The 68,255-nt window shown below is 25.9% G+C and overlaps 2 protein-coding genes and 1 long non-coding RNA gene across 3 annotated transcripts; 2 read left to right on the forward strand and 1 right to left on the reverse strand.

Moving 5' to 3' along the window:
- Positions 1-24,929: 24,929 nt before the first annotated feature.
- Positions 24,930-26,747, forward strand: LOC135924736 (EP300-interacting inhibitor of differentiation 3-like). The gene is made up of 5 exons (XM_065459842.1): positions 24,930-25,057; positions 25,095-25,163; positions 25,206-25,345; positions 25,389-25,483; positions 25,530-26,747. The coding sequence occupies exons 1-5, from the start codon at positions 24,979-24,981 to the stop codon at positions 26,140-26,142; spliced, it is 996 nt and encodes a 331-aa protein (XP_065315914.1). The 5' UTR covers positions 24,930-24,978; the 3' UTR covers positions 26,143-26,747.
- A 644-nt stretch (positions 26,748-27,391) lies between these two features.
- On the reverse strand, positions 27,392-50,534 carry LOC135924378 (U3 small nucleolar RNA-interacting protein 2-like). The gene is made up of 13 exons (XM_065459434.1): positions 50,434-50,534; positions 50,280-50,395; positions 50,169-50,233; positions 50,080-50,121; positions 49,904-50,030; positions 49,704-49,831; positions 49,565-49,657; positions 43,243-43,343; positions 38,082-38,216; positions 37,171-37,233; positions 35,828-36,009; positions 28,035-28,114; positions 27,392-27,585 (listed from the first exon to the last, which is right to left on the reverse strand). Exons 1-13 carry the CDS (start codon positions 50,532-50,534, stop codon positions 27,448-27,450), a joined length of 1,371 nt encoding a protein of 456 aa, XP_065315506.1. The 3' UTR covers positions 27,392-27,447.
- Positions 50,535-61,335: 10,801 nt separating this feature from the next.
- LOC135925004 (uncharacterized) lies at positions 61,336-63,068 on the forward strand. Its single transcript, XR_010571490.1, has 3 exons — positions 61,336-61,480; positions 62,090-62,345; positions 62,935-63,068. It is a non-coding gene; the product is annotated as an uncharacterized LOC135925004 (long non-coding RNA).
- The last annotated feature ends 5,187 nt before the right edge of the window (positions 63,069-68,255 follow it).

Raw genomic sequence — 68,255 nt, forward strand, 5'->3', positions numbered from 1 at the left:
AAATTTCCTGAATTAAAATAAAATACAATATCCCGTTTCCCTCTAGTGCTCCTGCTGAGCGCCTGTTTAGTATTGCTAAACAGGTTAGGGGATAGGCGTGCGCGTGGATGTTTGTTAGATTCAAATTTAGAAAATTTATTACTTTTAAAAGCTAATAAAAGATAATAAATATTTTGATATATCATATATAAATAAAACTTTTTTGATAAAAAATAAGATTTTGTTTCGTGTACTTTTTAAAAAAAATGAAAATCAAAGGAACGGCTATGGAGTAGCACCATTACTTGGAGCTAGACCTAGCTCTTTATAAAAATTTAGTAGCGGGAATGGGAGCTAGCTCCTTTTGAGAATTAGGAGCAGGAGCGGGATCTAGCTATTTACAACTCTGCCCTGGACTAAAAAATGATTCTAATTTATGTTCTGAATATTTTTTAAAAAAGTATTTCTAGTTCCGGTTGAATTATGATTCTGATCATCGATAAAATCATACAATATTTTTCATATAAGTTTCGTCCATTCGCAATTTTTAATTTTACGTATTTAAAGACTTACAAATTTAGAATAATATGCCCAAATTTCAACCAAATATAGTATATTAAAGAATATAAAATTTTATTAATTTATATAAAAAAATATTAATAATACATTCAAAAATAAAATATTAAGGCTAATAAATTTATTCATAATTAATCGTCCATTTATATTTAATATTTACTATTTGGGTACATTCTCAGTCGCTTTTATAACAATGTTTACTCTATTACGCATTGAATTTATAAGATCCCACTCGTGTAATAGAATTCTCTATATCTTTTATATTTTTCTTTAAATTCATCCTTGTTGAATGGCGGATTTTAAATCTATTATTTTTTCTGATATTCCATAGAGTTTCAATTGGATTTATCGATGTTGGCGATATAAAATATTGGTCTTTCTCCCAGCTAATCATTTTTTAAATCGATTTCACAATAAGACATGGTGCCAATCTTGTTGAAACACACTCATGCCATCAGAAAACAAGGCATGGATGATTGTGTGAAGATGTTGTTCTAATATGGTTTATTATGTCATTTACAAATGTCAGACATCCAACACCTTTTGAACTCATAAATGTCAATATCATGTATTCTCTGGATATTAACAGTTCGTTTCAAACAATCAGTATGAAAGGCTTCATTCTTTCTGATCAACTGATCTCTAGCTTTATTTTGACTTTGAATCGGGATTCGTCTAAAAGGAGAAAGGAATTCTATTGTTCAAGGTAAAAATATTTTATTTAAAAGCCCATTGTGATCTTTTTTAATTTTAAATAATCGTTAATAGTGTTATATATACTATATAACCTATAGGTTCACTTTAAATAATGAATATTCCATTTTATGAAATTCCTTTTCCCATATCGACGCAGGAATCTGTTTCCCTATAAAACTTTTATTAATTAATATTTTCATGTAGTGTTTACATGACATTTCCAAGTATGATTTATTTTTAGGACTCGATCTTATCTAATATGTATTATAAGGCATCCGTTAAAATTTTTGGATAACAAGGATTCGTATCTAGTATTGGTCAAGCCCGGCCCGAAATTTATTTTAAAAATGTTTTGCCGGCCAGGCCCGATCCCGAAATTTTTTAAAAAAGTTTTTCGGCCCGGCCCGGCCCGAACCTGAAATATTTTTAAAAAAAATTTATCGGCCCGGCTCGGCCCGAATTTATTTAAATATGGAAATTAATTTTTATAATTACTCAAAATAAAAGACATATGTTATATGTCGTTTAGTTTCAATAAATAAAATCAAATATTTTTATTTTACATAAAAAATTCAATGTAAAATTGATAAATTTAGATATATTTAAAAAATTTCCAAGGTCCGACCCGACCCGGCCTTAATTTTTTTTAAAAATATTAGGCTCGGCCCGGCTCGAAGCCCGTTCGGGCCTGGCCGGAATCTCTATCTAGTATAGATTAGGGGAGACAGGGGTACTTTGCGTACAGGGAAAAGTTAGGTCACTCCAATTATAATTTGATTTGAGCTATTAATTTATAAGACTGAAAATTTTACCCCAACATAGATATTTACGTCATACATGATTGGCTAAAAATGATTTGTAAAATATTTAGTATTTTAATTTTTGTAGAAGAAAATGTGTTTTAGCATATATACCAAAAGTAATAAAAATTGCATTATAGTTTATATTTATAAAAAAAATATTTAAATCTAAATAAATTTTAGTAAAGTGAAAATCCTTTTTTTTAACCTGACAAATTTTCAGAATTAATAAACAGGATTTAATATGATTCTGAATGATATTTATAAAGTAGTGGGCTAGACCATGGTTGGTCATAGTATAGTTGGGACAAACTATTTTACGAAATTTTACCATTTACTATGTGTAATTACAATTAAAAAGATAGGAACATCTTCTGTACAGAAGATTATAAAAAACCCTAAATTTTATATCCGAAATCCTCACTGATAATTTAGCATTACTTACAGGTTATTTATATAATTATATATATTTTTTTAGGCACTCCAAAATCATTACCTATTTGTTATGCATTACAGTGTTATCAATAAAATCAAATTAGGTATAGTCTCTAGTCTTACTGGAATACCGATTTTAATTTATTGAGTGGACAAGCTATATATATGTCCTAACGTACCCAGAGTATGGCATAGTTGGAACAAAAAAAATTTTTTTAGTTATCTAAAAAAATATAGTTTTTATAAAATATATATTAATTATTTCAAATAACCTATACTTTTAGAGTACAGAAGATGTTTTACTTATTCAGATTATTCTAATATTATTGAATTTGTGTAGATTTAAACGAAAAGTTTTTCAGCCATCCCCGGTCTCCTCTACTTCCTGGATAATTAAGCTCAAGAAAAAAATTCATTTTCATTGGGAAATTCAATGCTTATAAAATTCAATTATAACATTACATATAGTTTTATCTAATATCCCGTCATTTAAAAATGACAAACCAATTATGTATGGGTGCTAGTCATCTTTCATTGTAATATGTAGAGGATTCATTAGAGGATATAAAAATGACATAATATAGATTTCACTTCTGTTATGGATGATAAATTAAAATAGACGTAATTTATGAAGCGCAATTACATTTAATTCTTAAATGCATTTTTAAGATTTTTTATGAAAATTTATAAAATTTTCTTTTACATTTTATACACTGGTGTTGTTAAACGACTAGATTTGAGACTATTTTTAAAAAGCTAACTCAATATTTTATCCAGAAAAATATAATGTTGCTAATATATAGCACAAATGGTTGGACACTATTAGCGAAATTTTGGAGCTTATACAATATTTTTCTGGTTAAATATTGAATTAACCGTTTTTAAAAATTGGCTCAAAATCGTGGTGTTTTCATACTAAATTTAGAACGTACTGATAGTGAAGTACACTGTAATAGTCTCACTCTCAAATGACATGAGGCTAGCAATGATGATGTAGATTTGTATTATTGGTTTTTAAATATCCAGATATTTAACTTTCTAACTGAGAGGAAAAATGTTAGCTCACCTTTGTTGGGAATGGTCAGTTTTAAAACCGATTTTAAAATGTCCGGTTCCCATAGATCTTAAAAGAGGAGTTCCAGGTCCTGCTTTCCTAGATCAGTTAAGAGGAAAGTTCTGGCCTCAATTCCAAATTCTGAAAACAATTATCTCAAAATAAGGATATTTTATTTTTTTTTATATTTAGTGTTTTTGCTTATGAAAAGCAAATTTTTTTTGTTTTTGAATTTGTTTATGGAAATTCAAAACTTTGTTTCCCTTTCCCAGCTCTATTCTCAAAATTCTTGGTGCTTAAAATTGTATCCTGTAAAAAAAGGATCGCAATGAAATGTGAAATAAATAAATTTTAATTTATTGTAATAAGTAATTAATTCACTTATTTATTAATCGGAATCAATAATATCCCTTGTATTGCGTTTTCATTTCGATATCGATATTCCATAATGTTATTTATGTAAAACCAGAATTAAATGTCTTTTTTTAAAATATTTTGAAATGAAATCCTTTGGCTAATTCATCCATGATATTTAGAGAGAATTAAATAGAGAGAATTAGATGCGCCTAAAAAAGAAAGAATTTCTAGTAAATGTATGGTTTGTTATTTAAAATTTTTAATAAAATCTAATATTTATATAGTATTTTTATTATTAAAAAATGTGAATTTTTTATATTATAATTTAATACTAAGTTAACTTTTTATTAGATTAATTTATTATCAATTTTTTAGTTAATTTTTTTTCCTTTTTAATTTTTAATCATATAAAAATTATCAAAAATATTAAGGAAACTTTTAAGTAGGGGAGGGGGATTATAAAATTATTATAAATTTAATTGGAATAAAATAATTTTAAATACTTTTTGATTAGTAATGGTTTCATTTGTTTGAAAAACGTTTAAAAATTATATATAGTAATAGAATTTAAAAAATAATAAAATTAAAAAAAATTTTTTTTAATTGGCTTTCGTAAGCTTTTATTTTGGAGAATTCGAAATTATTTTTGATATACTATATAATAGGAAATGAATAGCCTAATTCGTGTAATTTAGCGAATTTTTGGAGGGAAGGAGTGTTAATAAATATTTGTTAAGTGGGGGGGGGGGGGGTTACTCTTAGTTTTCCCCCATAATTATTATAGGAGAACTTAAGCACACTTATTCCAGGCCTTTTGTTAGGTTAAAATGTTTAATTTTTTTTTGAACTTTTACATATTTTTCTTTATTGTTTAGCAGTTTTTTGGGAGAGGAAGGTGTAGAAAGGGGGACGTTTTTATCCCGTCATCCCTTGGCTAAGTTAGGATAATTATTAGTTATGTTAAAAATTTGAACAACTAGTCCTTATACTGTAGGATTAATCAATTTAGTTCGAATTTTGATATATTGGATGTAGTCTCTTTTAATACATCAATATTATCGAAATATTTTTTAATCTCCGAAATTTTAGGTATGGGCATTAGTTGGAGTCATTAGCCTTTACAATCTCAAGTGGCTCAAAAACAAATTTTTTTACATTATTTTTAGATTTTTAAATATAGTATATATTTTATAAAATTTAAAGCTAAAAATGAGCACGCTACCGCATCGCTATTATAAGTATCACGCCATTATCTACGCTATTAAAAAGTAGTGCTCTATCGTAGTTCTAGTGCGCTACTTTAACAACTCTGTTTTCTAATTACATATATTTTTTCACAAAATTATAATGGTTACTTGTGATTGTAAATAGCTATTTTAACAAAACTAATAACTATTTAATAAGAGTCTGAAATATTTTGTAAATCTAAGAGACTAAATTATATCTATATAAAAAATTTTTTTGATTATTATTATAGTTAGTGAATATATAATTCTATGGCTTTGATTGGTTGTTAACATTTTGAATCTATCAAAAAAAATAAATGGAAAATCCATGAATGGATCTTACTTCTAAATTCATTTATTGTTATATATAATTGGATAAATACAAATTTAGTGATTTTTAGAAATTTTTGTAAAATAAAAAAATTAAAATGAAAAATCATTTAAAAATATATTTATTAGATATACGTCTGAATATTATTAATTTTTTTTTATTATAAAATGAATTATATTTATTATACCTGATATTTCACTTGAAAAATTGCCAGGTTAATAAATAGGTTTAAACTTTTTAAAATTCTATTATGAAATTAAATAGCATTTATAAAATTTACCACCCTTTAAAAATAAAAGTGATAGGGGCAGGTTGGTCCACTATTTGTTCAAGCCTTAATAAATTGAATAATATCAAACAAGTTTGAAAAAAATAAGACAGTCTAAATCCTCAAAGTACCAACTGTTTAAATATTCAATTTATCCTTCTTTTTTAAATTTCAGAAAAAGATTTTTTGGACCAACCTTCCCGTACTCTGTAGGTTAACAATAGGTGTTGTTAGTTGGTCAACAAAAGAAATGAGGATCTAAATATAAAATTAAATTACTTTTTGATAATCTGGGTCACCGCGTAAAAAAATGTTTGATTGATATATGTTAATCAACTGAGCATTCTATTTTCAAGCTTTTAAATCGAAACCATCAGGTTTTAAATTATAATATAATATCACTTATGGTATATAAACACATTTTCCTATGTAAAAATTAAAATTTAAACTATTTTTTTATTTTTATCCAATTATGATATAATTATCTTTTTTAGGAAAATTAATCTCTTATTCAGTAATAGTTTATCATAAATGGAGTGGACTGATGTTCCACTCTCCAATGAATGGTATTAATATAATGTTTAGTTAACTAATTACAGTTTATTCTATTAAAATGTCATATTATTATAAATAAAATATTTATCTTTTAATTATTATAATAGTTTAAAAAGGTAATTATTTATATTATAAATATAATAAGTTCATTAATATTCAAATAAATTGTAAATTTTTTTGGATACATGAACATAATATTGTATATAATTTTTATAGATGGTTTATTTAGGTGTATCAGATTTCGCAGTTTTAATAATTTACCAATCATTATATTATGGTTTGTAAATTATTATATAAATATGATTTTGACAAATAAAATGTTGCCTTTATTTTAAACCCGCTTATATGTTTGTCCTGAATAATATTGTTTTAAAAAAAGAAGATTCAATAGATCATAATTTTATATGTAATAATATTTGATTACTATTTTTGCTCATATTTTATCAGAGGGATCTTCATTTAAAAAATAACAATATACAAATATATCCAATAATGCAAAAGGGAATTATTTATCTACTTATTAGGCCGAATTTTATATCCAATAATGCAAAAGGGAATTATTTATCTACTTATTAGGCCGAATTTTATATCTGTAATTTGAAGGGCATGATATGGTTCCACCTCAATAGACGTAGTTGACTAATTGTGATTATATTACTTTACAAAATAATTAAATAATGTGTTCCTTATAGTAACCTTCAAAGAAATAAAAGTTAATTTTAAAAATAATGAATAATTAATTTAGGTAAATCAAGTCGCACAAAAAAATATATTTTGGATTTTTATTGACACTAGCTTTGCTTTATTTATTTATTACTTATATTATTATCATTTATTGATAAAAATTATGTCAAATCTATATAAATATATTGAATAGTTTTTGAAAATACGCGTTATAACAGTAATCATTGAGCAGTATATCATCAAAACGTCAAATCAATATTCTTCCTAAATAAAACTTATATCAAATTTTTGTCATATTTTTTCTTATTATCTATAAAATAACTAGAAAAATATTATTTTTTTGATTATCTTTTAAAAAAATATATATAGATATATCCTTATTTAATATATAAGATTAATTGAAAGACAATTTTCTTATTATAATCTCGTCCAAAAAATACAGTTATAAATCGAATTCATGGTATTTGTAATTTTAAAAGTGGAAAGGTTAACTGAGAATCTTAGTAATTATAAGATTGATGGAATTCTAAAAAGAGGTAAATTCGAAAGAAAAAAATTCTAATGGAAGAGAATTATATTTAAAAATTCAAATTTAGATCTAGTGCAAATATTACATTAGGTTTAAAATTACGTTAATGAAAAAAAATAATAACATCAATGGTGTCTCGGGAGATTTTAATGGTTTTATCTAGTATTTTGACTCCCAACAAATCTAATCCTCGAGTGTGACAATTTACCAACATTGTTTTTAAATTCCTAGAATAAAATTAAAGGACAAATATCGGGCTATTCAAAATTTATATTCTCTAATTAATTGATTATTTTTAGTTTGTGTGTTATTTTACTAATAAATTTCAATTTTTATTTAATGACAGTTAATAAACAAATTTTCAAAAATAAATATAGACACTCATTCAAAACAGCCCTCAAAAGTGGCCCTTCCTTTAGTATATTATAATGTCAATTGCAACAGCCTCGGTATCTTCAAATAAACCAATGGGAACATTTAGCTAATTTTTATTACCAACAAATGTTATTGAATTGCTGGGAAATAAAATTTGTATTTATGGTATATTTATTCTTAATACTAATCATCCACGAGGGCCTTTTCTCATTGAAAAAGTTTGACTTTGCCTATTCCAAATATAGTTATATACAAAAAGGTACATGGTGAAATTGTCTAAAATTCATTATACATAAGTTGGAATATATTTTCGGGAAAAAAAGAGATTCGAAATTTAAAAATGACCATCATGAATGAATTAAAAGGAAGAGATTTTAAATCTCTTCGATCCTAAAAACATACTCACCTAGTATAATGTCTTTATTATAAAAACATAATACCACCCCTACATCTACTTAGCATAGCAAAAAAAACTATGTGTTTGAAAATATACAACCATGTGACTAAAAAAAACTATACATGCCTTTATTTAGTAATTTTAAGTTAACTTTAATTTTTTTCACAATAAAAATATATAATTATTAATTATTATATACGTTTTTTAAATTAATTATTTATAATGATAATTTGTGATACCCATTTTCTATGGTCTATAATTTTTTTTATTAGAGTAATATAATTATAAAATTATTATTATGATACTTTAAAAATATTTTAGATCGATAATTATAAACTGAAGCTCTAAATAATTTAGATATACCTATATGTTTGTTTTATTTAATATTTATTGCAAATTTTTGAAAAGGGTTTCGTAGAGGCTCCTATAATTTTGTAAAAGTTGGGTGATCCGGTCCGTTATCATTTTTTATGAATGAAAAGGTTATAAATTTGCTGAATTCTAAACTTAAAAATTTTTGCGACTTCAAGTTCGGTCCAATTCGTAAAATTATTTTTCACAAGTTGTGCGGTTCATCCAGAAAATCTTTTTTACCGGCCTCCCGACCTCTAATTTATGTCTTGCGTTTGATATAACAAAAATAAAAGATTGTTATTTTTCCAGTTTTTTATTTAAAATTATAAGTATTTTTAAGAATATTTCTTTTCAGTATAATAAATAACAAAAATTATCAATATTTTTTTAATTTTACCAGTAATGATAATAGTCTAAAATTTTCAGTAAATATATCGTTTTTTTTTCAATATTTTAATATAGCCAGTAAATATATTATCTACCAATATTTTAATTAATCTGTCAATAAACATTATTATCCATTACTTTAATTATAATACCAATTAAATAGGTGAATTATTTAAATAAATTTACCAGTAAAATAAATTGTTTATTATAAATTATATTTAAATAAGATTTTTGATATGAAAATATGTGATATAAATTTCAATATAAGGTCTAATTTTTTAAAATTGTCCCAAAGTTATTAGCTTGTAATATCTGTATATTTATAAACGCCATCTTTCGAATTAAATATTGTAATTATAATTCTTTTCTAATTATTTTTAATATAATTATTCATAAAAGATTTAAACTATCTATTATTAATTTAATGGAATATATTTATAATTTATATTACTTTGTTATTGAATATATCCAGTGATTTAATTTTAATTACTACTCCATAGCAGGGATATTGTGCAAAATCGCTCAATTTGATCCGATTTTTAAAAACGGCGAACTTAGTATTTTATCTAGAAAAATATCACGCAAGTCGAAGATTTTGCTCAAAATAACGCAAAGGTTTGGACATCTATTAGCAAAATCTCGAGCTTCGGCAATATTTTCCTGGCTAAATAAAATATTGGGTTGGCCGTTTTCAAAATCGACTCAAATTGAGCGATTTTGCATCACTATCAGGGATGGGCATAATTACTCAAAAATTGCAATTCCTAATTACAATTACTTTAAAAAATTGTAACAAATTATAATTACTAATTCCTATTCTAAAAATTAAGAACGCCAATGAGAAATTTTATTAAATAACATATAATATTAAAATTAATACAATTTTTTTTTATTTATGAAAAATATAAAGGTTATATTCGTTCAATATAAAATAGAATATCATAAGACTTGCATAGAAATTATTATAAACATCATATTTATAATGTTAAGAAATGTAATCAAATTCTGAATTATAAAATGAAATATATGATAATTAACATTTGAAATTTGAAGCTCTTTTTTAATACCTTAATCAACAAATGATATTGAAAATATATCTAGCTATTATTTTAAAAATTTTAAGTACCTATTTTTCAAACAGTTTTTTATTTAAACGTGTTCCATAATACTTATTTAGTAAAGTTACAAAGCGAAATAGTCTTTCTATAGGTATTGAAGATGATAACAATGCTTTAGACTTTTTATAAATAAATTGGCCACTTGATGATTATTTTGGATGACTTTTAAAAAGAATGGTAAAGTTTGTTGAATATTTGCTTTTGATGATCCAGTAAAAAACAAATTTAATAATTAAATTTTGTTAACATAGAAGGGTGTTTCCTATAAAGGGAAAAGAATAGGAACAAAAATTTAATATTAAATATACTTCATATATTTTGTGGCCCTTTACAATTTGATCGCAGAGTGCACAAGCAAAACTTCTGGTTTTATCATTTTTACCAGTTATTTTTTAAAAAAAAAATTTGATTGAATATTGAGAATTTAGATTTATCTTCTACTGAATATAAGACTGTACTTGAGGAGCAATTATCGGAGGTATCGCTAGAGTCCAAGGTAAAAGTTAAAGATTCAAAGTTCCTCATTATGTTTCCGCCAAAAACATGAATAAAATAATGCAATTATTAATAGTTTTCAATATAAAAGTATGAATGAATGGTTGTCATAAATAATCGTTTTTCATAAAAATTAATTAAATGAGAAAAAGAATTTTAAATGTAATGATGTATTAAAACTGCTAATTCTCATGCCTGAAAAATGTAATTAATTATAATTACTAACTTTCTTTTTTAATAAAATTAATTACATTAATTACAAAAAATGAATTGTAATTATGGAATTAATTATATATGTAATTAATTACTATCCATAAAAAAAATAAATAAAATTTTAATTAAAAGAGTAAATAAATAATTTTCCTCTGCAGAATTTACAGTCTAGACATTTAAAAACTTTATTTTAACCCTACATATTTTAAATTATTTAGTTGTTTAGTCTTTGAATCTATTCCGTGGTTTGATGATAGAAATCTATCGTCGAATTGGTTTAGATAGATAAAAAAATTATATATCAAGAAGTAAAATCTTTTCAAATTTTATTCATACACAACTTGTCCCTTCATTTTTAAATATATATTATATTTACTCTTACTATATATTATTTATATACCCTTAAGGACCTTAAATCAGTAATATAAATAGTGTTGCAGTTCGGCCAAAAATCATTTCGCCTATAGACTTAGCCTAAAAATCGGGCAAAACTAATTAGTCAAAAATTAACGTCGGCTAAGAGGCTCGGCTAATCGTCCGTCAGCGTTACGTAAGCTAAATTATTTATTTATATTTAATAAAATTATTTATATATTAATTACTTGAAGGAAGATTAATCTAGCTCCTTAGCCAATGCCCAATTTTTGACTAATTTTTTCGCGGATTTTTCGGCTAAGTCCAAATAGGTTTAGCCAATTTTTAGGCTCATCCTAATTAGATTTAGCCGATTTAGGTTTAGTCTAATTATGTTTAGCCAATTTTTTTTACCTAAAAATTCCGGTGAGCAGCTCTGGAGCATGCTAAAATTAGCCGATTACCCAACACTATAAGTTAAAACTATGATAAAATATTCAAATGTTAAGTTTAGGAAATCTAGACGATTAGATCATCTCAAAATCTCACTTGGTTAAAAGAAAACAGGCATACATTTGTTCCCAAAATTATTAAGCCAGTATGTTAACTTACTAACGGTTAGTTTATATATTTATCTTTTATTAAAAATCATTCTTCTGTAAATTAACTTTTATATATTGTTGAAAAGGGAATAAAGAAATGTTTATTATAGATTATGACTATGAATATTTCTATCAAAAACCACGATTTAGCCTTTAGCGAAAATATATTATATGAACCTCGAAATTTCGCATATAGATGACATAACTGTTTGGTCCTCCTTTGATCAAATCTGGGGGTTTATACTGCATTAACAATTAGTGAGAATTCGCTGCGAAATATATAAAAATACAACATATTTTGTATACTCCGCCGCGAATTCACGCTGTGAATGCAGGGTTAGGCGATATTTTTAACGTTTTTTAAAAATGGCATTAATATATTTTATGATTCATCTTTTAAACACGACGTTCTTTTATTTGTCTTATTCTATTTTTTCTTTCCAGATTAATAAATTCCCTTAGTCTATCGTTAGTAACTAGAGATTATTTGGCAAGTAACTTCAGTCCATCGAAGAATAATCATATTTTCTAGAGCAGGTGACCTAGTGACCAAGAAAAGATATAAAGCAAAATGATACAATCTCTTATGTGTATTGGGTTATCAAAAATGGAATATCCATTGAAAAAAAATTTCAATAAACTCCTATTGAAAAGGATAATATTAGTCTATAATAAAAAATAATATTGTTAATTTTATAATATTTTATTATTCCTAATAAATGAATAAATATTTTAAATTTAAAAATGATATTTTGTTTTATATAAATATTCAAAATAAAAAATATTGGGTCAGATTACTGGCCGGTTTTATATGTGGTGTTGTCCATGTCCCATTTGTCTATAGAATCTTTGCACGGTTCGGTTTTGTTTGGTCATATTTAGAACCTGACAGAAATGTCACCATCACTAACAGCGATGGGCAGATACTTGATACAAAATCAGAAACTTGATAAAATATTAAAAACTAGATTACTTCTAAAAGATAATTTAAAAAATTGACATATGACATAATGTGCAATCTTATATTTTTGGAAATTGAAAATATTAAACATAATGCTGAAGAACTTTATTTATATTAATTTCACTTAATACATTTTCATACAAGGTGTACAATGTAATATATTACAATTATGATTATATAATATGAAAAAATTTTGATTTGGACTATAGACAAGGTTTGAAAGGCCAAATAACCGTTCACCTGAGACTGAAGATGGCAAAATACTGTTATATTTTCAAAAATCTGAGCATATATTTAATGAAGTTGCGGGCATCAAGATAATCGTCTTTAATATAATTTAATATTTCCATTCAATATCATTAGCCTCATTATTTTTATAAGGTATAATATTATTAAAACAAAAATAATCAACTTCTTCAGTAAAAGATGATTAATTTACAGACTGGTCAAATACATCAACCTTGTCTTTAAAAATAGTGTGCTTCATCAAGCAACAGATTTTGCTATTATTTTTTAAAAATTTCTTTTATGACCTCGGTCTTTCACATGGTTTCCAAATCCTTGTATACTTGCAGGATAATAAATTCAATCAATAATATGTGTTTCTTTAATAACCCGCTGCAAGTCAGTGGTGGCTAATAAACACAAATTACTCAGAATCTGGTGAGCTCATGAATTATCTTTTAAGCTATTATTGGTGTTGTAATGAAGCAGAAGAAAACTAAACATTTATTTTATCGAGATCTATTATTATATATTTATTTAACATTATTATTAATTTTAATACTATATTACCTTAAAAAAAGATAAACAAATTATTACTTGAGGAAGATATCATTGGTAGGAAATATTAAAAAATGGGTTTAATAGTCTAATTCGGATTTAAATAAACCTTTAAATATATCAAAAAATAAGGAAATATTTAAAGTATCTGTATTTTTGATTAATAATGTTATAAAAGATATAGATACCCAATTTTAAAAAAGTATTTAAGAATGCACAGAAAATATAAAATATAAAAGTATCTTATCTAATATTATATATACTAGTTTTGTGATACTGCCCAACCCCGCTCACTAAACCCTTTAACCTTACCTACTCAAACCTTGTGGGAGTTGGCTTTAGAAAATTTTATGGCCAAATTTTGAGAAATTTCTAAAAAAAATTGTTATAAGACATTCAATGACCTCGATAACTATAATTTTAATTAACAATTTTTTCTTTATTGATCAAAAAATAATTTTGTATTTATTACTAATATTCGATTATTTATATTGAATATTAGTAATAATAATTTCATACTGGTAAAAATAAAAAATAAATATGATTTTCAAAAATGGAGAATTTATAGGTTTTAATTACTCGCAAAAATAAAATATAAATTTTTTACCATTCGAATCATCTAATTCTGAATATTATATTTGTTGTTTTGTTTCCATAAAAAATTCAAATAATTTTCACACTTAAAAACTATAGAGAATGGATTCAAATTTAAACGGTAACTTTAAAATGGTTTTTCGAAAAATAAAATAATTTTGCAAGGCTTTGGACAGAATAAACAACAATTTTATATGCCGATAAATATACTAAGGTATTTCTTTCGGTAAATTTTTAAATAATTAACATACCTCCCCCTTCTTTCTATTCTTATCATTTTTTTACCTTGTTTTTTATATTATAATATATACTAATTTAATTGAGATGTTTTAACATTTTATTTATAAAATCTCATAAATAAAGAAAGAATACGAGGTATGTATTCAAACCTGTATACCTTATTAAAAAAAATTTATCGGTTTTTAAAAAATAAATAATTCATTAATATGATTTGAATACAATTTTTTAAAATTATTTTTACATTGTGATATATTTTTCTAAACCTTATATGCGTTTATTATATAAATATACTAAACCAGATGAGTAATTCATAACCTTCAACTGCGTTTCCCAATAATATTTTGTCCTTTTCTAAGTATAGTTTGATAAGGGCTAAAATCGGATTAATCTGCAGTTGCGTGCTGAAGAAAAGGACGTTAAGCATTGAGGTACTAGTTAATTTATTTATGTTTTTAGTTAAACTATATTTTAACAAAAAAGACTATAGCCTGTTTTTTAGCCCACTAAAATTGACTGAAAATAGAGCAATAATTTCCCAACTTTACTTCAAAGGTTTTATTATAAATTTTAGAGATAATTTCTGCATTATTTTCCATTTGAATGGTTTAAATTTTATATTTCTAACTCTTAAAAAACATATTTGATTTATTTTATTGTCGTAAATAAATATACATTGAGATTAGTCCATTAAATGAATGTTCAAGAAAATAATTATAAAAAATGAATATCTAATAGAAATGAGCTAATTTAAGGGAGATTATGTAAGATTAATTAATCGAAAATAAATAACTGTTTTCAAAAATTATATTTTACCGTTTTTTTAAAAATATTAGCCAATAAAATAGAGGGGCGGATTTGATATCATAAATCAAATTATTTAGTAAAAGACATTTTAAAAAAAAGAAGACATTTAGAAGATCCTTTGTAAATTAATTACCCTCCTTTCCTGTATATACTTTAGAATAGTTAAAATTATAGGGTACTATATATATTTATGTGTGTGTGTTTGGAAAGTTAATCAGAAATAAGAACTAACCCAAAATCTCCACGTGGTGAAAAATCTGATATTAAGGAGATTAATTCCAGCTCTGGAGTATACACATTTTATGAATTTCAATTGTTTGTCCCAAACTTTTAAATTAATTTTAATTAATATTAATTTTTATATTATAAATTTTTTCAAAGGTAAAAAATACGGAAAAATATAGGTATATATCAAGATTATCTACATATAATTTATTTTGAGACTTTATTATTTTCAATATAAATTGAAATTGTCCTAAGTGCCAATGGCATTGACGTACCCTAGTATCCAGCAGAGACCTGCACGGGCCTTAATTTTTTGACCAAGCCCGGCCCAGGCCCACAGTAAGAAAATTTTTATAGATCTAATGTTAAAAAAAATTCCCAAGTTCGGCCCAAGCCCATGATAAGTTTCAAAAAAATTTCCCAAACCTGGCCCAAACTCTTACCCAAAAATTTGATTTTTTTATAATTTAATGAAAATAAACACTATTTAAATATATTTAGGCAATCATTTTGTTTACAATACTGAAATTTTTTATTATTAGAAGGAAAAAAGGCAATATTTCTTTAAGCAACTGTTTTAAATAATCTAAATTTAAATTTAATATTTTAGGTCCAAGCCCGGCCCAAGCCCAGCCCAAGCTTATTTAAAAAATTAAAAATCCGGGCCCATGGGCCGGAAACCGGGCCGGCCAGGCCCATGAAGGTCTCTGGTATCCATTAGTATTATGCTACTTTTATGAAAATTGATATGAATATTTTTATTGTTTTCATAATGCAATAAATTATTAGTAAATGAATTAATTTTGAGAAAGGACTGTATGAATTCGTCAGGAAAAAACATTTTAAAATAAGCTAAAGAAGAATATGTTATGGATAAATGTAACCAGGTGAAAGGCCTAAAAAAGCTCTATAAAGACCCTCCAATTGGGAAAGTTTCCCCATAAATCCCTTTTTAGGAAAATCTTGGCTAAACCTATAATAGTTTTTATAATCTATATAAACTATAATTTCTAAGATCATATTGGCCGCATTTATCTATTCTTTAGTAGTATAATGTATTTATGAATTAATTTGGAATATATTTTTACCAGTGTCTCTAGGGATAAGAGATGGGCAAAAGCATGTTCATTATGCTTGAATTCAATTTTAACAGACCCAAAAACCTTCTTTATTTGATTAAAAAAATATTATGGACTCGTTTAAATAAAAATTATAAACTTAATTTTAATCCTTTTTTAAAAATATATTATACTTCACCTATAGATAGACTAGCGCTTGATATGAGCAGGGTTGGAAATGTATGGGATAGGTACTCACCCACCAGTATAAACAACTTGTCGGTCAGCAAAATCAAAGCTGACTAAAGAATTTTACTCTAGGAAAGTTCTGGAATCAGGCAAGTTAGGTCAAAAAAAATTTCCAAGCTTAGACTTGAACCCCTAACTTGTTACCTTAATAATATATAAACCTTTCACCTCGTCATTTACAAAAAAACCTTTTTTTGTATATAGAAATTTTATAATAAACATAGCAATAAATATTTTTCTAAATTATATTCATAAATCCTTTTCACAAAATTATATAAATTTAATGGACTACCAATAATATTAAATGTAAAATTCTTTTAATATATTTGAGCTTATTTCAATTTTTTTTTAAATTAAGTTAAGTGGAATTGTAAGGTTATATAAAAAATGCAATAATAAAAAAACGATTTACGATTGTAGAAATATAAATTATCTAATTCCATTAAAACATAAGAATCATTTATCAAATTACGTGACTAAAAATTTTAATCAAAAAAAATGCGATTGTTAGATTTTGTTAACACATGAAAAAAAAATCATATAAGTTCTAATTGGTAAATACCTGTGTCGTATTGGGATATAGAATTCAGATTCGTAATCTTTAATTTTTAAATCCTATACCGAAGAGATTTTGTATAGAGTACCAAAACATTGTGAATTTCAAACAATTTAGCCATAAACTTTTAAAAATACACTTTTATATTTTTTTAAGTAAAAATTAAAGAAAATATAAAAGTTCATATTACTGAGTGGAATATATTTCCGACCAAATCAAATTTATTAAATTTGAAAATCGAGCTCAGTAAATCATTAAAAGTTGAGAGAATCAGAATCACAATGTATTCCATATTTAATACGAGATATATAAATATTTATAAATATCTAAAAGAGTAATCGGTTCGAATGGATATAATTTGCTTATAAAATCTTGCCACCTTTTCCAATGTATTATTTTTAATGGTATCTCCAATACACCACTCAGAGTGTTCACTTGTTGGCTACTTTTTTATATGAGAAATATGGTCCAATATCTTCCAATTAGATCGTCACTACACTCCTTGTTCTTCAAATCCTACTTTTATACCCTTTTTAGAAATCTATGATAAATATCCACTTAAATATTTGTTGTAATATAACCTTTTACAAAGCTTTCTTTACTTGATTCAGCTGCGCGCAAGTATGTTTAAAACCGACAATCCTTCAATTATATATATTTGGATTTACCCAGTGGCTCCTATACCCCCAAATTGCGGAAGCTTGAACCGACAATCATTCCATTATATATTTTAGATTTACTAAGTGGCTCCCATACCCTTAGCTTGAAAAAAAGAAGTGACAACATTTGTTTATCTCTTCTCCAACCTTATAATTGCAAACTAAAATAATATAAAAAGTCATCATTATTGCACAAATTTAAAAATAACTAGAAATCCTGACTAGAAAACAGAGTAATAGCTAGCTAGGTACTTTGGGTGCTAACTTCCTATTTCAAATTAATATCATTTATGAAAAATAAAAACCGTTTTTTAAAAAAAAATAAATAGCAATCAATTTTTAAATAGTTTACACCCATTTAATATCAACAATCTTATAAATTTTAGGGCATATTTTAAATAAGTATATACTATTTTCCTGTAATATAATCATTTTCTTATTATTTTTTTCCTTTCGCCTCAAGTAAAAACAAAATGGTGAAAATCATATAATCTATAATTTTATAAATTATTATTTTATTGGATAATCCTAAACGCATCAAAATCAAATAAATAGAAAGGTTTATAAATTAAACAAGGTTAAGCAAATTTACAGAAATCTGTATCCGGATACAGATAGATGCTTTTTAAAATTGTATATTTAAGATACAAAATATTTAGCAAGAATTTCAATAAGATTTAAAATACAAACTTCCTATTCAAAAAAAGTATATTAGATACAAGACACTTTAATGCTGTTATTGAGAGATGTAACTGTAGAAGAATACCTAGGATGCTTGATTCCATGATATAGGGGAGAAAATAAGATTAACTATCTCTTGAAGATATTTTATGATTTTCATGCTCAACAAGTTGGTTTAAATTAATAAAAACGGAGGAAGAACGTAAAGCTTGATTAAGTTTAGAGATGAAGAGAAAAGACCTGTTTTAAATAAAAGGTCATCAAAAATTCTTAGGACTTTGAGCTCGGAAAAAGTCCAGTTAAAGTTCTGTCATCTAGATACCAAATATTAAGATCAAGATTGAGATGCTTATCTAATTTCAGAATTAATTTATTAATTACTAAATAAAAAGAGCGGGCCATAGGGATCTTCTGAATTTTTTGTTCGGATTTGATTAAATCTATTGTATTTTAATAATAAAAATTGGAATAACTGCTAAATATAAATTTAGAGTATTCTGGAAAATTTTCTAAAATATCAGGAACAAATTGACGACGGAATGATGGTATTAAATACTTGAAGTCAAGTTTGAGAATGCATGTCTCTTTAACGCGATGTAGTAAAATTCTCGTAACATGTGTTGCAGCCTGGAGCCACCTTTATTCCAAAATCGAGTTGAAGAAGAATAAACTTGGCACAAAGAAGGATCTTGATGCCAGATGCGTAGGCAAAAATTTCCTATGGGGTGCGAGGGAGGGGGTAGTTTTTTAATATTGAAATAATTTATTGCTAATAATTATTAGAATCACCATATAAAATTTATTGGAACTATACATATTTTGAAAATTGACAATTTTGACCAATAATAAACAAAATATTTAAGCATGAATACAATATTGTTAAAAATATCTACAGCTATATAGCCAGGAAATAGATAATTAAACATTATATAATGCTTTAGAAAGTTAAACAAAATATAGTTCATGAATGGAAATTTAATCTTTTTTGCGATTGCGTTAATTTTTCATTAATTTGTTTGTAATTGAGGATTAAATCTCTATCTATATTACGTAAACTAGTCCTATCAATAGATTTGATGTCGTACTTTTGAGATAGGGTTCTATTCTCTGTAATGAAGAAAATGCCCTCTCATGTATACTTGTATAAATTGGTATTGTTGCCAAAGTACACAGTAATTTTAATATATTTGGAAAAATTACAAAATATATATTAGAGTATGTAATGCTTTCATGGCGTTTTGAAGGATTATTTAAAATTAATCTTTCATGCCAAGATTTAAATTAATTCGAAATCAGGTGCCTATATCAAGAATTTATATGTCCTAAGATGGATTTCTTGTTAATAGTATTTGCAAATGCTAAAGCCATTTGATGTACCACAAATCGTTCATTAATGTGAGTAAAAAATGTATCCAAAAGTGAAATAAAAACGATTATATAGTAATACTCAATTGAGTCCACTTTAATAGGGAAACGATTGTTTGCCTAGGTAGTTGGGATTTGGTAAATTTTAAAATCATACAATCTCGCTTTTACATTTAAAGTTTCGTGAAATTCTTGGACGATATTATCACTTTGTTTTCTAAGTTGTAATATAATAATATTCGTGTAGCCACAGCAATATCCACTTTATTTTTTTGAAAAATACTGCATAAAACTGTTGTGTTATTAAATAACATAATAACACATTCCAATACGGAAAAAAAGGCTGTCCTATTGAATCAAATGTATCATCTATTTCAGGCACTTGATATTTTTCCAAGACAATTTAAATAGGCTCTTCTTGATCCAAAAATGCTGTAACGCCTTAATTTTTCCATCAAATCGGAAGTGCTTTTTGCAGTTTTTCTTCTTAAAGCACGAGACGTCTTAATAGATTCTATTAGAGATCTGCAAAGTTAGGCCTCGAACCTAATTCTATTTAAAATAATCGAGTTCGGGCCGGGCCTAATATTTTTAAAAAAAATTTTGGGTCGGCTCGGGTCGGACCTTGGAAATTTTATTAAATATATCTAAATTTAACAATTTTATATTGAATTTTTTATGTAAAATAAAAATTTTGATTTAATTTATTGAAACCAAACGCTATATAACATATGTCTTTTATTTTAAGTATTATAAAAATTAATTTCTATATTTAAATAAATTCGGGCCTGGCCGGTAAATTTTTTTAAAATAAATTTTGGGCCAGGCCGGGCTTGAAAAATTAGGCCCGATGCAGATTACTAGATTCTATATTTCGCTAATAGATTTACTATCAAATTGTGATGAATAATCAGTTATTATTTCTGTCTAAAGGGTTTGGTAAATTATTATATTACTTTTAGAGTTTTGTTCATAATATTTTCTTATATCCATTAGCGTTTAAGGATTAAAAATAATAGAAAATATGCTTCAAATTTTCGGGGAAAAAAATATTAATACATGATAACTACACAGAAGGCAACGATAAAAAAATTTAATTTCTTTTATTTAATTTATTAACAAATATATGTGTCTCTATTTGACAAATTTCTATTCTATATATACATCTTTTATATATGATTATTTACATATACAAAATTTAAGAAAAGAAGAATTTTACAAAATTTAAGAAGAATTTATTTTTAAGGTTAAAGAAAAAGGATTTATTCTAATTTTACATATAACAAAGTAGAAAATGAAAAATTAATAAAGTAAGAAAATACAATTTTGTTTTTAAAGTTAAATAATTTAAATGACCTTAAAAAGTTTTATTTTATATTTAACAATACATAAAGAGAAATTTAAAAATTAATTTTTACTTTTCCTACAATTTAAAATAGAATATAACCTTTTGAATTAGAATCTAACTTATTTGAAATAGAATAATCAATTCATTCTCACCCTTCCCCCTCCCGCTGGTTATGCGTGTGCTCGATGTGATTGCCTATAACTTTAGAGGGAATCTGACATAAAAAAAAGTGTCAATTTGCCAAATTCAATAGCGCCACTAAAGGGGAGTGGTACAGGAGCTCGAGCTCCCTGAAAAAAAATCCACTGAACGAAATTTTTTTTAATGACTCCCTATAGCCCCTGAACAAAAAAATAATAAAATTTTTGATAGCCCTTAGACCGATTTTATTTTAGAATTCAATGTATTATATATAGATTTAATACTACTTTTAAAATTGTTAACAATTGCAAAAATTCTGTGTAAAAAATGGAATATCAATATCACTCATAATGTCTAAATATCAATCAAACATTAATAGTTGAAGCGTAATTGATTACATTTTATTTAAATTATATTCTAATTAAATAAATATAATCGTTCTATTATTGAAAATAAGGTTAATACAATATAATGTGATTTGTGTTAGCCGAGCTTAAAATCACTAATAAATAATATTACTCATTTTTAAATTTAATTTTATATGTCTCTTTCTAATAAATTTCTAAGTTCCAAACCAACGAAACTTCTTAATAAAATTCATAGTATATTTAATTAAATATCTTTTACTAATTTATTTTATATTTATTAGATAATGTGATGATTTTTAAATAGAAGAAGAGGAGATAATTAAGGAATTGAAGTTCAATCTGCATCTATATGAGCGATAGTGGTAGGAATAGATTGCATTAAGTATTTTATGAGGGGGTAAGGGGAAGCATTTAAATGGGGTAGACTAGGGGTAGGATAAATTTATGAAGGGTCATCTCTTAAATTTTTGTAGAGAAAATGGAGTAAAATATATAGCTGTAAAAATTAATAGTTTTATTATAGACCAAATATAATACAATGATATTGCTAAACATCGACCAAATCTATATATTGCACACAATCATAGACATTATTTTCCAAATAAAAAAATTCTGAATCAGTTTCTGCTACCCTTCTAAAAGTTATTTAAAAGGGTTTGAGATTCTATCAGTAAACTCATAATCATGCCAAACAATATACTATAATAATACATTCATTGTAAATGTAATTTTTTAATTGAATTCATGTTCTAAAAAAATAACTATTTTATGTTCACAATGTTTTGATAGTTGTCAGTAGAGCATAATAATTTAAATTATTCTTTTTAAAATTTATGAAGGGACCATTATAATTAAAAATAATGTAAAAATATCGCTTCCAAATTGTTTTTTGAGAAGGGCGAAGGGGGGGGGGGGTAGGTTTTAATTTTTGAGGAAGGTTTGTATCCAGTGAATATTCTGTTAGGAGACGTTAAGTCCAACAAAGTATATTTAAAATACAGTCTTTCAATTTCAAACTAACTTTTGATAATAAAAGAAGATTAACTCTAGTTTTGAGAAATATAACTGATGAAAGCAAAAGTGAAAGAAGGTGGGTAAATTAATTTATATATAAGATATTATATTTGTAAAATAATGGGACCTATATGTTAGATTGAATCTGAAGATATGGACAATGATGGTAATAATTTTTTGATAAAATTAAGTTAAAATTCATTATAGACAAGGATCTACTGAGGATGCTATAGCAACTCTGATTATTTATAGCAACAATCCATATAAAAGTATATTGGATATGGATAATGCAGAAGTTATAGTTCAACAAAGAACAAATGGAATACTCTTTCAAATTAATTTACTAATTTTATTTAGCTTTTTTGGATGATGAAGAAAGAAGATTTATTATGAACGCGAGAGTTATAAATAATGTAAGCAAAAAAGTAAAGAAAATAGATTAATTTATATAAAAGTTATTTTATTTATAAATAAAAGAATCTATATGTGAGATTAAGGAGATAGGAACAATTATACTAATAACTTTATATTATAATTAAGGATAAAATTAGATATTCGCGTGGAATCTGATGAGGATGCTATGGCAAGTCTGATTGTTGGTAGCAACAATCCATATAAAGGTATATTGGATAATGAAGAAGTTGTAGCTTAACAAAGTAAATTTCATGAAATTCACTTTTAAATTAATATTATTTAGATTTCTTGAATAATGAAGAAAAAAGATTGAATGAATGATAGAGATTAAAAAAATGGTTGCACAGCATTATATTATAATTGCATGACTCAATGTGAGTTGCTAAACACTATATTGCCTTGCAGCGTCTACATGGCAGAAAATTTAATGGAGGCAACCCCCCCCCCCTTTACAAAATCTACCCCATACCCCCCCTAAAAATATAAGCTGTTTGAGTAACTCTATTGATATTAATTAAAGAAGAAAATATAATCTGGGAATCTTCAATATTGAATGTTTGCTAATTATTAAATAAATAATTGGAAAGGATTTATTATATTCTTATTGAAATTTATATTAAAATTAAACATATGTGCATGTTAACCTCTATACTTTTAGGAAATTAGCAAATAAGAATAATATTAATATTTTACGTGTGAAATTGTAAAATATTATGGTAAAAAAATAATAAAAAGGCTTAAAATTTAAATAGAAAAAAATTTATAGTTTCTTATTATTTGTTTCTTTTTAATTGATATTTGTCAGAATAAAATCAACAATAAACATCATATCTCAATTATTGAATTTAAAAAGTATAATTCAAGTCAAAAACTACCTACCAAAAATCAATGCCACCAAAAATTAATGTCTACCCCCTCAAAAAATATCTACCCACCAAAATGCCAATGCATTTTGGAGACATTTGTCTCCTACCCACCCTGGCCATGTAGACACTGTTGCCTTGTGTAGAAAACTTTAGTATTTTAGTCATCATTTAACATTTTAGTAATTTAGATATCATTTACACTTTGGTAATTTAGTCATCATTTACATTTTATTCACTTTATTAATTCAATCACAATTCATGTTTTATTTATCAATCGTAATACAAAAAAATCATGAAAAGATAAGTGATGTCAATAATCTATTAAGAAGTTAACCAACACCTATTATATGAAACGTAAATATATATAATCATATCTTAATGACGAATATAACACATAATATGTAAATAGAATATTACAATAAATTACTCCTTTACTACAAAAACTATTATCAATTGAGACAGTGTAGAAACCAGTGTCTACATGAGTTGTAGGGGTGGGAATAGTTTACATCCAATTTTTATTGAGGGTGGTAGGCCTTTAAGGGGAGTAGACTAGGGGTAAGATAAATTTATTGGAGGATTATCTATTAAATTTTTAGATAAAATAGAGCAAAATGTATTGCTGTAAAAATTGATACTTTTATTATAGACTATTATAATACAATGATATTGCTAAACATCTACCAAATTGCACACGACATTATTTTCCAAATAAAACAATCTCTGGATCACTTTATGCTCTCATTGAAAAGGGTTAGACATTCTAAGTAAACTCATATTCATGCCAAACAATATTATTACATCTGTCAAATCTGACGGAAATTAGCATAAATTCATTATATTTTTTAAAAAAAATTTGAATCCGAAATGGAAAATAATAATCTAGATATTAATGACAATCACAGTGTTGCAGATCATTATATAGATGGTCTAACTTTTTTAGAAGGTATTAATTAAATGTTTATAGGCCAATTTTGCTTTAGAAAATCAAGGTACTACTCTGAAGGATCTATCTAATTTATTAGATAAAACTCAAGCTATTTATTCTCAAGGTAATTTCTTTATGATATTCTAAAATTATATATTTCTATTAGTAAAGGATATTGTCACATTGAAACTTGATGCCCAACTCTTGGCATCACTTGCTAAAACATTTGAAAAATATGTTGAAGATAATCCAATTTGTGAAGATTTATATCCCAAATATGACCCAGATAAATGGGCTAAAAAATTGGTATACTAGCATTTATGTTAAATTATTATATGATTAATTAAAGAAAAAAACTATAAATTGTTCTGAAATCAATCAACAATTTTGGAATAATTTAAGTGGCCATATTCACTTTAACTTAACTGAACCTTTTAATTTTATGTAAGAAATAATGTTATTTATTAAGCATTAATCATGAATTTAAAAGGTATGGGACTAATCTTCAAACTTTCACTGAAAATCAGAATCTGATAACAAATCAATCCACAACATCAGGTTCAAAACAAGATTTAAAATCTGATAAAAACACAACAAGAATAAATTATAAAGAAGACCGGAATAAAAATGAAAATTCTCTGAGGCGAGCAACTAAAATAAATCAATCACAAATCTTTAATTCTAATAATCCAAATGACACGACTACAAATAATGAAGTTGAAAAAATTTATAAAATTCTGTACAAAAATGTGGACCAAGATAACACTGTGCCCTTTTGGCCTCTAGTTGTGAACACAATCTCTTTTGAAAAAACAATTCTAAATATTTTCCACATATCTTTTTTATTGAAGGATGGACATGTCACTCTTTTAATCAACAAAAATGATAAGGTTAATGATACACATGATACATCTGAAGAGGAGGGAATTGATAGACTTGTGGGTACATATCAACCTAGACTAAAACTTTTACAGTCTAATGAAGAGATTCAAGTTGACTTAGCTGATGATTTACCTGAAAATAATCAATTTCTTTTTACTTGTTTGGAATTAACAAAAAACCAATGGACACTTTTAAAGCGTGTTGTTAAGCCCATTAATTAAAATAATAACATTGATCAGATCATTTTAATTATAAATTTTCTTGTACAGATAAAAGAAATACAATACTCAATCAAGAAATTATTTTTTGATAATTGATGAACACTAAAAAAGAAATTTTATATAATATATATACACAATTAAAAATAAATATAAAATACATTAAAGAAATAAAATTTGAGAGAGATATAGGCACAGATAAAACTATCTCTTTGAGAATTTCAATTAGAAAATTTAGGGGGATTATCTATTAGACTGCTTACTTCATTTTATATAGCTTAAAACAGAATTTTATGAGCCATGGTCTAGGATTAACTTGATATAATCGAAGAGATAGCTCAAAACATTTATTTTGATGATCTATTAGTTGCATTCCTCAATTGTTTTTTTCATGAATAATCACAAAAAATATGGTATACAACTGGTAAATATTTAAAAAGAATTTAACCATGAATAATAAAAGTAACTAATAAATAAAAAGAGAAAATCACCACATAATGAATCATGGGCAAAAAGTTATAAAATATATATAAAAATTTTGGATTGGGTTTTTGGCCTAATCTGTAATATTTTATTGCCCAATCCAAGATACAATTTTGTAAAAATTATTCATTCCTGCCAGTAATATTTTTTTACAAAAGAAAAGGCATAATTTTTTTGTTCCAAATTAACATTTCTTTTTTTAAAAAAATAAAATCCTGCCTCAATTTAAACGAGATGTATTACTTTTTTGTTTTTTCTAAATTAAAACACAATAGCTCAATTTGTGCGCACTATTATTTATTGTAATTTTATCTTTAAAACTGTCATACAATATACTACATATTATATTACTAATAATTTATAATTATAAAAAATATAGAGTATAACAATTGTTAAAAAATATGCATATTTACATGCATTCAGATCTTATAAAATAGCTGTTATCATCGATTCAAATATTAATATAAGGTCTAGAAAACATCTTGTATACACTTGGAATGTGATTAAGGAACTTGATTTTGATTGTATTTACAATTATAATTATCCCGACCTCGAAGATGATTTTGAATCATATGCAAAAGAAAGATATAAAAAGTCAAAATATTTTACTATCAATCCTTAAACTTTCAGTTATTAGAATTAAATTTTTTAAAAATTAATGAAGAATTTATTTAATTGATAACATGACAATTGTCAGTATTTATTTTTAAGAATTAACAACAAAACTAAATTATTCGATTTTTATTTATAAATTGCATTTTATATACACAACTGCAAGCCTGTTCAATATAATCTTTTTTAAATTTTGCTCTAATTTATGGTATCTCAAAAAAATTTAATAAGACAAATTTTATTTCGACAATTTTTCAACACCTTCCATCTACCCAATCTGTGTTCCATTCCAACGGTGGCTACCAGATATTTGCCATCTCTAGAAAACTCCAAAGAATTTACGAAACCTGGCTATAATTAATGGAAAAAATTATTCTTTAAAATATAAATATTTGGTTGATTTATATAAATAGGTTAAAAACCAATTTTGAAAAGTAACTATTTATATTTACAAGTTATATCCTTAAAATAGTAACTACACAGTTACTAATTAGAGTTATTTTTAAAAGTAAACTTGATACATTTTAAATTTGAGAAACATATAAAGATAAAGAGTTCTAGTGATTCAATTCTGATTTTAGAGGGGAAATTTAAAAAAAATGAAGATAATAATTATATTCGACTAAATTAAATTTATTTAAAAATTAATTACAATATTTATATAAAGTGACTAATTATTTTTGTCATCAAATTCAAATGCAATTTTCGTAAAAATGTAAAGAAGATTAATTTTGTTTTTAGAATAAATAATAATTATATATAATTTTATTGAAAATAAATATATACATACAAAGTATTACCATAGGTATCGAAAAAAGTAAGGAAACGGTTTTATAATTTGGCCCGCATCTCCAAAAACTTATAAACGAATCGCTAGATCCTTAATAATGATAATTTTATCGTAATAAATAATTTTCTCGTAAAATACTTATTTTAACACTTAAAGGTCTAAGATGGTACCCTGTTCTACATCATGAAAAGCTCATATTTATCTGACTTGAGATAAAAATTAACCAGTTGTAGGTAAAAAATATGTCACATTGCCGTTCGTTCTACGTTTCGGAACACTTTTCTAAAAATTGTCTTTCTATTTTATTATACAAATTTTATTCATAAATCTTTTTAATATGATAACTAGATTAACTGGCTCTAATATAAATTTTAGTGTCGAAAAGTGCTGACCTCTATTTCGGGTTCCACGTTTTTATAGAGGAACCAATATCTTTGATTTAATAGAAGCATCATAATTGTGTCCTACCTAAAAACCAAAACCGTCAATTGAAGGTTTCTATATAAGATATTATAGCGAATGCATTACCGCCAATGTATTATAGCGAACGCATAACCGCAAATGCATTATGGCGAATATAATACAGTGAAAATATTATAGGGTATGCATTAGCGCGAAAGTGTTATCGCAAATGTATTACCGCGAATCCTTATTGCGTCGCGTCGCCATCAAGATTATTTAAATATTTTCGAAAAAATTAAAAATTTCGAAATTCATCTTGATCCTAAGTCTATAATGACAGACTTTGAATTGGCAGCCATATCAGCTTTCAACCAATCTTTTAGCTGATAACCGTGGATGTTTCTTCCATATGTCTCAATGCATATGGCGCGCAATTCAAAAAAATGCAATAATTTGTATGTCATATATGACAGAGCCAAATTTTGCTTAGCAAATTAAGATGTTATTATCACTGGCATATGTGCCAGTGGACGACATAATCCATGGATTCGAGGTGCTAGTTGGTTCTGAATTCTATCAAGAAAGGCGGGATATTCTCCAACCTTTGATAGAATACTTCGAGGAGACATGGATAATAACAATAGAGAGGAGATCCCCATTGTTTAGTATTTCATTATGGAATTGCTATGATTCCACTCTGATACAAGCTCCAAATACCAACAATGCAGTAGAAAGTTGGCACCGGAGTTTTTCTTCCCATATAAGTTCCCATCATCCAACCATTTGGAAATTTATCAAAAGTATGAAATATATATTATATTAAAAAAATTTAAAAATCTTATTTAATTTTTAGCTCTCAAAGGTGAAGATAGTCTTAATTGCTATAAATTAGAGCAATATTCTTTGGGACTATCGGCTCCATTCTCAAAGAAACAATATCGGGAAAGAGCTCAACGGGTGTATAGAATAGTCGAAGATTACTATTCAAGGCCCATATTAGATTACCTAAGGGCATTGTCCTACAATATTAATTTAAATTATATAATTAAATTTATATTATATACAATGTATATATGCATTTGTTATGAATAAAAATTATAAGTATGTTGGAGAATATCTCGCCTTTCTTGATAGAATTCAAAACCAACTAACACAATCCATGGATTATGTCGTCCACTGGCACATATGCCAGTGATAATAACATCTTAATTTGCAAAGCAAAATTAGGCTCTGTCATATATGAAATACAAATTATTGCATTTTTTTGAACGGCGCGCCATATGCATTGAGACATATGGAAGAAACATCCACGGTTATCAGCTAAAAGATTGGTTGAAAGCTAATATGGCTGCCAATTCAAAGTCTGTTATTATAGACTTAGGATCAAAATGAATTTCGAAATTTTTCGAAAATATTTAAATAATCTTGATGGCGACGCGACGCTATAAAGGATATAAATGGCAGGAATAATTGTGTCGTATTTCATTCCATGGATGGTATAGATTTGTTGGAAAGTGGAGGGCATGTTTTGAAGGTGCCATCTGCATACCATTTGTCGCACGTTGATAGGAACTGTATATTTTTTATTGTTGAAAATATTAAGCATCGATGATTATGGTGACCACTATCATATAATAAAAATTGTTGCCCGTTATTATTTATTTGATATTCAATAGGGATTAATAGGTCAATTAAATTAACAGGAACGCCCTTCCTACTAGGCGTAGTTTTCTTTGAATTGTTCTTTTGATTAAGGAACAACTTGGCATTCTCCCCATAGCCGCCGTAGATATATTGGTTGCTATATCCGCTATTATATTATTGGGTAGTTTACGAGGTAGTTGCCTTTTCCTTTTCGATTTATTTCTTTTCTTGCTTCAATTTCGGCAATGTCTGGAACATGATTATGCATTTGATTATGAAATATAACTCCAGATTTTGTCCTTTCCCTTCCATTGCACTCCTCCAAGTGAAATTAAACACAATGCCAATAACTTGTATCGTTAATAAGCTTCTCTCGTTGAAATATAAATGATTCAAAAATTAGTAATTGATTGACTGCTTAAAATAAATTCAGCCATTAAAATTTATGTTCTTTAAAAAAAATTTAGATTGAAAAATTTAATGAATATTTTTCTTATATCCAACCTTATATATAAAATAAATGGTAAGAATACAGAGTACAGACACAACGGTTCTATTTTAAAATTTTTTTAATTTCGACTCCGTGAAAAAAATCCTTTAAAAAAATAAAATAATTGTAAGTTTAAATTCAAAAAAAAATTTAGATTTCAAAATTAATGATAATTTTTCTTAAATCCTAATGTATATAAAACAAAACTTAAATAATTGTAAGTTTAAACTTTTATTATAATTTTTATTTATTTGTATTTTCATAAAGCAAAATTCAATCAATATAAATTTTTTTTATTTTCATTTTATTTTTCTCAACAACAGTGAATTATATTTGTCCATATTTTCTATGTTTTATATTTTTACATAAAAAAACATGCCAGATGCCGTCATATAAATTCTCAGAACCCTTAAATAAAAAAAAGGGAAAATAATAAAAAATTATTCACTTCAAATGAAAAGAAAATTTTTTTAGAAAATTTTGTCAATATTTAGTGCTTTGTGCATTATTCTAGTCTGCATAGCCCGGCCCCGATTTTTTTAAAATATATTATATATTTTTAATTTGCCTAGATAAAAATGGTGATTTAAAATATTTGGTTTTAAAATATATGGCCCGGCCCGTGTATTTAAAAAAATAGAATTTTAAGCTCGGCCCGGGTATATTTAAAATAATTAATATACGGCCCGGTCCGTGTATCCGGGCCGGGTTTAAAGGGCCTGTAGGTCTCTGATTTATAGTGCGCGTTTCTAATTTCCCTGATAAATCTGATTTTACCAAATCTATTCCGAAGAGAATCTACCCTGGGAATTTCATACGATTTCGCCAAAATTTTTTGTATTTAATAATTTATAATGAAAATCTATATAATTTAATAAAGATTAAGGTAAGGGCGATAGTTTGATGGGTATTTTGTTCTATTTTTGCATTTTAAATCATAAATTGAGCGCGTTTTATTAAATTTTAAATCTGATTTTGCCGAAAATGCATTCCAATATGTGTAGAATACCCACCCTATAAATTTCAGAAGATTTTATATTGAACTTCTGAAGAAATTTTAATTTACATTAATCTGAAATTTATTAGTGTTAGTAGCCTAAAAATCGGCTAAACCTAATTTGGCTTAACCGAAAAATCGCCTAAAACTAATTAGACAAAATGTAGGGACTGGGAGCTAGGCTAATCGCCCGTCAGCGTTACGCAACACTAAGCCTAGCCTTTATTAAAATTATTTTATATATTTATTCTGTAACGATATATGACGGGCAATTAACCGAGCTCCTTTTTTTAAATAATTAGTTTTCGCCTATTTTTATGCTAAGCCTAATTATGCTTAGCCGATTTTTTAACCTAAAAACTTGGCTAACCGTTTTGGAATTGCCTAAAATTAACCGATTGCGCAACATTAAGGGTGGGTATTCTACACTTATTCAGATGCATTTCTGGCAAAATCAGATTTTTAAATTTAATAAAACGCACTCAATTAATGATTTTAAATGCAAATAAAAAAAATAAAACAATACCCATCAAACTATCGCCTTACCAAAATTAAGTTTAGTTAAAAGATCACTAGAGTACTGTTTAATATTCACAGGGTAGGCAGGGAAGACCAGGGGGTGGTTGGATCAATTTCTGTCAAAATCGTCATAGGTCCGAAAATAATTGTATCTGAATTTACAAAATACAAAATGATAGTTCAAACCCTTACCTAAAAATTATACATCGACAAAATTTTAAATAATACACCTTTTTCTCTAAATTGATTTTAGTAAAATAAAAAATTTTTATTACAAGCCTAAACTCCTTAGGAGTGTAGAGAAAGATGAATCAAAAAGTTTAAAATGTTTTTTATAGGTTTTGCACTTGTTAAACATTCCGAAGATCAGACTTTTAATATTTATAAGAAATTTTTTATTTACATATAGGGATTATATTTATTGATACCAATTTGTTTTAATATGGTTGGTTCACAGGCAAACTTGTATTTCATCATATGATTATAAGAAGCTTTGTATCATGATATACACTGATTTCCATCGCATTGTAATGTCTTTCTTTAGAAAATATCGAAACTTGATATTTGCAGCAGATTGCACAATATTTTACTAACTCTTTTACACTTAGAAGTTATTTAAAATACCTAATTATCAAAAGATTTTGCATTATATATTATAATACTACCCCCTTCTTCCCCCACTCTCCTCATTTCCTATACCACATCAAAATCAAAATTAGAATAACGGAATTCCAAATACAATGCCAATCATGAGTTATAACCCCTTCCCCTGTGGTAAAAGGTCCTTTTTAACATTGTTTGAATGTTTAAGCGTCCTTTTATTATTGGTAGTCGGTCTATAGATCTGGTCATAAGTAAGTATAATTATCATTAATATTAAAATTTCTTCGTATAATTAGGGCTAATTATTTATTCAAACTTTTCTGTTGAGGGGGGGAAGGGGGAGGGTGTTTCTTAATAAAAAAAATTTCATGATTAAACATTATTTTTTTTTCCAGCATAACATAAGGATTTTCATTATCTAGGCTTCCTGAGACAGATATCTTACTTTTCTTATATATTTTTTATAGGGCCTTGCTTTCTACTGTAAAAATTGGAATCATAAATGATAAGTTCGCTTCAGCTTGTTTAATTAATTTTAATATCCGTCGATGCTTGCTTTTAAAACTTTTATTTTAAATCTTTCTAAACCTCTTTTAGTCTTGAAAAAAACATTTAAAAAAATATGAAGGCATAGAAAATGTAAAAAAGAGATATTTTCCACCTTTCGATTTTTTAGGGTTGTATCTACTCCTTGAAGTACAACTCACAAAGTAAATATTTTATTCCATTAAATTTTCTCATCTTCAGCGATGATAGTAACACACAATCATTATTATCGCTACTCTAATAAAATTTATGATATTCGTCAGATTTATAAAATATAGCAACTGAACTGAAATGGAAATATACTATAACTTGTTTTAAAAATAGCTAAGTTATTTTTAATAATATATGAGGCATGTTTAATTCATTCAATTTTAGCTCTACTTATATTTATTATATTTCTATATCCATTTTTATACAATTTTGTTAAAAAAAACTCGTCAGGAAGCAAAAACTTAGCAAGAATCAATTAAGGAAATCAATATTCTATTGTTTTTTTCAATTCCTGAGTCACGATAGTGGCAATTTCATCATCAGAGATTACACACGAATTAAGTTCTGAGATGGATAGCAATTCAATTCGACAATCTACCTATGATGCTGAATATTGTTTCATGTCTTGTTGTGATAAGTTTTAACCTTGTCTTTTTGATTAAGCAATAAGAGAACTTTATACAAATTTATTATCAAAAAATGCTTATCAAGTCCATACTAAATCACTCACTAATTAAAGCATGCTTTGTCAAAGAATAATATAAATAATTTCCGAGGTCTAATTATCTGTTTGGTTAAATGTTTTAAATTAAACTTTTATTAGTGCCTTGCAAATTTTATTTATTTCGGCCAAAGCTCCATCCAAAATCTTTATTTATTTTTAAGAACCTAGACATAATTTTAAATTTTAGGCCTGAGCCTGTCCTGTCCCAAATTTAATTGAAAAATATAACTAAACGCATATTTAAACAATCAATTAATATAAAAATTTAATACCTTTACCCTAATCTTTAGAGAAATCTATTTTATTGCTTAGAATCTTTTTTATATTTTTTGAGTAAAAAAAATCAAAAGCCTTAACCCTATTTTAAAAAAAATATTTTTAGACCCAAGCCCGACTTTAACTTAATTTCAAGATTCAACTAAGTATGTCTAAAGGCCGATAAATAAAATTGTAATTTTCAACAAACTCCATTCCCAATATCACAACTGATGTAATTCATTTAAGATAATGCATTCGCGATTATGCATTCGTGCTAATGCATTCGCTATAATAAATTCGCGATAATACATTCGCTGCGGTATTCGCGCTAATGCATTCGCTATAATATTTTCACTGTATTATATTCGCTATAATGCATTCGCGGTAATGCGTTCACTATAATACATTCGCAGTAATGCATTCTCTATAATATTTTATATAGAAACCTTCAATTGACGGTTTTGGTTTTTCAGGTAGGACAAAATTATGGTGCTTCTATTAATCAAAAATATTGGTTTCTCTATAAAGACGTGGATCCCCAAATAGAGGTCAGCGCTTTTCGACACTAAAATTTATATTAAAGCCATTGCATACATCTAAATGTGTATCATTAGAGATTAATGAATTCTTAGTTATCTATATTAAAAAGATTTATGAATTAAATTTGTATAATAAAATAGAAATAAAATTATATAATTTTTAGAAGTGTTCCGAAACGTAGAACGAATAGGAATGTGACATATTTTTTACCCAAACAACTGGTTAAAACCTTTTCTTAATTAAAATTAGAATCAAGATTCTTCTCCGTCTTATTATATACATAAGGGTAAAGTTAAGAACCCTTCTATAGGCTAATTTAGGTAGCTGACATATAAAAAATTTAAAAATGGTTGGTTCAGTTTAGATTCTCTTTAATAACGGTTAATACATATTTAACAAATCGTTTCAGGTTTGGTTCAGCTGAGTTAATAATCAAGCTAAACCTAGATATGAACTAAAAAGATTTTACAAAAAAAACCATTGTAGAAACAAATAAAATCATCGAAAAATACAACAAATAAACTGAATTGTATTGTTAAAATGTTAATTTTGATATATTTTTCAAATCCCGCATATTTTTTGAAATCTATAATTGTCCCATATATAATATTTCTCTATAAAATCAAGATCTACAAAGTATTTCTCTACAATATAATTCTCTACAATATAATTCTCTACAAAATAATTCTCTATAAAAGTAATTCTTTTTAAAATCATTCTCTTTGAAGTCATTCTCTATAAAGGACGTTCTCTAAAAAATTATTCTCTATAAATGACATTCTCTATAAACGGCATTCTCTATAAAATCATTCTCTATAAATTAATTCTCTATAAAACATTCTCAATAAATTACATTCTCTATAATAATTGCTTTTTTCTCTAAAAATGTTTCTCTATAAAATACATTCTCTATAATGGTTTCTCTATAAAGACGTGGAACCATTTGAATAAACCGACAATTTTGACAATCTTATCCCTTCCACTAATGTTAGATCACTTTTTTCGACAAGGGTAAACAATTACAATAAAAATGCATTTCATTATTAAATTATTTGAAATCTAATATTTGCAACTGTTAAATAGAAATACCTATAGCGATCAGATCGGAATTATAAACTACTCCTAAAGCAGTAATCCAAGGTTCATTTAAATTAGACACTTTGTTAAAAGGATTTTGAAGAACATCATTATCTTTAATAACATATACGTTTTGTCGATGATTGAAAGTTACTAAAGGTTTCTTTTTACCTATGTTCCATATGGAAACAGTTCTGTTAATGAAATTAAAAAAATTATTTTAAAGGATTTATCTAGTCTATAATAATAAATGTCCTATTTTTGTTATTCAAAATCAAAACATATCAAATTTTTTAAAGCTGTTTGATTTAATCTAAGGATGTATCAATTTTTAAATACCCGATCGAGTCAGTTCGAAAATTCAATTTTTAAGAGTATCGGTTAGTGGCAGATATCGTTAAATAAGTCGATCCGATATATCAAAATACGGATAAAATATTGTACCATAGATTTCGTTAAAAATTTCTTAATTAATTATTGCTTTTAATTAGAATATATAATATCACATTTATATATATGCATATTTATTGTATTGGCATATTTGTGATGTTGTGAACGATTTTCTTTTTTGAAAAAAATGATAAGGGCGTTCTTTTATTTTTAACGAACTTCGAACGTGAACACGTTTACGTCCGTTCAATTTTAGAAAATCTTATTTTTATTCATTTGAAAATAAAAAGTATTTAATATTAATTCAAATTGTTTAGGAAAAGGGGTTATTTTTTAATCAGCTGTTTCCTTTATCACATTTGAAATTCAGAATCAGATGAATTAACGTTATCATGGTCAAAATTTAATAAATATTTCACAGTAATATCATATATTGAATAAACTAATTCTATCTTTACCAAATTTAAAATGTGTCCAAAAGGCATATCAGTTTCAGAATCATGATTATTAAAATAGATATGAAGTAAAAATCATTAAATAGTATATATTATATTCATAGATATAAAATAGTTATTATCTTTTAAAATTTATATATTTTTGATGCGATTATTTTTAAGCACATATCAAGGGTTTTATATTTCAAAAGTTAAGCACAATTTAAAAAAATTTATATATTTTATTTATATTAAATTAAATCTAAAAAAATTACTCATATGCGTTTATGAACGTGAACACTTTCCATTTTTTTAGAAATGTTTATAGAACTATTATTCGTGATTTACTTTTCCCTGAAGAGATTTCTTTTCCTACAAAGGTATTAATAAAGTAGGATTTACTGATACCGACAATCGACCAATATCAAACTGTATTGGTGCACCTCTAATTTAAACCTAAATTATTTCTAATTCTTATTACAATATAATTTTGGGAAAGGTCTAGGACTAAATATTCATAAAATGAAATACCCTTCATCCGTTCCAGTCATAAAATGGTCTTCATTGATGTAACGTATTCGATCAACAGAGCAACTTTAAATATTTATGTATATAATTTTTGAACATATCTTCATTATATTTATTAAGTGATAAGACTCTATGTCCAAAATTATGATTTTTTTAAGTGACAGTTGCATTTCAACATATTGTTGATATGCAAGTATAATTTTCTAATAATAGATTTAAAAACTATAATTAACACTGTCATAAATTATTTAATAATTTATTTTCCATTGATATAAAAAAAAATTGTTTCAAACTCTATACAGGGGTCCAGAAAATTAAAAACTATTTTCTAATCTGACATGTCGTTACCACTACAAAAGCTCTGGGTAGAATTTTTTTTCAACATAAACATAAGTTTTTTTTAGATAAATGGGTTAATCTAAGCCAGCTATTATCTCCCAAAAAATCGTGTCTCGATAACCAATAAAAATTAGTTTTTTTTAAATCAAATAACATCATCATATATTTAAAACGAAAGAAAAACAAGTCATCAATACCTAGTAACTAAGATTTTTTTCAAATATTAGCATTTGCATTAAAAAAAACAAATTGCAAATCAAATTTTTAACGAACCTTGTAACTGATCAAGAGAGCACATTATTTAAAAACAAAAACTAGTAAGTGGCATGGGGGTCGCATATGTAAAAAAAATTTCTAAATATCCATTCTAATGAAGAAGTATTATAATTAAAAGTTAAAATTTATTAATAAATAATAATAACAACTTAAATAGTTATTTAATTCCTCTCAATAATTTCAAAAATACTACATACGGGGTCTTGCAGTAGTGATGAGGATATGACATTTTCCTAAAATGGAAAAAACTCGTTTTTGAAAGATCAATTTATAAAATTATAGATTTAATATAAATAAACCCGGGAAAACGATAGACCAATTGCGTCTCTTCCACTATCTTCCACAAATGAGCTGCAGAATCTCTGCCGCCACTTGTCACGCATCGTTCGCTGATAAAACTGTCAATGTCGGTAATAGCTTCTTGATGACCAAATCTAGGATACGATGAAATGAAAGGATATAACGAAATAATATTGGTAAAAAAATGAAGTAATGAGTTTCTCTTTATAATGTTTTATTATTTACCCAATAAATAATAACACAATTTGTTGTAAATTTTTTTTTGAGAATTGTTAATAATTTATAGTTGATGATCAAATATGCCAGCCTGGACGGAAGGCGTTACATTCGCTTAAAATTCCTATAGATTTATGAAATAAAGTATGTAGGATGATACCGGAGTTATAACAAGTCTGAAATTATTTGAGGAAAAGAGTTAACTTCCTTTATATTAACCGAAAATATACAACTATATAATGCAGATGCTACTAAAAAGAATTATATGGAAAAAATTATTTGAACCCTTAAAAATAAATTTAAAAAATAACAAGTAATAAAGGTTTTTTTTTAAAAATTAACTGTCCCAAGCCTGATTATAATATTCGCTATAACCATTCTTCTAGTAAATACCTTATACATATATCTAAAACGAATTATTGTTAATCGATTCGTATTTTACGAATAACAAAATTATTCGATTCGAAGATTTGAATAAGGAAATTATATATCTGTCGAATAATTTTTTATCTATTATTCGATCGAATTATTAATATAATATAAAATTATATGAAATAATTTGTAAATGTTGGAAATTATTTGCAAATATTTGAAATTATTCGTAACTATTTGAAATTATTCATAAATATTTGAAATTATTTTTAACTATTTATAAATTTTTTTCAATAACATGTTCCTTAGGAAACTTTTTATTATTTAACTTTTTTTCCCACAGCTATAATATCACTGTGTGACAAGAAAAATGGGAGAAGAAAATAAAAACAAGTTTTGGTGCAGAATTTGACGGTGAGTTCGAATCCGTTTTCCAAATTTTCCCTACATGTCAAGTTTTAAAAATATTACCGTATAAAGACAACTTTTCGAAATCTCAAAAATGGTAAAATTTAGGTCTTTATACGGATATATTTTAAAAAGTATCGATCCCTGAAAATTGGTGATAGTGTTAAACTTATATTTCTTTATAAATTTACTAATTTTTTATCGATTGGTTTTTGAGAAAAATGGTAAAGAATTTCGTTTTGGGGGTCTTAAGTTTTCAATTTAAATTACTATCAAAATTATTAACTTTAGAAGATAAATTTTATATAATTTTGCTTCAAATATGCTCAAGATTATATATTAATTCTAATTATGTTTCAAAAGTACTCTATGCCATGAAAATTCAACCAAGATCTATAAATTAAAAAAGTCGGTACAGATATTTTCGAACTTTTTAATTTCACTTTTATTGAATTTTCTCTGCATAAAGCATTTTTAAAGCAAAATTAAGGTATTATATATCTTTTTTAGTTGTATTTAGTAATATTTTATGCAGTTATGATCAATTTATACCAAAATCAGATATCTGTATCCACTTTTTTAATTTGTACTCTTTTTGAATTGAGCATTTTTGAAGCAAAATTCATTTAAAATGCAATAATTGGTAATTTTTTCATATTTTTTATTAATATTTATCTTTTTAATCAATTTATATCAAAATATATGATTTTCCAATGGAGTACCTTGAACCCGTAATATGGGCAATAAATAATAATGCCAAATAACGAGAAGGAAGAAAGGAGAAGAATTATTTTTTTTCGCGCTTAATTTTTCATAAGCATTTAATTTCTTTCATTAATTTTTTTTAAATTGGATTTTAAATAATATTCAAATTCCCTCCTTATATAATATTCTACAAAAAATTAATGCCGAGGTCCCCTTGTTTAAAGTGTGTCTCTAAATTTTGTTACATCTGTGCGGGATATATATTGCCGGCACAAAAATGTCTAATTTCTCCAATCATTCAAAGGATTTATGAAATTTATTACAATATTCCACTGCGATTTGGATATACCATTTGCCCCTAATTACATATGTAAAACATATAATTCTTTTAATATGGGTAAATGGAAAACGGTCATATTTGCCTTATTCGAAACCTGCATTTTGGCACGTAGCAAGAAATCATTCGTGGGATTGTTATTTTTGTTCGATTAGTACAGGTTTAACAAAAAAAATAAGAAGAAAATTCGTTATCCTAAAATTTCGTCGGTTGTTTATCCGGTAAAATATAATATGCATACAACAGTTCCTTTTTTTAATAGTTTACAGCTGGAAAAATTACGTGGCCAGGACAATGACAATATTGATCTTGAGTATCATCCCGAAGAAGCCATTTATGTTACAAGAGCAACTAAATGACATAACCAGAAATTTACAACTTTCAAAAAGAAAGTCCAAATTTTTAGCCTCAAGGCTTAATGATTTAAAATTTAAAAAAATGGGGTTCGAACTTCACACCGATTCCGTGGAGCATCGTTTAAAAATTCATTCTCTTACGAAAATTTTTTATACTATTCCAACAATCTAGGTCAACTTTCTTTACAACTTAATATTGAATTGGTGCCCGATGAATGGCGCTTGTTCATCGATTCAAGCAAAAACAGCTTGAAAGCAGTTTTACTTCATAACGGAAATTCTAAGCCATCAATTCCCATCACCTATTCCAACCAGTTAAATGAATCATATGAAAATATGAAATATTTATTGTTAAAAATAAATGATTTCATTTACGAATTTAAGATATGCTGCGATCTCAAAATGTTCGCAATCCTGACGGGCCTTCAGCTAGGCTACACCAAGCATTCGTGTTTTTCTCTGGAATTCCAGAGAAACTCTAAAACATTATACAGTATCTGAATGGGAGGATCGTCCCAACGTCCTTGAAAAATACGCATAAATATTTCGCTTGTTTCTAAAAATAAGATTTTGTTGCCTCCGTTGCACATAAAATTAGGACTAATCAAAAATTTTATCAAAAAATTGTCCGAGGGCCCCACGATATACCTTAGAAATTTTTTCCCCAAGCTTTCCCAAGCAAAAATAAAAGAGGGGATTTCCAAATATGAAAACTCATGAAGGACAGTTTTTTTGAAGATGAATTGTTACTCATTGAATTAAAAGCATGGGAATCTTTTAAATGGATATGCAGATCGTTCCTTGGCAATCATAAATCAGCCGACTATCGTGAGAAAATTGATGACCTATTAACAAATTATAAGGAAATGGGATGCCGAATGTCCCTCAAAATCCATTTTCTTCATTCCCATAAAGATTTTTTTCCTGATAACTTAGGTGCTGTGTCAGAAGAAATGGGGGAGCGGTTCCATCAACAGATAGAAAATCTCGAAAAGTTTTATCATGGCAAGAATCGTATAAATATGTTGGCGGACGCTGGAGTATCTTTTTTGAAGATAAATCATCAACTTCATATTCGCGGAAATATATTTAGATTTACCATTAAATGTTTTTAAATTCGATAAATTTTATGTTATTGTTTAATTTGTTTTAAATTCAATAAATATATTGTATATTACAAGTTAAATCCTATATAATAATGAAGAAGGGGGTGGGACAACGGACCGATAAAAGGTTTATTAAAATAAAATATGAAATAGGTTAGCTTAGCGTAATATATTTATTTAAATATGAGAAATATAACTATTTCATTTAAAATAAATTGTTTGGGAATCGTACCGTGTGCAGTGTAGCGAAGAGAACGAAAGCCACAATAAATAAATATATTAAATGTAAGCTATATTAAAAAATTTTTTATAAATAAAGGTAAATTTAAAAAATATAGGTTTTTTAAAAATTGAGTAAGGATTTTATAAAAAAAAAATGTATAATAATAATAAGGAAGGTTTGCTGCAAAAATTAAGATATTTTTTTAGTTGTAGGGATCATTAGAACCGAAGTTATAAACCTTCAAAAAGTGCTAAAAATGACCTTTTTGGCCACTTTAACCTAAAATAAATATAAAACCTGACGTGCTAGAAAAAAACTGACAGCGGATTTAGAATATGCATAAAAAACTGTCTTAAAACATGTTTATTTTATTTTCTCCCAAAAAATCAAGTCGAAATTTGTCAGTGTATTTTTTTAAATTTTAATAATCCATTTTTCATTATTTTCAAAGAATTTAATTTTCAAATCGAATATTCGACGAATAAAGTTTTTATTATTAGCACGAATACGAATAAGGAAATATTCGATTCGTACAAATATGAATAATACGATTATTCAATTAGAAAATAGGAATCGAATACGAATAAAGCAAATATTTAATTCGTATTTCTTTGAAGAAAAAAGAGAAAACTACCTAAAATATTATAGTGACGCGAGTTTGAGCTCTTATTAATTTTAATAAAACCAAAAATTACTATTTTAAATTTTTTTAAATATTATTTCTTTTTATAAATACTCATTCATATTCATAATTTATGTAAAAATGATCAAATTTTTTAAAGGTAAGGAATAAGGATCAAGCTCATAAAAATCTTACCTCTTTCAGACATTGCTTATCCATACAAATTTATATAAAAATGTTTGATAAACTAAATACTTCATATATAAATTATGCAGTTCTATTGAAACTCAATAGGATAAATTGAGCAAAAGTTTCCATTTTGCTGAAAAATTTTTCATTATTTTTAAAGGCATTTTTGATATGTTAGATTTAAAATGATGTTAAATCTTTATCTAGAATGAAAAAAAGCTAGTAAATTACTAGAGGTTGGTTTGTGACCGAAGGACTCGCACGGAAAAAACTTGTGCAAAATAATTTGACAAGTAAAGTCTGATATTTTTTAAAAAAAATTAAGCTTTAAACAAGGCAAATTTATGTGTATTCCCTTCATAAAAAATAATTACGAGAGGCTGCATAATTAATAAAAAATTATTTCACGAGTCATGCAAACTAATTTAATGACCAGTTCGGTTTGCACCGGCCTAAAATAATTACTAAGTTATATTTAAGATTAAGAGAGTTAATGATGTTATATGATCTAGTGTGAACGATGGTTTGAAAATATTTATAAGGCAATTATTTTTCATTTGTAATAATATATATTTTTTAAAGTGTTTCTGCATTTTTATCCTTTATATAACGGTAAAATGATTTACAATGTTTCCACGTGACTCATTAGATCCAGATCCCATATTTTAACAAACCGATCAAAAGAAGCACTAAAGAGCTGATGAGATTTATGCCTAAACACTAGACCCTAATTAAAATAATATTAGTATAAAAATAAAACAATTTTAGGGCATATATATAAGTTTATATCATCCAAAATCAATAATATATTTTTCTACAACCCTATTCTCATTTTATATTAGTTCTTAATATTATGAATAGTTTAAAGAGATATGCAAATTCCGGCATGTACCCAGCTCGAATGATCTTCGGGCCGGGCCTATTTGTAAAAATTAGTTTCGGTTCTGCCTGGGTCGGGCCTAATATTTTTTAAAAAATTCAAGCCGGGCGGAGCTTAAATTTTCAAATATGATATCCTTAAATTTTGCCAATTAAATAGATATATTATAAAATTTCTGTAAGAAACAATGCGCTAATATTTTTGTTTGTAAAATTTTTTAGATTTAAATAAATTCGGGGCTGGTAGGGAGTACAAATTTTTAATTTTCGGGTCGGGTTAGTTGGGACAAATATAAATAATTGTTCGGGATCGGTTCGAAAAAATTAGGCCCGATTAGGTCACTATTTAAATTAATTCTTCAAAAATAAGTATCTACGAATATCTCTTTCTAAATATACATTTAAATATCTTATTAAAATTTTAAAATAATACTGGTTCCTCATTTATTATTATTTATTAAACTTAGATGATTTATTTTTTTAAAAAAATTATCTATCTAGTCTGTGTTTTTTTATTTCCAGAGAGTTTTAAGGCTCGGTTTTAAGTTTAAATCGTTTCATCTAAAATAATTTTGGTTGTATTTTGTAAGAAAAATAGAAAACAAAAAAGAGAATTGGGCCCCTTTGATTTTATTAGTTTAAAAGGAAGTTAAGCTTTTTCCCAGAATGAACATGAAAACTATAATTGGGAAAAATTGTACTCCGCTTCATTGATATTCGACCAATCTTAATTTTAGCTAAAATGATTTTAATTAAAAAAATAATTAAAACTTAAAATATGTAATTCTATTCTAAATGATCGCACTGGTATGCGAGAAGATCATTATTTTCGCCCAGCTATTTTAAAATTTTGATCCTGGGATATGGATTTCCATATAAATTAAAATCCTTTCTTTTAGCGGTGCTTTCTAAGCTTGTGTTTGAGTAAACCCAAAATTATTTTCATTAGGATTGAGATATCGAGCATAGTTACAAATTGATATTGAGATCCTTTAATGGTTTTTTGATTTTGCAGTATGACAAGGATATAGATCTTACTCGATGCCTAATCTTTCGTGTCCTAATATATGAATTGAGAGGATCAGTACTAGAGGTCTGCTTTGGTCGGAACAGGCAGGCGGGTTAAAAAATTTTTTTTAACAATGGGCTGGCGGGTTAAAAAAAATAAAAATTTTTATTTTAATTAATAAAAAATTGTTTTTACGAACTTAAAAAATAAAAAAGCCTTTTTCTGGTATAACTTTTTATAAAATAAATCGACTTTTTTCTTCAATTAAAAAAACTTTTTCTACAAATAAAAACAAACTTTTTTCTATAAACAATTAAAATCTCCTTTTATGGTAATGAAATAAAACTTTTTTCTTAAAATAAATAATTTTTTAGATATTGAAAATTAAAATTCCCTTTTTTGGGTATAATGAAATTACTCCATTGTATTATTTTATTTTAGTAATGATTGTTTATCTTTTATTGCCCTTTTTATTTTTATTTTCTTATATAATATATAAATTTTATTTTTTATAACATAATTTTAACAAAATAATATTTTTAAATTTAATTTTAAATTATGAATAAAGAATATATAGATAAGAAAATAAAAAATAATTTTTATAAGATAAAAAAACAATGAAGATAATAATAATAAACTTAAATCGTCTATGGAAACAATTTAAAATTATTTTTGATGAAAATGACAAAAATCTAGATTGGATTTGCTGAAATGATTGTGATTCCATCTTTAAATATAATAGCAAAAGTGGCACCTCCTTCTTCCTTCGGCATCAATGTTCATCTGCAAATTATGAAGATTTGATAGATAATAAAAAAATAACTGGATATTTTGAAAAAGACCATTCTCAATTAAACAAAACGATAAAATCTGGTCTAATAGCGAATTTTGTAGAATATTGCGCTAGAGACATTAGGTATTTTAATTTAATAAATTATTCTTTTATCTTTTTTAGGCCATTTCAAGCAGTTCAAGGACCTGGATTTATAAATATTTTACAAAGATTTGTCGACTTAGGGGCAACATATGGTAAATTGGATGTTAATAAGATCATCCCTTGTGCTACAACAGTTAGCCGCAACGTATCCAAATTGTAGAAATGATAAAAAATTCCATTTGCTCATGTACTACCGATATGTGGTGTGAAGAATTTACCAAAACCGATTACATATCTCTATCAATCCATTATATACAAAATTGGAAATTAGAAAAAAAATTTATTTTTATTTCAAAATTTCAAGATGAAAAAAAGATTTTTTCAAACTCATCTTTGTTATGGATCAAGGAGCAAATATTAAAAAAGCTTTGGAAGGGTAAATTTTTTATTAAAATTTAATTATTAAGTAGATATTATAATAATTTCTGAGAGATTTTGTATACACCTAAAGAAAAAACATTCATATTTAAAGAACTATATTTTCCTTTTATTTTTTCAAATATTAGGTTTAATAGACTAAACTGTTCAGCGCATATGCTGAACACAATACTTCGTAATAACTTCCAGTCAACTTTTATTTTAGAAAATGCTCCCGAGATTAATAATATTTTGGTAACTGCAAAATCATTGACGACTTATTTCAAACAAAGTGGCAACGTAAAATATCTAAACAAGAGGTTACTACAAAATATTGATATAAGATGGAATACAAAGCATAATATGTTGCAAAGCATTTATATAATGTATGATGAGATTTTTTTATTCATACAATCTCGTGATATGACTGAAAAAATGGGATCTATGGGAAAGGAAGATTTAAAAACACTGATAGATTATTTGGAACCATATAAAGATGCAACTAATGCTCTTGAGGGTGATTGCAGGCCTACACTACAGAACGTTCTTATATGGTATGAAAATTAATATTTTGGGATTTATGCCCATTTTTTCTTTATTTATTAAAAAATTAGGTATTATCTTCTACATGAGGATAATGAAATAAATATGAATATAATGGAGAGAAAAACAAAATGCGAAAAAGAATTAGATATAATAAAGAAAAGAGCTAAAAATTTTATAATTGAAAAATTTAAATTCATTTGCTCCATAAAGTTTCAACATTTTTAATACCAAAGTTCCGACAAATGAGGATTTTGTCGTCGGAAGAAATTAATGAAGTAGAAAAACATATTGAAAACTTGTTAGATTTGATTTGCATAGAAGAATGTAACATTGACGTAGATGAAAATTTGATTTTACTTATTTCCCCAAAAGCAAAGAGAATCCAATTAAAAGGTATTAATAAATTATAAATTCGTTTAGCTACTTATTAAATGTAATATTTGAAATAAATAGCATCCATATCAAAATTAAACCCCAACAGATGGGAGGATGAGGTTGTTACTGAGGATAGTACCGTATATAATGACATAACAAAATATTTAAATCTTAAAACCATTTTTGATAAGTATAATTTAGCATAATTTTAAGATGCATATATTATAATTAATATAAATTTATTATTATTGGTTCACTTTTATTTAAAGATTTCAATTGAGGAAGAGGATATACTTCAAAAGGATGTCCTACTTTGGTGGAAACGACAAGAAAAAGATTTGCCAAAGCTATCAAGATTAGCAAGAAAAATATTCGCAATTCCTGCAACTAGTGCTACTTCTGAAAGAGGATTTAGCATTGCCGGAAGGTTTTTAGAACAAAGAAGAACGTGTTTGAATCCCGAAAATGCATTATTATTTTTGCATTATAATTACTTATAATATTTATTTTATAAATATTTTATTTGATAAAATAAATTATCCATAATTTAAATTGAATATTTTTTAAGCTTAATATAATAATTTCCTAAATTATAAAACTTATAGAGATGTAATGTTGAAACTATTTTCATTAGATGCTTAAAATAGCGGGCTTGGGTAAAAATTTTTTTATAAATAATGGGCGTCGGGGTAAAAAATTTCTGACTAATGGGTGGGCGGGTGGGTAAAAAATTTCTGACTAATGGGCGGGCGGGTAAAAATTTTTAGATTAATGGGCAGGTGGGCGGGTATATTTATTTTGAAAACTATGGGCGGGCTGGGTGGACAGGTTAAAATATTTTTTAAACATTGAGTGGGCGGGCATATTATCCAAAAACACGCCCAATGCAGACCTCTAACAGTACTTCGTCGAGGATATCTTGATATTTAACAAATTTATTATATTATTTAAATGTAGAGCTTTCCTAGGCCTTTTGAATTTGTACAACCCAATGCCATTATATTACATGGAAACTTAAAGGTTCTTTGTAAGCAATCAAGGTAGAAGTTTTCAATTCATGTTCTTATTACCTTATTAATTTATATAAAATTGTATTTTTTGCTGATTGTATTCCTATATTTTCTTCTTTTGTATGTTGTCAATTGGATTATACTTAGGCCACCCCATTATTTTTATATTTCTTTAGTTTGCTTTTAAAATATGTAAAATCCTTAAATTATCTTTGTTAACGATGGCTGAACAATTGGAGGCATTAATACTAAAATTTATGCCAATGTTTTGTGCTTTAACCAGTAAGGTAAACTGTATAAAGAGAAAAAATTATTTGCAACAAAATTTTGGCTAGCTTTACAATTAAAAGTCAAAATATTTTTTCTGAAAATTTTATCAATGTAGTGCTTAATTCTATATTATTTTAATCCCTTTGGTTGACAGTACAAAAAAATCATTAGCAAAATAATCAAAAATTGCCATCATGCCTGAATGAAAAATATAGAAAGAATACGTCCACCCTAACTGTCCTTCAGAAAAGTTTTGTGAACCAAGAAAAGAGTTATAAACAAAATGAACTAACTGCCTTAAGCATTAAATTAACCAAGCTTTTGAAACACTAATTCTGAAAAATTTATAGCAAATTTTTAAAGCTTTATTATTATATTTTATTGCTTTAATTTTGAAAGATGATTAAAAGTAGAGCCTTAAAATCTAGACCCTAAAAACCATTGAGATTTTATACCTGAACCTAACCCTTTTTTTAAATGAGTTTAGGATTCAAAAATTATTTTATTTATTCTCTCAATAATATTTTGTTTTATGGCAAATAACCATTAACAAAAAAAAAATTTTTAAACAGACGTTTCCATTATTTTAACAAAATTTGTGGAGGAATTCTTCACTGAACTTAGACACCCTTATTTAAAATGAGGGTTTACAGCCCTGGTCAAAAAAGGAAAAATATACTGTTAAATTTCCAAAATTGGCTTAAGATAAAGGGTAATATAAATGTGGTTCATGTTATTAGTTAGTGCCTGTTTTATTTCTCCAAGCAATTTTGCCAACCAAAAAGTTACAGAATTATAAACCAAATAAAAATAATGGTATCACACTTACTCAAACTTCTGAAAATATTAACACTGAAACTAATATCAATATTTAGTGTATTTGAATGCTTCCAATTTGTTTAATTTAAAGTAAAACATATTTTTGACAAAACAATTAAAATTGCAAAGATTGGCATTATGCTAGAATGAAAATTATAGAAGCACTGAATATATGAGTGCATCAATATGTAATGCCTGATTAGTACTTACGATTTTATTAATCAGTTTCAATCAATAAACATTATATTTTAAATTGTTATTCAAATCAAATAAATCTAATTTGATTATGGTGTTTCTGGTTTAAATCAGAAGACAGAGTTTTTGAAAAGTTAAAAGATAAGGACTATGAAGCTCTTTAATGGGTGAAGATAGTTGTCAGAATCTTGGAGAATTAAAGTGAACCAAGATAGTTTGGCAAAAAATGAAGTAGATAGCTTAACTTGATAAATGTGGAAATAGAATTATTAAAAGAAATCTGTGTAAGGAAACAATTGCCATTAAACTGTGGAAAATCTAATTAAAAGTAAAAAAATATTCAATGAAATGTTTAGATTTTAATACAAATGGATTTAGATTTAGAACTTAATTATATATGAAGGCTAGGGATTTAAAGATAAGCAGGAATTTGGGAGGAAAAAAAATAAGTAAGTGGAAGATTGTTCAGGGAATGATGTCAAAAAAATTCAACAAAAGAAAGTTGAATGACAGGAGAACCAAATAATTATAAAAATTTAATATTTGTTTACTGATATAGTGTTTTTGTGTCCTTTAAAAGAATGAATGTGTTCCAATGATAATGGGTCCCAAATATGTATTATTTTATCTAATCCACCAGATGCCTTATTTTAATATATAATTTATTTGGGTAAGAATGAATATATTTACCAAAAATTTGTTATCAAAGGAAAGAGCCAAAGCTATAATTTGATTTTTATGTTTTTTGTTTTGCACTGGATCACTTTTCTTATTTCCAGGTCTTATGATACCAAGTCTTTTCATGGATTCAAGATCCCCTATAAAAAATATTATTTAATTAAATTACAAATATAGTAAATTTTAGCAAATAGATGCAGTTATATATTTACATTTAATTATAATGCCATCTTTAGAAGAGCTAAATATATATTTAACATCAGATGATATGATTGCACATGTTGGGGTTAATTTATGACCCCGTTTTAATATTATATTATCTTTAGTTGGAAGAGTATACTAATATATACATGTTCTAAAATTTATCTTATAAATTTGTAAAAGGTACTTTATTTGCTATATATCTTTGAAGTTTCCCTGATTTTTCCAGCTTAATACATATTAAATTTATAATTACTTATGTTAAATTTAGTTTACCATTTCTTCAGTTAATTTATTGCTGATTACTGAGAACCTTGTTTTATCATCCTCAATATGGTCTTCTATAAATCAATATATATACATAATAGTGAAGAAATATTTAAAAACCTTCTTGTTCAATCTGTGATATATATTCTTTAGCTATTCTAAGTCGTTTTTCTTGAGGAGTTTCTAAATCTTCTTCTGATGAATCATTACCTTCAATTTTGTCAGCAATATCCTCACTGTATAATATTGTATATTATGTATATCTCAAATTTACTCGGAAAAGGATTCAATTTCTTCATCATCTTTGTCTTTATGAATTTTTCCTTTATTCTTTACTTGTTTTTTATTTTTTGACTTTTTAAAATTTTGCGACATAATTAAAGGCGCAGATTATCGAATTTATGACAGACCAAAAAAACATGAGGCCTGTCCATTACCTCATGGTCATATAATTTCTTTTTGTTTAATATTCATTTGATGCAAGTGAAGAATACCTAGTGTAACCCTGTTATCAACAACACTAGCTTAGAGCTCAATTTATACCGATATATCAAATAACTAATCAAAATTTAACAAACTTATATACATTGTTGTGATGATTTAATGAAACATATTGACGATTAAATTAAAACCCATCCATATAAAATTTTAAACTTTGCAAAAACAATTAAAATATAGACAAAGCATTATTAAAATTTATTTTATTTATTCCTTTTGTTATTTTAATAATATTTACAAAGATTATAATTTTATATGAATGTGTTTTTATTTAATCGTCAATATTCATTAAATCATCACTACACTGCATAACTTGATATATAACACCTTTAATTTGATTAGTCTTTTATCCTTGATACGTGCATTTGATATCTGATATTATAGCGCCTAGCTCTATTACTAGTATTGTGAAAGAGCCCAATTTGAGTCGATTTCTCAAAATGTTCCGATTAAGATTTTACCTTTTTAAATAATATTATGTAAGCATCGATATTTGTCAAATAGATGGGCAAACATTTCAGCAAGCTATAGTGCAATTAATAATTAATTGATATAGAATAAAATTATTCTAGTTTTTGGATTAGTTAATACATTAATTGATTAATATTTTTTATTTAATTCTATAACTGTAGATTTAAAATTATAATATCAATATTTAACTTAGAATCGTACAAAAGTGGAATAATTGGAATATACTTAGCTGATTTATAGATAAATTTAAGGTTAAAAGGCATAACAAAGGAGGATGATATACTTAGTTTTTTATTGGCATATTTTGATCTGGAGCGGCTATATTCCCAATCAAAATTGATAGAATTAAAATGTAAAGATTTTGTTGAGACTAAAATAAGCCATTTAAGAAGATAATAAATTGTTCTCTAATCGAATAAAGTTTATTAGATGCAGATGAATGCCAAATAAATAAATAATTCTGGTAGGCTCAAAGAGTTATTTTAGTATATAATCAGAGTTGGGCAGTACCGCGAATACTTGTATCTAAGATACAAGATCCTTTTGTATCTTGGACTCAGTATCTTTTTGACATTTTTAATAAGATACTAGTATCTGTATCTAAGATCCTTTATTTTGAAAAGAATCTTGTATCTTTTTCATTTTCTTGACAAAAGATACAGATACAGATTCTTTTTAATATTCATGTTTAAAACATTTACATATCACAGAATATAACTTTATTTTCTTCGTGGAATCATGTATTATTTTACTTATTTTTTTCCCGCTTATTTTAAATATATCGATAACCAAAATTAGCTGGAAATTTTACAGTTCACAAAGATAGAAAGATTAAAAATAACAACACCAAAACTAGATAAGTAAAGAATATATATTTTATATGTAATATTTTTTAATTTGTAGAATGATTAACAATAACAGTCATGAAGAAGTTAGTGAAGAAGATGAAATTATGGAAATAGGTTCTCCTGAATCAAATCCGAATCTTAAAATTCTAGATGGAAAATTTTTTAAAGTTATTCTAGTGGAAAAGTACAAGGTTCAAGCTGAATGCCAAATTTGCCCAAGTAAAAAAATTTTAAAAGGCTCAACAAATTCCTCAACAAATTTTGTTAAGCACATTAAGGTAGGTATATTTTTTTATTACATATAATTATTGACATAATAATACCTCCTTAAGTCCCTCTTAGATAATTGTTATTTAAAGGATTTTGATTATCAAATTAAAATAATTTTGGATATATATTTGTTTTATAAGATGAGATAATTTTCTTGCAAAATCATTACTTATATATATAAAATATGTAAAATGGTGTACATTTATATTACTCATAACAATTTTTCTTTTATACATTTTAAATTGATTAAATTTTGTAAATAAATACTGTAATATAATTGTACTTATATTTTAAATAAATAAAAGTAACAAATAAAGTTAAATTCTACCATAAAGTTCTCTTATTATAGGAAATATTTAAGCAACAATTGATATATAACATTAGATAATTTTAAATGGCTCTTAATAAAATAATTATAATAAAGTAGTAATGATTTTGCAAGTATATTTTAAAAAAATCTGAAAGAGATTCAAATGATATTTATAAAATGATAAATTAACTAAATATGATATTACAAACACAGAATAATATATTAGAAAATAAAACTAATTTAAAAAATACATAAATATCATAATTCACAAACAAGTAATGTTAAATACTTATTAAAGATAATGAATAAAATAAAACTAAACTAGTATATATATTTTTTTTATTAGAGATGCCATTTAGGCATATATGCTGAATACAAGCTATATTTAAAACAGCACAGAAAAAAACCAGCAAATTCTAATATCATAAAAAACTAGTATATCAGAATCCTTTAATGCAATTAATAAAATAAAACCGACAATTACCCAAAATAAAATTGATAAATTGATATGTGCATTTATTGTCAAGGGTTTACACCCTTTGAGCCTAGTTGAACAGCCTGAATTTGTTACAATGATGGAAGGTTAGATAATTTATATATAGATAAATATTATGATACTCTAGATATTCTTAGTAACATTGGTTCATTTAAAATTTTTTCGAGGAGGTCTTTGCAGAGAAGAATAGAGGAAATTTTTGAAAATCATGTACATACTTTAAAAAGTACTTTAAAAGCTCAATCATATATATGCACCACGGCAGATTTGTGGTCTACAAAAACCCGTAGTTTTATGGGAATAACAGCTCACTGGGTAATATTAATATCTTATTTAATTTTTTTAAATAAATTATTTTAAAGATAACCCGAGAAACCCTTGAAAGGTAATCAAGAGCCTTGGCATGTAGAAGAATGCCCAGCACCCATTCATTTGATAAAATTGCTGAGTTATTGGAAGAAGTCTATAGAGAGTATGGAATTTCTGATAAACTAATTGCTACCGTCACAGATAATGCATCCAATTTTGTCAAGTCATTTAATGAATATGGTGTGAAATTAAATGTTCTTGACAATGATTTTGAGGATGATCTATTAGAGTTTAATGAAATCAATGATGGTTAGTACAAATCTTTATCTTTAGATGATATAAACAAAATAATATTACCCAGGCACATCAGGTGTGCCTGCCACACTTTGTCCTTAATAGCAACTAAAGATATTATTTCATCAGTATCGAGCTCAAAGAATCTTGGAAGGATTCATTATGGAGTAATGGGGAAATGTACAAAATATTGGAATGCATGTGGAAGGCCCAAATCTTCTGAAAAGATAAGGGAGATAACAGGTGGTTATCAGCTAAAGGTTCCATGCGTAACGAGGTGGAACAGTTTGTATGATAGTATCACTTCATTACTAAAATATAGATCAAATTTAAAATTATTATTTGAATCAATTGATTGTCCTATTTTAAAAGAAATAGATATTGTATATATGGAAGAATATTGTAAAGTTTTAGGCCCAGTAGCAATTGCATTAGACAAACTACAAGGGCAGAGTAGTACATTTTATGGGGAATTAGTGCCTATATTATTTGTAATTAAAAGGGACTTGGGTAAACTTGAATGTTACAATATTGTCTCCCTTTATTAAAAGCTGTTCAAAATGCTATGGAGAAAAGATTTGGAAAATTTTTTTCTTATGATAATAAATATAATGAGGCCTTTTTGGCATCATTATCACATCCATATTTTAAGAATCTATGGATTGAATCTGATGATAAAAAAAATATTTTCAAAAGATATTACTAAACGAAGCATTAGAGCTAGCACAAATAGTATACCATCAAGCTCAGGATGTATCACCAATAGATATAATATCTAATAAAGAAAATGATGATTATTTTTCTTTTAGTGATGCAAACGTTGTTGAATTCAATAATACAAACAACGTTGAGCTTGAGGTTTTAAATTATATTAAAGCCGGCGAAAAACACTCGAAATGCTTAAATTTTATCCTTTATTAATTAAGGAAATTTTTTTAAAATATAATACTGCCATACCCTCATCAGCTCCTGTTGAGAGGTTATTTAGTTTTGGCACAATGTTAAATACGCCAAAACGACAAAGACTTAATGATAAATTATTTGAAAAATTGATTATTTTAAAAAATAATTTGATTTAATTTTTTTATTTATTTGCAAATTTTCAACTCCCATTAAATATACTACTCTCCCTTCCGTGTTTATGTTATTAATGGGCAAAAACTAATATTAAAATGCCTATTATTATATTATAATAATTAACTCATTAATAAATATTTTATTAATTATTGTAAATATTCATTCTTATATGCGTATGTTATGTTTTTCACAAATAAATAATAAAAACTCTATTTATAAACTATTCTAATTTAATTGGTAATGAAAATTTAAAAGTATCTTGTATTTAAGATACTCTATTTTAGCAAAAGATACAAGTATCTTTTATCTTGTATCTTTTTGATATTTTGAAAAAGATACTAGTATCTGTATCTAAGATTCATTTTTTTATAAAGAATCTGTATCTGTATCTAGATTCTTTTTCCGGAGGACCTGCCCAACTCTGTATATAATATTGATAAAAAATTATGAGACTAATTTTTAGCAAGCATTGATTCAAAAAGTGGAATACGAAGTTCGGGGTCGGTTTAAAAATATAAACACATCAAATGTTACATTTATCCAAATATTAGATTTGGCAGGAGATGGTAGCAGACAAATTTCTCCAAAATATATTGACATTTTTTTTTTTGGGGGGGGGGGGGGTAGATATTTATTTAAGGGAGGGGGGTAGGAATTAATTTTTTGGGGGTATATATTAATTTTTGAAGTGTAGTTTTAACTTGTATTATAATTTTTTTTAAGCCAATAATTGATAAGATAAGATTATGATTATCTTTGATTTTATTCTTACATAAATTTAAAAAAATGAGATCCGTCAATTAACAAATTATAAAAAATATAAAATTTTTCTTATTGAATTCCCAAAATCCAATGTCCTATTCTAGTGATATGCTGACATTGCATGTAGATGAGATATTTAATTTAAATCAGTTTATGTAATAACTTTTGAAGGAAATCAATTAGATTAGGAGGATATCGAAATATTACTAATTTGATAAAGAAATTATTTTTTCCCTAAAATTTTTATTAAAAATAAGATTTCCATAAGTAAACAAATTTTAATTATACTCTTTATTTAATAATTAGCGATAACCAATAGTTATTGAAGATTTCCTGATTATATTTTCTTCTCATTCAAAGATCAATCCCAATGGACTAAACTAAGCACCTCTTTCATTGCTGATGGATTATTAGTAAGAATAGAAATGAAAATTTTATATTAAGTCTATTTTGAACGAAATATCAGGCAGTTGGTAATGATTTGGCTACGATAACCAAATAAATACATCACACAGAAAATAAATTAAAAGGACCAAGAGATAAATATTACTTACTATTTCTATAAATAATTTTATAAAATAACTATTGGGGACAATATTTTCTAAAATTACATTACATATGCTTGAAAAAGAATAATGTTATAACTGATTTGTATAATATGAAATCAATATTCAAATTAGATAAAATAGAATTAAATAATTATGTTGAACAAAAAAAATATTTGAGTGAATTTTATAAAATTATTATTTAGCTTATTTTTCTCTTAAAGCTATTGCAAATGATCAAACTACAAAAGAAAGTATCAGCACAAAAAATTGGCTAAAATATTCTTTTATATTATCATACTGACTTTTAAACTAATTGAATTCTTATTCTAATTTAAATTAATTATATAAATATTTATCAACTCTTCCTATTACTTCCTGTCAGTGAAAGAGCTATGAGCAAAGTGATAACCAAAACTCGAATGCGGAATTAAATTTCGGACTTTATTTAGAAAATTTACTATTTATATACAGTAAAATTGGTCTTTTGAAAAATTTACGATTGATGATATTATAACATTGCCTTGACCTATAAAAGGTTATCCAAATTAATAAAATAAGCAACGTATCTTTTTTGCAGCTTATATATAAACTTTTTTTAAATGTAAATTTATATTCGTTATAATTTACATAATTAGTTTCTTATAATTCCAGCAGGGATGAGAACTAGAAACCAAACCCTGAAACCTCCTCGATATTTAGCTGAACCCAAATCCAAATTTGAACCCTTTTTTTAAATTTAGGGTTCAGGGTTAAAGACTTTTTCAAAAAAATTTTTTTAAATTATATAAAATTTATTTTTTTTTTATTTTAAACTTTCAATTTATTTATTTTCAATTATATGTAAAAAATAATATAATATAAAAAAACTGTAATTTACGGTTTTCATTTATAAAAGATTTCCTATTTAAAAAGAGTTTTTATTTAAAACAATCATTGCTAATTGACCTTTATTACTTAAATTATCATATAACACTAATTAAATAAATATAATCATTTATTAATTGAAAATTAACATATTTAGTATTGTAATTAGTCTAGTTCAAAATCACTAATCAACTATATTATTGATTTTTAAATTTATTTATCATGTCTCTTCCTAAAATTATTTTCAAGGTCCAAATCCAAATAAGTATTTATTATAATAATCCTCAAAAAATATCAATCAAATTTAGCCAATAGTATTCTTTTAAAAAATATTTGTCCAATAAAATTCATTATAGCTTATTCGGGCCAATGTTAATATTATACCAAATTAAAACATTCATACACTTACCATTTCATTCACTTCACATATCAAAGCAATGGTATCCAACCAGAGTTGTACATTTGCTCAAAATAAAAAGATCTTTGAAGATCTTAAAATTTGAAGATCTTTTATTTTTTAAAAATTTTGTGTAACGCTCTTCAAAGATCTTCATGATATTTATTTCTTTACCCCTTTATTAAAAGCCCAGATGTTTTTCAATTTTATTAATATAATATTTCTTTTATGTTTTATACCTCTCCTCCTGCCTTGATGAAAATTGAAAAACATCTGGGCTTTTGATAAAGGGGTAAAAAAATAAATATCATGAAGATCGTTACACAAAATTTTTAAAAAATAAAAAATCTTCAAATTTTACGATCTTCAAATTTTACGATCTTCAAATTTTACGATCTTCAAATTTTACTATCTTCAAATTTTACGATCTTCAAAGATCTAGATCTTTTAAGATCGTTGCTCAAATTTTTTTATAAATAAAAGATCTTCAAATTTTACGATCTTCAAAGATCTTGCTCAAATTTTTCAGCTAGATCTCGCTCAAAAATCTTCAAAGAAGATCTTTTGTTATAATTTTTTCCGATTTTTTATAATTATAATATCTTTTATAAATTAGATGCTTCAACAAAACCCAACTACCAATTTAAGAAAAAACAAACCAAGTTAAAAAGCAGAATACGCAAAATGCATTGTTACCATTATTCCAGAGGTATGTGATGCTATATGGAAAACTTTAAAAGATATTCATATGCCAGTTCCAACTAGATAACATTAGGAGAAGTTATTATAAATTTAGATATTAATATATTTTTAGATTGCACAAAAATATTTTGGGAAACATGGATTTCCAAACTGCCTTGGCTCATTAGATGGTAAGCACATATGTAGAAAACAAAGTGATGGTGTTACTTTCAGAAATAGTATTTTATATCAAAGTAAATTTTTAATATTAATAAATTATTTTTAATTATTTTAGAATTAGAAAATCCTATATCATATAATATCATTGTCTGATCTAGCCTCCTTAAAAAACTTATGAAACCTTATCCTATGAAAAATACCAGTCCAGAAGCAAAATATTATAAGTTAAGTAGTGATTGAATACACATTTGGTATAACTACTGATAAGTTTGCCATTAATTCTAAAGATATAAAGTGCTCAGTTGAAAATGCATATAAAATATATTATTTATTATGATAAAATTGAATAAACACTTAATATTATACCTATTCTTGAAAATTTAGAGATCAGTAGAACTTTAAATGTATCAAGTACCAATTCAGGAGGAATCAGATATTTATTTAAAGACTATTTTAATTCTTGAATTTATGTATCTATTTAACATTTTATATCATTATATATTAAACTAGCTGATAGCCCATCAAGATTGATGGGGAATCATAATTTTCTCCTTTATTCAATGATGTATAAATTTGAAATTTTCCTATTTTATGAGATCTTATTCAGAAATTTATATTTATTAGGATCAGGGGTTATTTTAAAATTTTTCATTATTTTTAATAAATTATGTTTATGAAATTTTTTGGATTATAAATTGCAAATAAATGAATAAAAATCTAGTTATTTATAAATGGTAAGTAGACATATAGTTTATAATCCTCTATAATATATAATTATTTATAAAATATTAGGTAAAGCCACTTTTACAGACGTATTACAGTTAATATTTTTAAAATTTACTAATAAATGCTTTTGATAATAAATATAAGTAATAATTTGCTTTAAATTATTTAACGCCATCTATTTATTAAAAATATTATTAAATTTAAACATCATATTATTCATCCCACAATGGATGTAATAATTTAAATATATTTTCTTCTCTTTTTTTACGTGTTTTTTAGTAAGCTATTTTTTTCTTCTTTGAAAAACAGTTTTGAGTTAAATTTTTAATAAGAATATATTTTTGATATTTTACAAACTACTATTATATTAAGATATAATTTACCAACTAGAGGTGGTGCGATAATATATAAAATCTTAATTGTTTCATCATATCATTCTGGTCCTTATTTTATAGTTAGAAAATATTTTATTTCTAATATGGCATCCTTTCCGTGTAAATAACTCAAGGCTTCAATATATTTGCATAATTATTTCTTCCAAAGATTTTTAGTATTTTTATTTTATCAATTTATCCAACATAATAAATTCTAATATTAGTTTACATCGTGAGTGTCATGGCTATGACTGCAAATTAACTAGCATTTATTTGTCTTGCTATGTAATTTAAGATTATTATTACAGCGGCCGAGAGCATATGATTGCATATTTTAGATAAACAATAATAGTCAATTGTGTAGTCGTTTATATATCATTAAAAATGGAAGATAATCTTTTAAAAATTTATTATCTCACAATAATTTTCTCGATTACTTATCTAGCTTCCATCATTCATCTAAGAGGAAGCTCTAACTACCATGGTTTTATGATTTGGATTGGTCGTTTATAATCTCTTCTTCAAGAATTGTTAATTTGGTTTACGCCTATAAATTTTATTAGTCCATTCAATAAAACATTGTCAAAAATGGTAACAGAGAGTTATATTAGTTTTATGACCGTTTGTCAATGTAACTTGCTAAGAATTATATAGCCATATGTGGTTTTTCCATTATCAATTGAGACATATGTATGAATTATTTTACCTTTTTATCACTTGTAATTCTTTAGACGCATTTTTTTATATCAGCAACGAAAATATTATATAATTTAATAAATAGATTTTGTATTAAAATATAATATTTTTAGAAATGTCTAGTATTGTTTTAATTATTTATATGATAGATTATTTTGTTTCCAAAGTTTAATAAATGGCAAAATATGGAATTCAGAATAATGTTCAGTGTTAACAAATTTAAAAAAAGATAATATATTAATATAAAACCCTGCCGAAGGCCGTACAAAAGCGGGAATGCCCGCAAAATGGGAAGTATGGGGGCGAAGCTCCAATAATTTTTTTTTAGTTGAGCCCCCTGAGATTGTAAAGGCTAGCGACGCCCTGGATAGGGCTTGGAAACAATTTAAAATGCTATTAAATTATATTTATTTTATTGTTTTAAAATATGAATGTTGAGGAACTATTAGCATTACTAAATTTATTCGTAGAGTCTGTTGAATTTCTTTCCCCCAAAATGGATCAACATTTAATTTAGGTTAATTATTTCATCTGAAAATAGAAATTAATAATGCAAATCAATAAATCTTAAAGTCAGATTTGTTTAAAAGAAAATTTTCTAAAAAGCTTGACTGCATGTTTTCAATTTCAAACTGCAAGTAATTTAATTTATAATATTTTTTTTTTAAACATTAGGCTTTTTGATCTCAAATTTTAATATCTTATGACTGATTCAGAATATCTTAATTTTTATACTAGGGAATCCTTGTAATTTTTAATTCTATATTTAAAACTTATAGAACATGATACAAATGTAGAGAGTGATCAAGTTGAAGATGAGCAAACATTCAATTTATATTGTATAGGTATAAAAGCTCATAAACGTTCCATTTCAAGCCAAGATTATAATAAAACACTAGCAATCTAGAGCAAGAATATATTGTTTATTATACTATAAGGATTTACTGACATTTTATGGGAAAAGCGACTGAAACTCCCTAGATTCGATCTTAGCTAGAAAAATACTTTGTATACCTGTAATTAGTACACCTATCAAAAGAATCCATCGCTGGATTCATATTCAATACCAAAAGAATCTCTATATTCCCTATCAATTTCTACGAAATAATATTTATCTACGACAATTATAGTTTAACTAATAATTTCTAATTTATTTATATTTCTTACTATATATTTTATTTGCGTTCCAAAGTTTTAACAAAATCGATAGAATATTACTGATGATGTATGACTCTGACCTGAGTAAAAGACGATTTCTTAATCTATTTCAGAGTATAATAAATACATAAATTTATATAGAGACTGGACAGGAAATGAATAATTAAACTATATTATCAATGTTAGAACTAAAAATGTCAAAATAAGTTTAAAAATTTATATATCGAATTATAAGTTAAATTCATTTTTAAAATATGTAGCACCTCACAAGCCAATTCATGAGGCTTTGGCTAATTTGGCGCGCCGATGAATGATAAAAGATTTAAAAACTGCCTCCACGTATTATCTGCAAACGGATGAAAGTAAACATTTATCTGGTGTAAAATATGTTTTAATTAAGTTAAGATTAATATTGTCGTTGATAAGAGGTTTCATATATTTTGTGAAAATAATAAGCATCTCTTTTTCTCCAATTAAAGATTCATATTTTTTTAAATCCCGTTAAACAGATCTTTTTTTGATGTTTTTAGATATAAATAATTATGATGTTTAATTAATTATAAATCTATAATATTCACATGTTTTATATTTGTACAAAAAAAAACGAATCGAATAATTGCAATATTCATATTCGTGCCAATTGCATAATTTATTAATCATTTTTTCTATATAAAAAATAAATTAATGTGGATGTTTTAAAATAACACTTTTAAGGATTCTCTAAACTAATTGTCATTAGCATATAACAAAATTTACAGAAAATAAAAGAAATAAAACACAATGATTTCATATAACATTATTCAAACTAATTGGCCAAAAACACCCTATTTTTAGAATTAGAATTGCTTATTAAAATATCTAAATTGTTTCTTCAATCTAATATTTAAATTTTATTAAAATTTTTTAAAAATGTACAACTATCTCATTTTATAAACATCAAAATATAATACAGAAAAAATATAATATGCTAGATCCGAATTTGACAATAACCAGTTTTTCAAGCCTAAAGTCTTTCTAATGGTTTCTTCCTTCAAAGTCATTCTATTCATCATTATCATATTTGTACCTGAGAATAACCGCTCACATGAAGCAGAAGATCCCTGAATGGACAATATATTAGTTGCCATTTTCGTCAACACGGGAAAACGATTCCTATGCAATCTCCACCATTCTAGCGGGCTCTTATTAGACGTGATTCTTAATTCATCAACCTCACATATTGATGAGGTGAAATTTTGTTTAAAACTTTTATGCATATTTGTTTTTACTATTGGATTAACTGTTGTTGTATCGATTTCGATATTATATTGTACTTTCATTATATATACCCATAAATTTTTGTAATAGATTTGTTGTATCTATGTTATATGACACAGGTAATTGTTCAAAAAATTCATTTCTAATCTAGGATCTAATATGGTTGATATTATGGTTTCAATATTTGTTAGGAGGGGTGTACCGATACCCCTTTTTGGAGGCCGATCCGATCCGATATTCTCGATATTAAATTGATATCGGCCGATTACCGATCCGATATCATATCTAATTTTGTATTCTGTAGAGATACCAATGGTTTTAATTTTTAAAATACTTTTTATTAGTATAACATCTATAATTTAATTCTACCATAACTTATGTCATTTGAATATTATAATGATCAGTTATATTTTATATTCAATTTAATTGCAATTCTACAAGTATATAAAATATTTTTATTGTTAAATCACTTTTATATAAATCTATAAAGTAATAAACAAATATATTATGAAATTTGAAATAAATAATTAAAATATTATTTAACATTAATATATTGAAGATTTCAATTTCAAATTTATCAGAGGTCAGTCTGCGGCGATGGTAACTGTCAATATCACCAGCTTCACTAAAAAGAGATTCTGAAGAGATTATCGCACACATTTATAAGCAGAATACGCAAAAAAAATAATACGGCAGAATGTTAATTAATTAATTATTATTATTAAAAAAATATACATAAAATAAATTTCTAATTTATAAAAATAAATGATTTTAAATATAACCTTTTAAAAAAATTTTGTTAAAGACGCCATTTTTTATCGGATTGGATCGGATCGGAAAATTTTATAATATTGTCCGATAACCGATATTTTAAAATGGATTAGATATCGGCTCGATCCGATATAAAATATCGGTACATCCCTATTTGTTAGGTTATAATAATTTTATATTATGTCAATAGCATTAAGAAATGCGGTCCAATGAATTTAGTTCCATTAAAGAAATATAAAAAGGGATAACTAGATTTAAAGTAGGATGTATGTCAAAACACATATGTTCGGTAAAATCAAAAAAGGTCTTTAATTTGTTTTGTATATTTATTAAAGTCGTTTATTATCCGGGTAAAAATTATATAAGTAATTAAAATTTAATTACTTTACTCAGTTGTCTTTCTTCGATATTAGATATATCTGAGTCACAACGTCAATGGCCCTTCTCATTTTAATAGTCCTTTCGACCATTATATAAGAGCTATTCCATCTTATGGATGTAAATATCATTCATATATAGTTTAATTGAGGGTATTGAACAAATTTTTACGTTTAGATTTAAAGCTCCAGCAAAGATTTAAATTCATTTGTGGCAAGAATTTTAAATGGTGTATTTTTAAGAAATTTTTTTAATAAATAATGTTTAATACAACAATATTTGTTTTGGTTAAATCATTTAAATAGTTTTCTATTGTATTATTATCTTGAATCTTGTGATGAAATCTTTTATTTTGATTAATTAGTGCAGAGGTGGTTTGTTTCTTACACATTATTTCTACCTTATACAAATTTTACATATGTCAGTTTCTGTTTTAGAATCAAGAAGATTCCATAGAATCCCGGAAAAAAACCCCTGGAAAAAAACCTCAAAATCTTTTTTCGAATTTACTTAAGATCTAATAATATCGGTATATTTTTATTTGGATTTATATAAGGTATAGACAAATTAGTATTTTAGAAAAAATATTATAAAAATATAATTTAATAATAAATTATATAAATATATCAATAAAATAAACAGATCTTATTGCAAATTTTGTCAAATTTAGTCTACTTAATATAGTAATTAAGGATGGATATTGTATTTATTACTATAGCTGTTACATCTGAATATTTATTATTGTAAGATATATTTTAAAAGGTCACGTTATATATTTTAAAAGGACGTTATTTGTATATTATATTATAACTTTCCGACATGTAATATTATATTATCGAGGTTAATCAAATTGCATATTATTAGAAGTTAAATTGGATAATTATATAAATGTATATATACAAAAGAATTACAAATAAAATTCTTTATCGTATTTTAAACTTTAATCGATTTAATATTTGGCGACGAGGTAAAAGGTCGCGCGGTTTTCGGTCTTCGGTCAAGTTAAATGTTATATAGAATTATAATTTTTTTTGTTTAAAAAATAAATAAATTGATTTAGCAATTATGGATAAAAGATGAATGAGATAAATGGGCTATTGACGACTAGACACATAAAATATCCTCAAAATTTTATATTGATAGAGGAGCAATTGATTTCATTAGTTTAAGTCGCAGCCCTACTGAATCCATAATAAGCTATATAAAAAAAATATATATATAAAGGAGCTAGCTCGAAGATGAGAATTTAAAGATAACAGAACTAAGAATTCGAGATCAATTAATCGCTGGAGAAGTATGTTTACGATACCCAGATATTAAAGACGAAGACCAACCGTTAAACTTAAACAAAGTTATAGAATTTATGATAAGGGCACGATGCAGCCTATTTAGATTTCCATGGATTATAGAATTTATGATAATGATAAAGGGCACTATCAAAATGATTGATGCAGCCTATTTAGATTTCCATGGATTATAGTTATGATATCAAAATGATTGATGCTGCCTATTTAGATTTCCATGGATTATAGAATTTATGATTGATAAAGGGCACTATCAAAATGATTGATACAGCCTATTTATACAGCCTATTTGGATTTCCGTGGATTATAAAATTTGACACAGCCTATTTGGATTTCCAGGGATTATAGAATTTGACTTATCGTTACCAATATATGTAGAAATTAACATGACCAACAATATAATGATAATGGTAACGTGAATATTGACAAACTATATAGAGTAACCTGGAGTACTCCAATGGTAGTGGTACGTAAAACTTTAGGTGAACTACGATTGATAATTATTCTACCAACTAATAGCAAAAATCGCTATAGATCTACAGATAAATGATGATAAAATAACAAGCGAAAATAAAACAGTGATGGTGGGAACAATTGGTCGAAAAACTAGAATCGCCATCACAATCCTGGAAAGAGAAGAAGTAAAAGAAGAAAAAAAATAAACGTACAAAACCGTATTAAAACATCCCGACCAACTACGAATAACGAAATCAAATCAATAATAACAATTGAACCAAGTCAAAAAGGAAGGCAAATGGGTTATCCAACAAGGGAACTAAAGCCAACAAAAAAAAATTAATAGATGAACTTAAACTTGGTAAATAAAAAGATTGGTAGACGATCTTAACTTGGTGGGAAAGAAGATATGTTACATCTGAATATTTATTATTGTAAAGGTTAAGATATATTTTAAAAGGTCACGTTATATATTTTAAAAGGACATTATTTGTATATTATATTATAACTTTCCGACATGTAATATATTATCGAGGTTAATCAAATTGCATATTATTAGAAATTAAATTGGATAATTATATAAATGTATATATACAAAAGAATTACAAATATAATTCATTATCGTTTTTTAAACTTTAATCGATTTAATAATAGCAAATATTTTTACGAAAATAAGTAATACATGGGTTATTTTACTGGGATATTTTTTTTCTCAGTACCAATTTCAATATCAGCATTTTTTCTTGTTTAAGCAATGCGATTTTGTTTTCAGTGTCCAACTACCTACACGCCATCGTTCAAGTTTGGTTTCATCAGCAGCCACCTCGCATTACATTTTTTTTAATCAATACCCAGATTGGTGGGTGCTTATTCCCAACCAGATTAGAAAAACAATGATTCGAATCTTCGCATTGATTATTTATGAGTTATTAGTTAAATAGAGTGCTCTGATTCAAGTTTCTGGAGAATATTTCGACCTGTCTGGGATTGAGAATTGCTTCTTGTGACCTCTTGATACTCCATTGATGTAATTTTTATCGAAATATTCAAGAATATCCTTACTATTGCTCGGAGTACCCGATCTAAGGAATGCCATTGCATTGCCCATATCACATAAAGGAACAAATGCTAAGCTGTCCATCATGCCACAAAAGAAGCTTAGGGCTTCATCGATTCTGTATTGGCTTTCCAGAACTAGCTTTTAAATTTTTTTATGGGTACTTTGACACAAATGGTAAAGGCATCCTCTGATTATAATGTGATCTCATAATTGAAAAAACGAATATAAATAATTTAACATATTAATAATCATAACAATGACAGTTTTAACCGCGCTCATAGCAGACTTTTCGAGTATATATAATGGATCAGGAAATAAATCTCGTTCTTGACATTTAGACATTATTACTTCGAATATTTTTTCGTAAATATTTTGTGTTTTTTTTTGAGTCTAATAGCTGTTAATGATTGTGGCATTCGCTTATAAAATTATTTATCAATATTAATTATTGCTAGGTTATACTAAAAAAATTAAGTGAAAATTGAGAAGAAAAAAATTGAGAAAAGGTTAGAAAAATAAAGATTAACAACGACTTCAAAAATTAGAAGAAGATAATTGTAATGTATTTTAATAGTAAACGAGTTTTTCTTATTCTTTTATTTTGTAATGTAAAAAATCAAAATCAGCCATAATAAAAATAAACATTTTACAAAAAATAACAAAAAACAACAATTTAATACACATCATTTATCCCCAGTCGATCTGGTTTCGATCGTATCCTTTTGGGATATCGATCTTGACTTGTTTCTTCCTCCCTCTCCTTTGAATTCATTTCATTGGGATTTTTTATTACATCCTCTTTGTTTACTATCTCTTCGGTTTTCTCTTCTACTTCAGTACTCTCTTCTAATTCGTATTCTTCAATTAATACATTTTCGGTTCTTTTCCTTAATTGGTGCGTATGACGTATAATCGTATTACCCGCTACACTTACTTCATAATTGTGATCCGAGTATGCCTTTAATAATGGCTTCTTTTTTTTTCTTTATTATTGTAAAAGCGCGACCAAACTTTTTCATTTATCTGAAATTTTTGATTGTGGTATTCAAACTTCTCCCTTTTGTTTCCCCGTTCGAAAATTTGATCTAACAATTCTCTAAGTTTAAATTTTAGTAGTATTTCAGCGGGACTTTGTTCAGTTTCTGTTCCTGGTGTATTTCTGTAATTGTAGAGAAAAATAGCTAGGCTGGTTTCTAAATCCCTCTCGTTTCTTTTATTCATACTCTGTTTAAAAGTTCGAACTAAACGTTCGGCCATGCCATTTGTCTGAGGATGGTAAGGACTTCCGTGCACTAATTGAATATCATTTTTTTCACAAAAATCATTGAAATCTTTGCTGCTGAATTGAGGTCCGTTATCAGAAACGATTATTTTGGTAAATCCGAATCTTGCAAAAATATTTCTTAATATTTTTATCGTGCTTTCGGTTGTAGTGTTAGTCATGGAAACTATTTCTGACCAGCGACTGCTGGCATCTATCACTACCAACCAACAATGATTTTGAAATGGTCCAGCATAATCAATATGTACATCGTGCCATGCTTTTGGTGGTTTTGGCCAATTTTGAATTGCTGTCTTTTGAGGCATATCGTGTTGTTCCTGGAATTCTCTACATTTTTCGACCCAGGTTTCTATATCTTGGTTTATATTAGGTCACCACACGTATTGTCGTGCTCTCATCTTCATTTTTACCATTCCGATATCCTTGAGGTATTATGTCCAACACGTTGTTTCGGTATTGTTGTGGTATTACCATTTTCGTTCTCCATAATAAACAACCTCTCTCAGTTGTAATTTCCTCTCTCCTTTGGCTATACTCCTTTAAACATGCATCATAGTTTATTGGCCATCCATCTATTGTATATCTGTATACTTTAGAAAGTATATCATCTAGCATTGTTTCTCTTTGAC

This window comes from Gordionus sp. m RMFG-2023, chromosome 2, assembly GCF_954871325.1.
Source record: "Gordionus sp. m RMFG-2023 chromosome 2, tfGorSpeb1-WG-v2, whole genome shotgun sequence".
In the NCBI taxonomy this organism is placed as follows: Eukaryota; Metazoa; Nematomorpha; class Gordioida; order Chordodea; family Parachordodidae; genus Gordionus; species Gordionus sp. m RMFG-2023.

Excerpts from the sequence above, each read along its gene's own strand:
- LOC135924736 (XM_065459842.1), top strand. The coding sequence starts at position 24,979 with ATGGAAAATAATAATCTAGATATTAATGACAATCACAGTGTTGCAGAT. Across the intron at positions 25,164-25,205 it reads TCAAGCTATTTATTCTCAAG|TAAAGGATATTGTCACATTG; the intron begins GTAATTTCTTTA and ends TATTTCTATTAG. Across the intron at positions 25,484-25,529 it reads ACTGAACCTTTTAATTTTAT|GTATGGGACTAATCTTCAAA; the intron begins GTAAGAAATAAT and ends TGAATTTAAAAG.
- LOC135924378 (XM_065459434.1), bottom strand. The coding sequence starts at position 50,534 with ATGTCGCAAAATTTTAAAAAGTCAAAAAATAAAAAACAAGTAAAGAAT. Across the intron at positions 50,122-50,168 it reads ATAAATTAACTGAAGAAATG|CTGGAAAAATCAGGGAAACT; the intron begins GTAAACTAAATT and ends ATATGTATTAAG. Across the intron at positions 36,010-37,170 it reads ATGACTGGAACGGATGAAGG|AACTGTTTCCATATGGAACA; the intron begins GTATTTCATTTT and ends TTTCATTAACAG.